The 70481-nt window shown below is 44.8% G+C and overlaps 5 protein-coding genes across 6 annotated transcripts in view; 2 read left to right on the plus strand and 3 right to left on the minus strand.

Annotated features, from left to right (window-relative positions):
* The first annotated feature begins 17347 nt into the window (after positions 1-17347).
* Positions 17348-23316, plus strand: LOC123190239 (26S proteasome non-ATPase regulatory subunit 1 homolog A). 2 transcript variants are annotated; one of them, XM_044602851.1, is made up of 13 exons: positions 17348-17640; positions 18704-18767; positions 18852-18957; positions 19052-19163; positions 19245-19413; positions 19547-19681; positions 19768-20114; positions 20204-20339; positions 20424-20672; positions 20755-20975; positions 21056-21314; positions 21536-22378; positions 22782-23316. In XM_044602851.1, the coding sequence occupies exons 1-13, from the start codon at positions 17492-17494 to the stop codon at positions 23112-23114; spliced, it is 3123 nt and encodes a 1040-aa protein (XP_044458786.1). In that variant the 5' UTR covers positions 17348-17491; the 3' UTR covers positions 23115-23316. The 2 variants fall into 2 exon arrangements, with proteins under 2 accessions (XP_044458786.1, XP_044458785.1); XM_044602850.1 differs by having other exon boundaries at positions 19052-19413.
* A 1511-nt stretch (positions 23317-24827) lies between these two features.
* Positions 24828-27640, minus strand: LOC123190241 (serine/threonine-protein kinase STY13-like). Its single transcript, XM_044602853.1, has 6 exons — positions 27340-27640; positions 26276-26397; positions 25868-26076; positions 25613-25781; positions 25376-25513; positions 24828-25246 (listed from the first exon to the last, which is right to left on the minus strand). The coding sequence occupies exons 1-6, from the start codon at positions 27485-27487 to the stop codon at positions 25034-25036; spliced, it is 999 nt and encodes a 332-aa protein (XP_044458788.1). The 5' UTR covers positions 27488-27640; the 3' UTR covers positions 24828-25033.
* Positions 27641-27851: 211 nt separating this feature from the next.
* Positions 27852-35271, minus strand: LOC123190240 (nuclear pore complex protein NUP88). Its single transcript, XM_044602852.1, has 9 exons — positions 34774-35271; positions 33079-33230; positions 32565-32687; positions 32142-32286; positions 31517-31578; positions 31139-31352; positions 29041-29955; positions 28608-28857; positions 27852-28519 (listed from the first exon to the last, which is right to left on the minus strand). Exons 1-9 carry the CDS (start codon positions 35191-35193, stop codon positions 28245-28247), a joined length of 2556 nt encoding a protein of 851 aa, XP_044458787.1. The 5' UTR covers positions 35194-35271; the 3' UTR covers positions 27852-28244.
* Positions 35272-47518: 12247 nt separating this feature from the next.
* LOC123185943 (auxin-responsive protein SAUR72) lies at positions 47519-48526 on the minus strand. Its single transcript, XM_044597748.1, has one exon. It carries the CDS (start codon positions 48420-48422, stop codon positions 47874-47876), a length of 549 nt encoding a protein of 182 aa, XP_044453683.1. The 5' UTR covers positions 48423-48526; the 3' UTR covers positions 47519-47873.
* A 17441-nt stretch (positions 48527-65967) lies between these two features.
* The window catches only part of LOC123190242 (galacturonokinase), a 5779-nt gene continuing 1265 nt past the window's right edge, over positions 65968-70481 (plus strand). Inside the window, exons 1-11 of the mRNA XM_044602854.1 lie at positions 65968-66202; positions 66932-67045; positions 68010-68081; positions 68378-68421; positions 68732-68840; positions 68918-68983; positions 69252-69331; positions 69470-69569; positions 69942-70117; positions 70280-70317; positions 70401-70429. Of these exons, the coding sequence (XP_044458789.1) occupies positions 66149-66202; positions 66932-67045; positions 68010-68081; positions 68378-68421; positions 68732-68840; positions 68918-68983; positions 69252-69331; positions 69470-69569; positions 69942-70117; positions 70280-70317; positions 70401-70429 (882 nt within the window). The 5' untranslated portion in view covers positions 65968-66148. The remainder of the gene's footprint in view (positions 66203-66931; positions 67046-68009; positions 68082-68377; positions 68422-68731; positions 68841-68917; positions 68984-69251; positions 69332-69469; positions 69570-69941; positions 70118-70279; positions 70318-70400; positions 70430-70481) is intronic.

Genomic DNA, 70481 nt, shown 5'->3' on the forward strand with positions numbered 1-70481 from the left:
TTCTGGTGTTTGTAGGTTATGTGTTGGCGGCCGTGCGTAGCGCTGACCCTAGGGGTGGGCTATGTTGCGGCAGATACACAGTGGCACGGTGTACCGAGTCACCCGTTTGGTGTCTCGGGAACCCTGTTCACATCGTTCGGGGCCGTATGTGGAAACCTCGGCCGGACTCCCTGCGGATGGAACCTGGATAGGCGATAAACCTGGACTAGAGACTTGGGTGTTTAGGTAGGCCGTGGTCGACACCCTCGTTGGGCTTCCGCTTGAAGGTTGCCGAGTACATGTCATGTAAACGACGGTAAGTGGTGAGAGCTTGTATGAAGGAGTACACCCCTGCAGGGTTAACATCATCTATTCGAATAGCCGCGTCCGCGGTAAAGGACTACTTGGTTGCCTATACAGTTCATAGACAAGTTAATGGATACTACTAAAAGACTCAAGATAAGTGTGAGTACCGAGGATGGCCCTCTCGTAGGATGACGAGGGAGGTTCCCCGGTGGAGTATTGTGTTAGTGATTAGTGGACTCGTGTGCGAAAACTATTTTACTAGTGCAGTCTCGTAGGATAGCTTAGCCAAGAGTCAAAGCTGGCTTGCTGCAATAACTCCACCACCTTCTTGAGAATGAGCATGTATAGTAGGTTCTGATGTAAGACTTGCTGAGTACCTTTGTACTCATGTTTGCTTAATTACTGTTTTCAGACGACAACACTGCCCCCTCCGATGGGTTTTATGTACATCTCGACGTCGATGAGTGACTTGCCACCCAGGTAGTGATCCTGGCCATGGAGCGCCCTATGTAGATAGACAGGCTTCGAGAAGCCTTCTTGATTTTTAGTGTCTGTACTCAGACTATTTGCTTCCGCATGTGCTTGTATGCTTGTATGACTTGAGTGTCGGGTCATGTGACCCCTACCTGTATGAACATGTTATGTATGGCTCTCTGGAGCCTTTAAATAAAGTACTTGAGTTGTAGAGTTTTGTTGTGATGCCATGTTGTATTTACACATATCGAGCATATTGTGTGTATGATTGAAATGCTTGGTATGTGTGGGATCCGACAATCTAGTTGTTTATCCTTGGCAGCCTCTCTTATGGGGAAATGTAGTCTAGTGCTCTTTGAGCCATAGTAGTCCGCTATAGCCCAGTTCACCGGAGTCCTGCTAGCCCAGCACTACTGCTCAGGACACTTGACTGGCCGGCATGTGTTTCACTTCGTTCCTATGTCTGTCCCTTCGGGGAAATGTCACGCGGTGACTTCCGGAGTCCTGCCTAGCCTGCTACAGCCCGGGTTCCCCGGAGTCCTGTTAGCCCAGTGCTACAGCCCGGATTCACTCGCTGATGACCGACATGATCGATGTGATTCATGTATGTCTGTCTCCATAGGTCTGTGCCGCTTTGGGTTCACGACTAGCCATGTCGGCCCAGGTTCTCTGTCATATGGATGCTAGCAACACTATCATATACGTGAGCCAAAAGGCGCAAACGGTCCCGGGCCATGGTAAGGCGACACCCGTGGGGATACCGTGCGTGAGGCCGCAATGTGATATGAGGTGTTACCGGCTAGATCTATGTGACTTGGAATCAGGGTCCTGACACCCACCCCATCTCACGTAACCTGGAGAGGTGGGGGCGCCTCCCCTAGGGCAGCCACCCCTCCCGGCTTGGGGGGCAAGTTTCCTAGGGGTGGGGGCGCCCAAATCCATCTAGGGTTTCCCCTGTGGCCGCCGCCCTCCCGTAGGGAACCCTAGGGCGCCTCCTCCCCCCCTTCCCCCTATATATAGTGAGGGAGAGAGAGGGCAGCCGCACCCTTCCCCTGGCGCAGCCCCTCCCCTCTCCTACACCTCCTCCTCCTACGTAGCGCTTGGCGAAGCCCTACCGGAGAACCACGAGCTCCATCACCACCACGCCTTTGTGCTGTCGGAGTTCTCCCTCAACTTCTCCTCTCCCCTTGCTGGATAATAAGGAAGAGACATCCCCGGGCTGTACGTGTGTTGAATGCGGAGGCACCATAGTTCGGCGCTTAGATCGGAATCGACCGTGATCTGAATCGCTGCGTGTACGACTCCACCAACCGCGTTCTTGTAACGCTTCCACTTAGTGATCTTCAAGGGTATGAAGATGCACTCCCTCTCTCTCATTGCTAGTATCTCCTAGATTAATCTTGGTGACACATAGGAATTTTTTTGAATTATTGCTACGTTCCCCAACAATAACTACCAGAGGGGGCCCACCAGGTGGGCACAACCCACCTGGGCGCGCCAGGGAGCCCAGGCGCGCCCTGGTGGGTTCTGCTCACCCAGGCCCACCTCCGGTGCCCATCTTCTGGTATATAGGTCATTTTGACCTAGAAAAAAAATAAGGAGAGGACTTTCGGGATGGAGCACCGCCGTCTCGAGGCGGAACTTGGGCAGGAGTACTTTTGCCCTCTGGTGAAGCGATTCTGTCGGGGGAACTTCCCTCCCGGAGGGGGAAATCATCGTCATCATCGTCACCGACAACTCTCCCATCTTGGGGAGGGAAATCTCCATCAACATCTTCAACAACACCATCTCATCTCAAACCCTAGTTCATCTCTTGTGTTCAATCTTGTTACCGGAACTATAGATTGGTGCTCGTGGGTGACTAGTAGTGTTGATTACATCTTGTAGTTGATTACTATATGGTCTATTTGGGGGAAGATTATATGTTCGGATCCAATATGCTATTTAATACCCCTCTGATCTTGAGCATGGTTATTATTTGTTAGTAGTTACTTTTGTTCTTGAGGTCACGGGAGAAATCATGTTGCAAGTAATCATGTGAATTTGATATGTGTTCGATATTTTGATAGTATGTATGTTGTGATTCCCTTAGTGGTGTCATGTGAACATCGACTACATGGCACTTCACCATATTTGGGCCTAAGGGAATGCATTGTGGAGTAGCAATTAGATGATGGGTTGCGAGAGTGACAGAAGCTTAAACCCCAGTTTATGCGCTAACCGTAAGGGGCCGATTGGATCCAAAAGTTTAATGCTATGGTTAGAATTTACTCTTAATACTTTTCTTGTCGTTGCGGATGATTGAGGGAGGGTTAATCATAACTAGGAGGTTTGTTCAAGTAAGAACAACACCTAAGCACCGGTCCACCCACATATCAAATTATCAAAGTACCGAACACGAATCGAACCAACATGGTGAGAGTGAATGATGAAATTCCCGTGTACCCTCAAGAACGTTTTGCTTATTATAAGAGACTATTTTGGCCTGTCCTTTGCCTCAAAAGGATTGGGCTACCTTGCTTCACTTTTGTTACTACTATCCTTACTTGCTCGTTACAAATTATCTTGCTATCAAACTACTCTACTACTTACGATTTCAGCACTGGCAGACATTACCTTGCTGAAAACCACTTGTCATTTATTTCTGCTCCTCGTTGGGTTCGGCACTCTTACTTATCGAAAAGAGCTACAATTGATCCCCTATACTTGTGGGTCATCAATGATGTACAAGTGAAGATGAATGCAAAGCAAAGCTTCCCACATTGTGTATGGGGGAGCTACTTGAAGACTTCTCCAATGTCTTGCCTTCAACTCGAGCCATGAAGAAACATCAATATAAAGCTCAAGTCAAAGGTATTAGTTCCTTTGGCTTTAGATGTGAGGATCGATGATCATCGAAAAGGATATATGCTCAAGAATGAGTTTCCAGAAGCTATCTAGTATAGTTCTTTTATGCTTCTTGAGTTATAGGGATCCCGCACTATTAAGAGGGGATCAAAGGGGTTAGTGATGGATTTTCTCAAGTCAACATCATTTATTTCTATTCTTCTCACATCATATTCCAACATAGGCATATTTCACTCCTATCCAATGCAATTACAAAATTCCTACACATCTACCAAAGAAAATCTATAGCCAACTAGGTTCCCCAAAGTATATGATCTTACCTTTCCATACTTTGCACCCTCCATTTTGGTTTATCTTGGGTGGTTCTCTATGTGAGGACCTGGAGCTTTTCCATAGCTTCAAAACGAGCCCAAGATTATCAAAATCGGAGTCCGGATGTGAAAGTTATGCATGCTTTACTTTTGGGGCGGCTGCAATTTTTGTGTTGGCCGGATGTCCGGGCTTTTCACCGGATGTCCGCCACTGCTATCCAGAGGGCGTCTGGTTTGTGCGAAATCGCCGGATGTCCGGCCGTAGATGTCCAGAAACCTTACCAAAATGTTGTTTTTGTACGCTGGATGTCTGGCACTTGGCAGGATGTCTGGGGCCCCAAGTTTAGCTAGATGTCCAGGCCCTGTAACCTGTTTTTTTGCGTACGTGTGTGCACACTTCATAGCGTCCAGATGTCCGGCCCGCCTCAAGGTCTACCACTAGTGGTTGAGAATCGCCTTCATGGTGATATCTCAAGGAGAATAGGGTGAGCCTTCGTGGCGTTGGTGTGCCTTCGTGGTAACATCCACCTCTCTAACAGTAACTAGCTTCCCTCCAAGGAAGTGAACATCGGGATACATCCTCGTCTTCGTGACTTTGGTTATCCCTAACCCTAGGTCCTTGTGGTTTACTTTGGTCACTTGACCATGCATTCACTATATCTTGTTGTCCTCACTATATTGTGTTGGTCATTCCCTTAAAGAGATTATTTAGGCCTACACTTTATATTCGCAATTCATACTTTCTACTATTGTTCTATCTTATGCTTAGTGTGAATTGCTAGCTTGTAACATTCATTTCCATATCTTGTGGCATAACTTGTGTAAGCTTGTAGTGCTTACTTGAGTTTGCTTGTATCATTCAATTCCATATATTGTGATACAATTTGTGTAAGCTTGTATTGCTTACTTGTGGTTGTGTGTATTATTCCATATCTCGTGATATACATTGAGTAAGTTTGTGTGACTTACTTGTGCTTACTCATATCCTCGTTGTTCTCATCTTGTTTATCCTAAGTTATTGGTGCACTTAGTGAGCCTAGTATATTTAGGATTTGTGCTTGAAAAGTATCCGCTTGGTTTATTTCCGCATTAGGATATAGCCAAATCTGTAAAATATTTTGAAACACCTATTCACCCCCTCTAGGCGACATCGTGGTCCTTTCAATTATGCAGTTTGTTGCTTTCATTCTTTGCCATCACAAGTTTGTACAACGCTCAATTTTCTCTTACACTAAATGATCTCACACTTTTAGAAGAAATTTTTATTGCCTTATTGCACCGATGACAACTTACTTGAAGGATCTTACTCAATCCATAGGTAGGTATGGTGGACTCTCAAAATAAGATTTGGGTTTAAGGGTTTTGGATGCACAAGTAGTATCTCTACTTAGTGCGGAATGTTTGGCTAGCAAAGATGGGGGGCAAGCACCACATGTTAAAGGATCTATGACAATATAACTTCTATGTGAATATGAACAAACATAAATCATTACGTTGTCTTCCTCGTCCAAGGTCAACAATTTTGGCATATAATATTTTGATGGGGGCTCAAAATCACAAAAGATGTCCAAGATAGTATATTTGCATGTGAATCTTCTCTTCCCATATTAAATTTTTCATGAATTGCATCATTGACCAACGCTATGTTTGTCAATCTCCATAAAATTTTCTACTTATACTCTTCCTTATGTGATGTCATTACTTACCATAAGATTAGCATATGATATTTTTCATTTATTTCCTTCCTTTTTATTGAACATGGAAGTAAAGAAAACAAAACTCAAACTAAACTTTATTATATATCCCGCACACAATTACAAAGATAGATCATTAAGCAAACTCTCGAAAAGAAAGGATCGAACTAAAATTTTATTCATCTAAAGCAAAAGATAACTATGGATTGAACTAAGATAAGTAAAGGCAAAAGATAGTGGAGGTGATACGATACCGGGGCACCTCCCCCAAGCTTGGCACAAGCCAAGGGGAGTGCCCATACCCGATACTCAAGTTTCCTTTGGTGATGAAGAAGGAGGTGGTAGTGATGAAATAACTCCCAATATATCCATGAGTGCATCCTTCAAGCCTTGGATCTCGTGGAGGGATTTACGAAGCAACTCAGTGTTTTTCCACTTCAGCCATAATATGTTTATTCTTCGCCCCCCAAGAACTTGTTCCTGCATCACTTTCTCTCGGGTGAGATATGTCCCAATTGGACGGTATGTGCACATGGGGAGTATTTTCGAACCCATAATTGTGAATTAAATTGTGAAAATTGTTATGATGTAACCTATGTAAAGGCCTCCTTGGAGAGAGTTCTTCTTGCACTTCAGAGCTCTCTTGATTGTTTGATGATCTCATGGCTTGATGAGGATTAGGATGAGTAGAGATACCAGCTAGTGTGCCTCTCTCGGAAGCTGGAGGGTGAACTCCGTGGGGATCCCCTCCATCTTCCAACATGGCAACCTCCTAAAATCCCTCCGCCTCTAGCTCCTCCTGCAGCAACCCTGCATCGTCTTCTCCATTGTTGGAAGAGGGGGAAGACGTGATGCCTGACTTTAATAGATATGAGCGAAAACAGCAAGAAAAGAAAACAGAAGATTTCTCTACGATACGGGGGTCAATAGGTTCGGGGGTATATAAAGATTTTTTATCTTGGGAAACAAGCAAACGAAAGAAAAACGGAGTCCGGAAGGTACCCGAGGTGGGTACAACCCACTTGGGCGCGCCAGGCAAGCCAGGCGCGCCCTGGTGTCTTGTGCCCACCAGGGTTACCTTCCTGGTAGTTTCTTATTTTTCCTAATTTTTAAATATTTCAAAACTAACAAAAAATATTTTTGTGGAATTTTCAGAGTCCATTAACTTACCGTATCATGTACCTCCTCTTTTTAATGATTCTGTAGTGTTCTAGAAGGTTTCCTTTATGTGTTCTTCCGGTGTCATAGTTTGGATAATATTGCTTTCAACATTAATGGGCGTACCTGAGATATAATATTTCATTCTTTGCCCATTGACAACCTTTGGGTTAGTACCTTTGGCATTATTTATTTTGATGGCTCCCGATCGATAAACCTACTCGATAACATAGGGTCCTTCCCATTTGGAGGGGAATTTTCCTACAAATAACCTGAAATGAGAGTTGTACAAAAGAACATATTCTCCAACCTTAAACTCGCGCTTTTCAATTCTTTTATCATGCCATCTTTTACCTTTTTCTTTAAACAACTTGGCATTTTTATAAGCTTGGGTTCTCCATTCATCTAATGAGCTAATATCAAATAACCTCTTTTCACCGGCAAGTTTAAAATCGTAGTTGAGTTCTTTAATTGCCCAATATGCTTTATGTTCTAACTCAAGAGGCAAATGACAAGCTTTTCCATAAACCATTTTATAAGGAGACATACCCATAGGATTTTTGTATGCTGTTCTATAAACCCAAAGTGCATCATATAATTTCTTAGACCAATTCTTTTGGGACCTATTGACAGTCTTTTGTAAAATTAATTTTATTTCTCTGTTGCTAAGTTCAACTTGACCACCAGACTGAGGATGATAAGGTGATGTAATTCTATGATTAATATCATACTTAGCAAGCATTTTACGGAAAGCCCCATGAATAAAGTGTGAACCACCATCAGTCATTAAATATCTAGGGACTCCAAACCTTGGGAAAATAACTTCCTTAAGCATTTTAATAGAGGTGTTGTGATCAACACTACTAGTTGGAATAGCTTCTACCCACTTAGTAACATAATCAACAGCAACCAAAATATATGTATACCCATTAGAGTAAGGAAAAGGTCCCATGTAATCAAATCCCCAAGCATCAAATGGTTCAACAACAAGAGAATAATTCATAGGCATTTCTTGACGCATACCAATATTACCAATCATTTGACATTCATCACAAGATAAAAAAACTTACGGGCATCCTTGAAGAGTGTAGGCCAATAAAAACCAGATTTCAATACCTTGTGAGCAGTTCTATCTCGCGCATGATGTCCTCCATAAGCTTCAGAGTGACATTTTTGTAGGATTTGTCCCTGTTCATGCTTAGGTACACAACGTCTAATAATACCATCTACTCTTTCTTTATAAAGATGTGGGAGTAATGTCTTAAATCATAGAAGAACTTTTTCTTTTGTTGGTATGTGAAGCTAGGTGGTATATATTTAGCAACAACGTAATTTGCATAGTCAGCATACCAAGGAGTGTTATGAGAGACATTTATTGTGGCTAATTGTTCATCAGAAAAACTATCATTAATAGGTAGTGGGTCATCAAGATTATTTTCTAGCCTAGACAAGCTATCATCTACGGGGTTCTTAGCTCCTTTTCTATCAGTGATATGTAAGTCAAATTCTTGTAGCAAAAGAACCCACCTAATCAGTCTAGGCTTAGTATCTTTCTTTTCCATAAGATATTTTATAGCAGCATGATCGGTGTGAACAGTCACTTTAGAATCAACAATGTAAGATCTTATCACAAGCAAACACCACTTCTAATAATTCTTTTTAGTAGTAGCATAATTTCGTTGAGCACTGTCTAGAGTTTTGCTAGCATAATGAATAACATTTAATTTCTTATCAACTCTTTGTCCTAGAACAGCACCAACATCATAATCACTAGCATCACACATGATTTCAAAAGGCAAGTTCCAATCAGGTGGTTGAACAATAGGTGCAGAAATCAAGGCTTTCTTAAGTGTTTCAAAGGCTTCTACGCAGTCATCATAAAAAACAAATCGAACATCCTTTTGTAAAAGATTTGTAAGAGGCCTAATTTTTTTAGAGAAGTCTTTAATAAGCCTCCTATAGAAACCAGCATGACCAAGGAAACTACGAATACCTTTGATATCTTTAGGACATGACATTTTCTCAATTGCATCAACTTTAGCTTTATCCACCTCAATACCCCGTTCAGAAATTTTATGTACCAAGACAATACCTTCATTAACCATAAAGTGGCACTTCTCCCAATTCAAGACGAGATTAGTTTGCTCACATCTCTATAAAACACGATCAAGGTTGCTTAAGCAATCATCAAAAGAAGTTCCGTAAATGGAAAAACCATCCATGAAAACCTCAACAATCTTTTCACAAAAATCAGAGAATATAGCAGTCATACATCTTTGAAAGGTAGCACGTGCATTACATAAACCAAAAGGCATACGTATATAAGCATAAGTTCCAAAAGGAGAAGTAAAGGTGGTTTTCTCTTGATCAGGTTGTGAGACAAGTATTTGAGAAAACCAGAATATCCATCAAAGAAGCAAAAATGTGTGTGCTTTGACAATCTTTATAGCAATTGATCAATGAAAGGCGGAGGGTAATGATCTTTTCTAGTAGCTTTATTTAATTTTCTAAAATCAATTACCATTGGGTTAATCAAATTAATGAGCATTTCAACATGGCCCTCTCTCTTCTTGGTTTGAAATGCACTCAGCTTGCTGCAACTGCTAACAATGATCATGCTGTCTCTAAAGAAGGCCTACAGTTGTGGAAAAAACACTTTCAAGAGCAAGCTTTGGCAAACAAGAGCTCTTTCTCTACCAACATTCCTGTAAGTTGGTTTAACTTTATTGTCCACCTTCTACTGTCACCTGATAAGTTTGATTGGACTGTCAATATGTTAAAGTCTGGAATGTGGGAACTTTTCTCTACTGTGGAAAACATGGAACAAGCTATTTTGTTTCACATTCCTGATAAGTGTCCTGCCTCACATGCACCTATTTGTCAGGCCATTGTCATTGAGGAACAACTTGACAAAGATAAGGGCAAGGAGAATATTGGAGTGGCTTCCAATATGCAAGATGTGGAGTCCCAGGATTTACTGCGGCCTTTTGGCTCTGACAATTTGAGGAAGAGAAGGAGTGGAAAAACTCCCCTAGTTGAAACAGAGATAAGGAGAAGTGATAGAATTAAGAAGGATAATGTTGGTTACAAAAGAAACTTCTGCTCAAATAATAGCTGACTACCTTGCAATGTTGTCCCTCCCATCATACAAAAATCAGTTGTTAAAAAATCTCACTGCCTCTTTCTGTAAGGTTGCTGAGAGGGAGCTGGAGGACAAGCTGGCTAAGAAGCCCAGGGGAAGGCAAGATGATGATTTGGTCAAGGTGCCCTTGACCAAAGGAGAGGAAAATACTTCCAACTCTACATGATGCTAGCTGCCCTCAGTTGGAGTAGTGATTTGAGGGGTAGTGTGTTTGGACCCTCCTCTTCTATTTTGGATTTCTCACTGAATGGTGTAAGGTTTGGATGCTGGTACTTTATGGAACTTGTTTACCTGGTGATGTACTATCTTAATAGAACCTCTGTGATGTATGGGTTTTGGATGTTATGCTGGTCATGTGATGTGGTGTGGCTCAGGGTCTTGTGCCATCTTTTCTTATTTTTGGTTGATCAAGTGCTGGTGCTTGATTACTGGTGTAGAAACTCCATTGGTTTCAATGAATAACACAAACAGAAACTGGAATATTCTCAACTGGAATATTAGAGGGATGAATTCTGAGGAGAAATGGTTGGCTTTAAGGCAGAAAATAGATGAGAGTGACTGTAACATCTTGTGTCTTCAAGAAACTAAAAGAGAGAACTTTGACCCAGCTTACATTAAAAACTTCTGTCCTAACAAAATTAATAAATTTGCTTTCCTCCCCTCTATTGGAGCTTCTGGGGGTCTTCTAGTTGCTTGGAATGGTTCTCATTGCTGGAGAAGTTATTGCCCAAAACAGATTCTCACTTTCAATTCAATTTACCAGCTTGATCTCAAATCAGTCTTGGATTCTCTCCAACATATATGGGCCATGTGACCCACAGGACAAAATTGAGTTCATTAATTTGTTTTTGAATATTCACATGCCTGCTGATGTGGACTGGATACTTATGGGAGATTTCAATCTTATGAGGCCTCCTTCAGACAGAAACAGACCTGGTGGAGATGTTAATGACATGCTTCTGTTTAATGAGGCAATCAGCAACCAAGGTTTAGTTGAATTGCCTTTGCATGGAAGAAAGTTCAACTGGAGTAACATGCAGCATGATCCTCTTTTGGTCAAGCTTGATTGGTTTTTTACATCTACTTCCTGGATGACCACATTCCCAAACACCACTGTGCTCCCCCTTGCAAAGCCTATATCTGATCATTTGTCTTGTGTTATAAAAATTGGTACTTCTATTCCAAAAGCAAGAGTTTTAAGATTTGAAAACTTTTGGTTGCAACACTCAGATTTTAAACAGGTGGTGGTTGCTGCTTGGAATATCCCTATGGGTAATCTTGATGTTGTTAAAAGCTTGAATGCTAAATTTAAGAACTTAAGGAGAGCTTTGAAGCTGTGGGCCAGATCTTTATCTTGTCTTAAATCTCAAATTGCAAAACTAAATGAGCTCATCTTTCTTTGGGATTTCTTTGAGGAATTTAGAGAGTTGGACATTCATGAATGGAACTGCAGGACTATTCTTAAAGAACATATGCTCATTCTTTTGAGGAACCAAAAGATCTACTGGAAACAAACGGGTCAAATCAAGGGGGTCAAATTTGGAGATGAAAACACAAAATTCTTTCATACTAAAGCTTCTATCAGCTACAGGCATAATCACATTGTTGTACTCCAAAATGATGACCAAGTGGAAATATCTGATCATGCTGGGAAGGCTGCAATACTCTGGGAAACTTATAAGAAAAGAATAGGAACATCTCACAAAACATCTATGCACTTTGATTTGGATTCCTTGTTTGGCCAGAGACAAGATTCAGCACTTTTTGATAACCTGGAATTGTCTTTCACTAAGGAAGAAATCAATGATGTAGTCAAAGATCTCCCACTTGACAAATCACCAGGCCCTGATGGTTTCAACAATGATTTTTTTTAATCTTGTTGGGACATTATTAAAGGATATGTGCTCAAATTCATATATTATTTTCATGCTGGGCAAATTTCACTTGAGAGCTTAAACACATCATACATCACCCTTATTCCTAAAGGGAGTACTCCTTTGACAGCAAATGATTTCAAGACAATCTCACTCCTCAACTGTTATCTCAAACTAGTCACTAAGTTGTTGGCAAACAGGATGCAGAAAGTGATTCTCAAGTTGGTGCACATCAACCAATATGGATTCCTTAAAGAAATATCCATCCACGACTGCTTGGGTTGGGCATATGAATATCTGCATCAATGTCATAAGTCCAGAGAAGAAATTATTGTGCTTAAACTAGACTTTGAAAAGGCTTCTGACACCATTGAGCACCAGGCAATTTTGGATATCTTAAAGGCCAAAGGTTTTGGAGACAGATGGATCAACTGGATCAAAATGTTGTTCACTTCTGCATCATCTGCTATCTTGCTCAATGGTGTTCCTGGCAAGAAGTTTTATTGTCTTAGAGGGAGTCAGACAGGGTGACCCTCTGTCACCCCTTTTATTTGTGCTTGCTGAAGACATGCTCCAGTCAATCCTCAATAAGGCCATGCACTTGGGTTTACTTACTTCACCTCTGCAAGTGGAATCATGTCCTGATTTTCCAATTGTCCAGTATGCAGATGACACTCTGGTTCTCCTTCAAGCAGACGCAAAGCAACTTCACTACCTCAAAGCCCTCCTCAATACATTTGTAGATGCAACTGACCTTAAAGTGAACTATAATAAATCAAGTCTCATCCCAATCAATGTGACAGAAGAGAAGGTGGAGATTTTGACAAATACTTTCCATTGTAAAAGGGAAACTTTCCCCATACAATACTTGGGAGCACCCTTAGGTCTTCATAAGCCTACAGTGGAGCAATGCTTCCCTCTAGTCACAAGACTGCAGAAGAAACTTGTGGGTTTGTCTTCTTTCATGACAATGGCTGGGAGATTGTTGCTAGTGAAATCTGTTTTAAACTCTCTGTTGATCTATCTCATGGGATGCCTTGATGTGCCTGTCACTATTAAAACTCAAGCTATCAAGTATTTGAGGACTTGCCTCTGGAGAGGCCCTGGCCTGGAGGATCACAGACATGCCATGGTGGCCTGGAGCACTGTTTGTCGACCAAAAGATCAAGGAGGTTTGGGGGTGATGGTTATCTTTGTCCAAAACAAAGCTCTGTTACTTAATAATCTGCACAAGTTCTATAACAGACACAACACTCCATGGGTCAACTTGATTTGGGAAACCTATTACAGCAATGATTTGTTGCCTGGCAGTAGTTGGATTGGATCATTTTGGTGGAAGGCAAATCTTAAGCTCATTGATAACTTCAAATCTTTGGCCAGATCTAACATAGGAGATGGTAAAAGTGCTTTATTTTGGTCTGATTTATGGCACTCAGCTTGTTTGCAGGACATGTTCCCTCATCTCTTCTCTTTTGTGAGAAACAAGAATACTACTGTACACACCATTATACACACTGAATTTCTGGAGGATCTGTTCCACCTACCACTGACTGTGCAAGCTTTCCAGGAATTTGAAGCCATGGAAGACATTTGTATAACCTTAAGGGCTTCTGACTCCCTGGATTGCATTGACACCTGCAGTTACATTTGGGGAAATGAACAATTCTCAGTTGCTAAGGCCTATAAAGTGATGATGGGAGTTAAAATAGTGCCCCAACAGTTCAACTAGATTTGGAATAGCTCCTGTCAGCCAAAACATAAGGTGTTCTTTTGGAGACTCCTTCATGACAGGCTCAATACTAGGGATCTACTACGGAGGAAAACTTTTCATCTGGACAACTATAACTGTGCTGTCAATAATTGTCAATAGGAGGAAACCCTACATCATCTCTTTTGGACCTGCCCTTTTGTAGCCCAGTGTTGGGATCTGATATGCTCCTCAAGACAGGCCAAATGTTTCAGTGCTTGAAGACTTTGCTGATCTCAGACAGAAACTTCTTGGGCTATTTGGATCTCAATAAATAATTTGATCTTTCAAGCAATTCAACCTAGTATTCAGAGGTGGAAAGTCATTTTCTTGGAGGAGCTCAACTTGCTCAGATTTAGAATTAAGAAGAGCTATGCTAGGGCCTTTTGTTCTTGGCTTGACAACCTTGTTATGTAATTCTTGTAATTAGTTTTTTAGTTTTTCTTTTCTTTTTGGCTTATCTCAAGCCTTTGTACTATTGGACCTTTGTTTCTTTTTATAATATAAAAATTGCAATGGGGTTTTGCCCTACTGTGTACAGTCAAAAAACAACTCTTTGTGGTACAATTTCATTTTTATCATTAGGAACAACGGTAATACCTCCCTTTTTAGGAACACAATGAACATGACTTACCCATCTACTATCAGCTATAGGATATATTATACCTGCTTCCAGAAGTTTTAGTATTTCAATTCTTACCACTTCTTTCATTTTAGGATTTAAACGTCGTTGGTGATCAACAACGGGTTTAGCATCAGATTCCATATTAATTTGTTCTAACAGAGAGTGGGACTAATGCCCTTTAAATCATCAAGAGTATATCCAATGGCAGCTTGGTGCTTGTTCAGAACCTCATACGCTGAGGTGGCTTGTGCAGCATAGGAGTTAAAAATTTATAAAGAGCAGGTTGATCCTGAGGACATGACCTTGCTAAAGAAGCCTTCTATAGAGTATGAATCCTTGCTCAAGCTCAAATCCGCCAAATACACCAAGCAAGTTGATTTCACCCCTGGTGATTCGTCCAAGCAGTTCATCATCGGTGCGAACATGGATCCCAAATAGGAAAGCGCGGTCATCAAGTTCATCCATGAGAACCGGGACATCTTCGCATGGAAACCCTCTGACATGCCTAGTGTACCGAGGGAACTCGCTGAGCACGGCCTAAATGTTGATCCTAAGATGAAACTCGTCTGACAGTACCTCCATCGTTTCAGTGAGGAGAGACGCAACGCTATTGGAGAAGAGGTGGCCTGGCTCCTAGCAGCCGAGTTCATCGTTGAAGTATTCCACCCAGAGTGGTTGGCTAACCCAGTCCTCGTACTGAAGAAGAATGGAACTTCGTGAATGTGTGTTGATTACACTAACCTAAACAAAGCCTGCCCCAAGGACCCGTTTGCTCTTCCTCGCATTAATCCGATCATCGATTCCACAATGCCTCCCCCTAAGCCCAAACATGGTGAAGTGTCACATAGTCCACATTCACACGACACCACTAGAGGAAGAACAACATAGTATATCATCAAAACATTGAACCAAAACCAACTTTACATGATTATTTATAACAAGATTTATCCCATGTCCTCAAGAATAAAAAGAACTACTCACAAAGCATAATTGTGTTCTTGATCAGATATAAATATGTGCTTAACGATCTGAACATCATATAATGTTCCACCAAGTAAACCAACTAGTATCAACTACAAGGGGTAATCAACACTACTAGCACCCCAAGGTACCAATCTGAGGTTGGAGACAATGATTGAATATAAGAAATGAACTAGGGTTTGGATATGAGATGATGCTGGTCAAGATGTTGATGGAGATGAGTCCCCCCATGATGAGAGGGGCGTTTTGTGATGACGATGACTTCGATTTCCCTCTCCCAGATGGAAGTTTCCCGACAGAATCGCTCCGCAGAGAGGAGAAGTGCTCCTGCCGCAAGTTTCGCTTAGAGACGGCGGCAGCTCCCGAAAGTCTTCCTCATATTTTTTTTCTAGGTGGAGCCCACAAACTCAGGTGGCTTGCCCAGGGGGTAGGACGCACCCCTGGCTTGTGGCCCCACCGAGGGTCTTCCTCGGTACTTCTTTCTTTCAGTATTTTTTATACATTTTAAAATAATTCTTCATACATTTTCATGTCCTTTGGAGCTCTGGAGAATAGCTATCTCTGTTGTTGCTTTTTCATGTCAGAATTTCAGTTGTCGGCAATCTCCCTCTTTTGGTGTATCTTGCATTTTGAAAGAGAAAAGGCATTAGAATTGCATAAAAAAATAAAAATAACAGTAGAAAAACATGATGCAATATGGATGTATCACATATCACAGACGTAATGGCTATATAAGATTGTGCCACTAATGATCATAGTAATAAATATAAATATTGCAATTTAATCGATGTCCAACTGTAATTTGTTCATCACAACACATTTATCTTACTTGGAGAGATGCCTCTAGTGAAACTATGCCCCCTTGTCTATCTTCTTTAATTGCATACATCGTTATAATTACTTTTCTCGTTGTTCAGTATTTGTTATATTTTACCTAATCATCAATTCTTACCATATGCTTTCTCTCTCGTAAGAGTGGTTGGGTATCCCCCTGGTGTAAGTGTGATATAACCTAGCAATAAGTATTTCCTTCGATTAGAAAACTAAGTTTTATCGAACCAGAAGGAGTTCTCCCAAAAACAAAGTCACCGGTACCTGCACACACAACACAAAATAAACTTGTCCCCAACATGTATAAAAGATAGTCAAACTTTTTGTCCTGCTAGTTACAAGATTAAATTGCACAGAATAGTAATAGTTGATAAATAAATAAAATGGTACAACAAAGAATAATAATTGTGACGAAGATTTCAGCAATGAAGAATAGACCCATGGAGCCATATGTTCACTAGTGACATCATTCTCAAGCATACAAAGTGTGGTGTGGTGAACAAAGTACAGTTGAACAACGGTTAAATTGCCATATTTATTTTTATGATTATGATCATTCATGGTATAATTGCAACTCCAACATTGTATCTCAAAACAAACACATCAAAATGTGTGAACACGTCCGGATGTGTTCACAAAAAATGGTAAGTGAGCCAATCATTCAACCGATGCATCAAAATGACATCAAATCGTAACAACATGATGTGTTAGGTGGACCTAGAGGAAAAGTCACACGAGCTATGAGGACACGCGGTCCAACTGACAGTGGGCCAATCGAAATGTTCGGACTCCTCTAAATCTCCCCTAGGTTTTCTTTAGATTTGTAGGAATTCAGACATCTAGATTGGTCCACAAATGTTTGATACACGGCTTGGAAGACAAAAAGTATCCAGACCATGCGGTTTGGATATTTAGGGCATTTTTTCATGGTATAATTAGTCGCAAACACTCACCCACAGACGCACGCGCACAACCCTACCTTTTGAGCACCTTTGAAGTACTGCATCAACACAACGGTTTGAGATTTACGAAGGCATCACAGACGCCTTATTGTGGACATGATTTATTTTTCTGCATTGAATAAACATCGCCGGAATTCTAAAACGAATACAAACAATATGAGTAGCAGTGTCAAGTAAGTAAGGCATGAACGCGGTGGTTGGTTCTGTAAGAAACCTATAACCATTGCACATTTAGGGCATTTTGATGATTGACCACACTGGAGATGCCCTAATCGCACTAACCAATCAGAAAATCATTTTTTATTTTTTGAGGATCAAAACTATTTTTTATTTTAAAAAAAGGATTTTTTTTTCCGTCCGAGTCCAAGGAAAAATCGACACCCTACGCTAATCGGACCCATCGCCCCCGTCCGTCCGTCCCTATATTCGGCCGCGCACCTTCCGGGTATCCCCGTCTCGCGTCGTCCCCGTCTCCAAGTAAACTCGCAGACGCCCCGCACCGAGCCCAACAAACCCTCGCGCAGCGCACCCCACCCCACCTCTCCTTCGCCGACGCGGCCATGGCGGCGGTGGCGACTGTGAGCTCGGCCGGCGGGATCCTCGCCATGCTCCACGAGCCGGCGGAGGAGCTCAAGCTGCACGCGCTCGCCAGCCTCAACTCCGTCGTCCACCTCTTCTACCCCGAGATCTCCACCAGCATCCCCACCATGTGAGACCCCTCCCCTCCCCACCCCCCTGTCGTATCCTTCCCGCGTTACCTAGTCGCCGCCGCCTCTCGGCCGGCGCCCGCTGCCGCGGCCGCAGCTGCTCCGCCCTGCCCGCGCGATTCGTTCCAGCGCGTTGGCTTGGCCGGGGGGTTTCAGTTTTTCGATCTGGTTCGCTGATTGACGAGGATTCGGGACGAGAAGTTGCCCTAGATGCTGTTGCTGTCGCGCGATTCGTTTGCTTGGCCTCGTCTGGTTCGATCTGCTGCTTGCGTGGGGGAACCGTAGGTCGTGGCTTGGCTCTGATCTGGTAGCCTCGGGATTCCTGGGATTCAGCGCTCGGCTGTGCTCTCCATGACGAATCCGCAGAGTTTGAAGTGAATTCGCCAAGAAAATCTAGTAAATTGTGTGATTGTATTCGGTAGCCGTGGTAAAAACTTAATATTTTTGCACTTTCATGTCTGCGCTTGGATATAACGACAGTTGTAGGAGTGAGATGTGAACTAAGGAGGTGTGAGAATTTAGAAAGGTTTCAACTTCCAGTTTTTTAGAAGATGTTTTAGGATTTTGATTCGCTCGGTTTGTTATAATCAGTTATAATGCCTGCCCTGTGCTAAGAAATATCCTGACAGAGTGACCATTGAACTGTTACTTGCAATAGTTTAGGGTGACATGTTTTGGGAAGTTAATCTAATGTTTGGTTACTTAAGTTTAGATTATACAAATTTCTTGTCTTATATGGTGTGTTTGGTTGGTGCCTAGCCTAGCCCTACCAAATATTTTTGGCCCAAAAAACTGGCAAGCCAATTCTTGCCAGATAATTTCCATATGGTTGTTTCTGTTTAAGTCATTTTAATTTTAACATTGCTTTTCATATGCAATTGTTGTGCGCCTAGTTGTTATTTTTGTGGAACAATGAGGCTCTAATTGTATTTGGTTTTGATTTGGGAGCTTTATACATTGGATCATAATGTCGAGCAAGAATTCTCTAGAATCCAGGTTGTTAAAGTTTGTATTTCCAATGAAGCAAGCTAATAATTTGTTCCCATCGTATCCTTTTGGCTGCAGTGAGAGCTTGTATGAAGATGAGGAGTTTGACCAGAGACAGCTAGCTGCACTAGTTGTTTCTAAGGTAGGACCTCATGTTATTTTACACCTTGTCTGTAAATGTCATATTTTGTATTGCTTATATTGACGATTGCTGCATATTATGTAGGTATTTTATTACTTGGGCGAGTTAAATGATGCACTATTGTATGCACTTGGTGCTGGGCCTCTGTTTGACGTTTCTGAGGATTCAGATTATGCTCATGCTCTTCTAGGTGAGGAGCTGTCTTGAGTTCTCTATCATTCTGGATGTTATTCACATGAATTTCTTTTGCTCATTGTGTTGAATCGGTGGTTCTTTTCTTTCAGCCAAAGCATTAGATGAATATGCGAGTTTCAAGACAAGAGCTTCTAAAGCTACCGAGGAAGAAGAAAATGTGGATCCTAGATTAGAGGCCATAGTGGAGAGGATGTTGGAGAAGTATGATAAGATCCTACCGTTTGCGCATATTCTCTTATTTATCAGATGGAGTATTCAGCTAACGGTTACTCTTTGCTGTAGGTGTGTTCTTGATGGGAAATACCAACAGGCCATGGGTATGGCTGTTGAATGCAGGAGACTGGATAAACTGGAGGAAGCAATTGTTCGGTGTGATAATATTCACGGGGCTCTTTCATATTGCATCAACCTTTCTCATCAATATGTTAGTCACCGTGAATATCGCTGTGAGGTAGGGTTATGTTAAAAATTATTTGGCAGTATGGTTGGTTTATATTAATTAAAAAGCAAGTATTAGTTTAGACTAGAGTAAGCAAAAATTAACATTCTTTATGTGTTGACCAAATAATCCATTTTATTGCCAGGTTCTTCGCTGTCTTGTTAAAATATACCAGACTTTGCCGCATCCAGATTTTCTGAGCATCTGCCAGTGCCTTATGTTTCTGGGTGAGCCTGAAACTGTTGCGAATATATTGGACACACTAATTTCTGGAAGCAAGGTATATGTTTGTTCTTTACTCTGCCCACCACATTACTTATGTTTTAGTCTCTGTTGCTTACTTGAGATATTGTGTTCATTATACAGGATGATGCTCTCCTTGCATACCAAATTGCTTTTGATCTGGTGGAAAATGAAAATCAGGCCTTCCTACTGAATGTGAGGAATCGCCTGGACTCTCAGACTCCTGGTCAGTCCAACCCTGATAGCGGTTCAGCTTTACCAGTCGATCAGACTGTTAACGCGGGTACAACTAGCACAGAACCAGCGGGTGATGTTCAGATGGGAGATGACACTACTACGGCAAATGGAAACGCTCACCCGGTTGATCCAAATGAGGCAGTGCATGCTGATAAGCTTGCAAAACTTAAAGGGATACTGTCAGGGGAGAAGTCTATTCAGCTTACGCTGCAATTTTTGTATAGCCACAACAGGTATACTTGTTATTATGTCTTAAACATTGAACCCTGGTCTCTTGCAACTTTTATATCTGACATCACCTTTGATGGGTTTGTTGATATAGGTCCGATCTTCTAATTCTGAAGACAATAAAGCAGGCTGTGGAAATGAGGAACAGTGTTTGCCATAGCGCAACTATTTGCTCCAATGCGATCATGCATGCAGGAACAACTGTAGATACTTTTCTAAGAGAGAATCTGGTAAGAAAAAATATCTGGTTGTTTTGTTGTCATGCGGTATACTTTTTCCCCTCTGTAATGTCTCATATTGGTAATGTCTTGCAGGAGTGGTTGAGCAGGGCTACTAATTGGGCTAAATTCAGTGCAACAGCTGGGCTAGGTGTGATTCATAGAGGCCACCTTCAGCAAGGTCGGGCTTTGATGGCCCCATACCTACCTCAAAGTGGTGCAGTTGGTGGTGGCAGTCCATACTCGGAAGGTGGTGCCCTCTATGCTTTAGGTTTGATTCATGCCAACCATGGCGAAGGAATCAAACAATTCCTCCGTGAAAGCCTTCGCAACACCAGTGCAGAGGTGACATTCTGTTCCTTGTCCTTGTGTAATGCTATTTATATTGTGTATGTATATTTTTCTTACCTAAAACCGTATTATGCAGGTCATCCAGCATGGTGCCTGTTTGGGACTTGGGCTTGCATCTCTGGGGACAGCAGATGAAGAAGTGTTTGAAGACATAAAGAATGTCCTTTACACAGACAGTGCTGTGGCTGGTGAAGCAGCTGGTATTGGCATGGGTTTGCTCATGGTTGGGACAGCCAGTGAGAAGGCCGCTGAGATGCTCGCTTATGCACATGATACACAGCATGAAAAGATTATCAGGTCAGTGCTGTTTAATTATTGTTGCGGTATTTCTGAAGATGCATCCAGCTCTTGTTTCTGACATCTCTCTCTCTCTGCAGGGGTTTGGCACTTGGCATCGCATTGACAGTGTATGGCAGGGAGGAGGAAGCTGACACCTTGATCGAACAAATGACTAGAGATCAAGATCCCATACTACGTTATGGTGGTATGTATGCATTGGCTCTAGCCTACAGAGGAACTGCAAACAACAAAGCTATCCATCAGCTGCTGCATTTTGCTGTATCGGACGTCAGTGATGATGTTCGTAGGACTGCTGTTATGGGTCTTGGATTTGTTCTATACAACGAACCTGAGCAGGTATGTAGCATTGAAATGCCTTAGTGTTTAAATAGATGCCCTGTGTTCAAATTTATTCCAAGGAACAACATAGATCTTTTCATTATGCATTTATATGCTCTTTGCCATCTAATAAGATTTTTTTTTGCTAAAATACACAATCACCAATAGCTTTGATCCACACCTTACATCTTCTCAATAGCTTTGATCCACAACTTACATCTTCCGTTCTGATCATGCAGACTCCAAGAATTGTGTCCCTGCTCTCTGAATCGTACAACCCACATGTTCGTTATGGTGCAGCTTTAGCTGTTGGGATATCCTGTGCAGGAACAGGGTTAAGTGATGCCATTTCCTTGTTGGAGCCTCTCACATCGGACGTTGTTGACTTTGTGCGCCAGGGGGCTCTAATTGCTATGGCAATGGTCATGATCCAGACGAACGAGTCCTTTGATTCTCGTGTTGGAACATTCAGGCGTCAGTTGGAGAAGATCATTCTTGACAAGCATGAGGACACCATGAGCAAAATGGGCGCCATTCTTGCTTCTGGTATTCTGGATGCTGGTGGTAGGAATGTCACAATTAAACTTCTCTCGAGGAACAAGCATGACAAGCTCACTGCTGTGATTGGCCTTGCTGTATTCACCCAGTTCTGGTACTGGTATCCTCTCCTATACTTCATTAGCCTGGCCTTCTCGCCAACAGCCATCATTGGTCTCAACTCAAACCTGGAAGTGCCGAAGTTTGAGTTTCTGTCACATGCTAAACCGTCCCTCTTTGAGTATCCGAAACCGACCACTCAGCAGACTACGACTTCAGCAGTCAAGTTGCCCACAGCCATTTTGTCAACCTATGCCAAGGCAAAATCTAGGGCGAAGAAGGATGCAGAAAGCAAAGCTGCTAACCAGGAGAAGACAGCAGAAGCAGAAAGCAAAGCTAACCAGGAGAAGTCAACAGCAGAAAGCAAACCTAGCCAGGAGAAATCAACGGATGCAGAAAGCAAAGCTAAGACAACGGAAGATGCTTCTGGTTCTACTTCAGGCGATGCAGCCAAGACACAGGAGAAGGACGGTGATGCAATGCAGGTAAGAGAGACTCCACTTCATTTTTTTTTACCATGTTTCACATCCAAGAATTTTACCAACTTTGGTAGGTTCAGCTCATAATTAAACCATGTTAGTTAGTTAATTCTCTTGCTTTACACAACCATGCTAGGTATTCCTGCAATAGCTCTCCCTAATAATAAATTACTAAGATGCCACAGCGCAGCTCAGCATAGCACTGTTTCTAGATGTAAGCCTGTTAATAGAGTTTTCAGTATGGAATCTTGTGTTTGGTAGGTAGCGAACTTGTGATTCATATCATATCTAGCCGAAGTTTCTTTTTTGGCATCAGCTCCAATGAACATGGTCGGTTCATTTGAGTGAACCAACCCCCATTCACTCTGGCCTCTTATGAATTTACCCGCCTCTCAATCTTTGTTCCCAGGTTGACGGCGCGGCAGAGAAGAAGGCCCCGGAGCCAGAACCTGCCTTCCAGATCCTGGCAAACCCAGCCCGCGTTGTCCCTGCGCAGGAGAAGTTCATCAAGTTCATCGAGGGCAGCCGTTACGTCCCCGTGAGGCCCGCTCCCTGCGGGTTCATCCTCCTCCGAGACACGCAGCCCAGCGAGGCTGAGGAGCTTGTGCTCACCGACGCCCCCGCGACCGTGGCCACGGGCGCCGGCAACAGCGCAGCAGCCGCTGCCGCGGGGCAAGGCTCGGCTGCCATGGCCGTCGACGACGAGCCCCAGCCGCCCCAACCTTTCGAGTACTCGGCGTAAGCTGCTGTGGTAGGATGGAGCGTTGTCTGTACTCACCCACTAGCTATACGTTGTTGCTTATTCCTTATTCAAGATGCGAGGGAATTTGTTGTTTGTTGGAAACTGTGTAGAATCGTCATGAGTAGAGAACTCAACTCTGAACGGGAGTTACAGGATATGTGCTCAACCAATGTTTGCATCAAGGAAGACGATTTGATTTATATTTTCAGTCGCATACAAGGATAATTTGTTGCAATTTTAATTCAAAACTGCGGGGCGTGCTAGAAAGAGATGGACCAAACAACGACCTTGGATATTTGCCAGAACTACAGCCCCATCTCTTTTTCTTTTTTGGAAAGAGCCCTATCTTGGTGGTTGTCCTTGCCTAATTTGTACGTTTACCCACTCTCACCCTTTTGCTTTTAATTTGGTATGTTGTTTGTGCATTCACCCCGGCTTGTATGAAGTCGAAGCCCAAAGTCCATGCTTTCTTTGATCCGGTTGAGTTTGTTGCATCAACCGATTGATATATTTACTCAAACGGAATGAACAACAGGAACCATACAATCTGCATAAAATTACACATGTTTGTTCATCTGAAGAATAGAAAAAACTACACATCTGCAATGTTGCGGACCAAAAGTTTGTGCCGCAGCAAAGCTTGCTATTCCTTCGTAGTCCAAATTGAGGTATCTCAACTCTGCGGCTCGTAAGATTTCTTTCTCGTATAGCAGCAAAATGCCATCCACATCTCTCGCCTACTCTGCTTATTATCATGTAACAGCAGCATGCAGATGACACATGCAGAAAAAATACATTCAAATTTAAACATGTCATTTTTTTCTGAAAAAATATCACGAGTGTTCAAAAGACACATGTCTGCAACTTGTAAAAAATTCAAACCGAAATTTGAGATACACATGGAGAAACAAAAAAGAAATATCCAGATGTGAATACTACCATCTTCACTTTTGTCTTCTTTTGATACTCTTCATGACGGATTTGTCCTTTTTATTTCAGTGTGTATTTGAGTTTGGATCTGATTTTTTTTAGGAGTTGTAAACACTTGTATTGTGAACATCCATGAATTTTTTTGAAACATTTATATTTGAATTTTTTTAAGCTGGGAGCATGGGAGGATTTAATGAACTATAAAATATTTGATCTTGTCATTCAAAAAAAAAAAATCTTTGATCTTGTCCAATAAAAAAGTGAGTTTATAATAATCCTGATACATGTTGTTCTAAAAAAAATCAATTCAGAATATGTGATTTCTAGAAGAAAAAAGAACATCAGAATAACTGCAGTGCGTTTACAATAATCCTGATGGTGAACCACACAATTTCTATCCATGTTTAATTAGAAAAGGCACAAACCATAAACTGACCCTCGTTCTCTCTCAAAATAAAAAACAGGCCAAATCATTGCACAATTACCGTTGGGAGCCATGAAGAAAATAACAGACATTTTACTAAAACATTCAGATCAATTTTTCTTTAGAACATGGAGTACTACTCAGATCAATTTAGGTAGGTGCAGAACGCAGAGGACATGCAAAATCAAGAGTTTCTCCAATGCTGCTCTGTTGTGTTCGTGTCTTTGTTGCAGATAAGGGCAAGGAAAAACCACAGGTCAAGCCAATGCAATGGTAATACATTCTTGTGATCCACACACTACCCAGGAGCAAAAATTATAAGAGAACGGGTATATGCGACCATGAATCAAGTGCCAAATTATCCATCTGTATTCCTCAACTTTCGAGGGTTGTAAATTCGTACTCCCTAAACTAAAACCACAACAGGTTCTCAAAAAAAAAAAAAACTAAAACCACAACAAGCATTTCGGAACGGATGGAGTAGTAAACAACACCACCACACATTTCAAAACTAGTGGCAACATTTGCAGAAGCCCCATCACAATGCCGCTTGCTGGAGACAAATCTATGGACCTACACGCCGGGGTCTGAAAAAGCAGAAGCACCCGGGGTTCGTCCCTTCCGGGATCATGCCCCCACCCTTGGTCGTGTCAAGATCCTCCAGTAGATGCACCACCTCCTTCATCTCGGGCCGCTTATCAGGGTCAGCATCCCAGCATCTCTTCATGATGTTCGCCAACCGGGTCAGGCAGCAGCGTGGGATCTTGGGTCGCAGATTCTATGCACACGACATAAAAAGCAAACCTATAAGCAAAAAATATTGTTGCGTAGGCTTGTTTTAACACATATTTGCATGCATAATTCTTCTGGGTGTAATATTTAGCGAGGGATCTGACGGAAAACATACATTGTGAACAACAGCAAACGAGACCTCTACCGAGCTCATGTCTGGATAGTACGGCATGTCACAGCAGTAGATCCCCCACAAGCATATCCCAAAGCTGTAAACATCGGACTTCCTGTCGTATGGCTTGCCCTCAATAACCTGCACAGAAAAACAACAACAACAGATTGCTTTTGTTGTGAAGAAACACAAGAATTGAGCACAGAAATCGTTGAAAGCGATTGGTTGGCAGCAAGATACCTCTGGGGCCATGTAACCGAGTGCGCCTGTCATGTCCTCCGGATTCTTAGCCTGCACACAGGCGAAGCCAAAGTCGGCAATCTTAACGACCGCCTCCTCTGTGCCAAGAAGCATGCTCTCAGGTTTGACATTCCGATGCACGATATTTTTCGAGTGAAGATAGCTCAGTCTGCAAAAGAAAATATATGAGAGTGCTGGTTATCCTCGGATTCGGATTGGAAGATATGTGGGAGCAAATCTAGCCAGCTTGCTTACCCATTGGCCAAATCCAACGCAAACTCAACCACAATTTTGTATCCGATCTTTCTCGCCCTGTGAGCATATAGATATCGTCTCAGTGATCCTAAATAGAGATATTCAAAGACAACACAACAGGCTCTCTCTGGCAGATCTCTGGGTGCACTGCTCTCGCCGCTATCGGCCGGAATGCTACGGTCAGTGGTATCCATTGATGCACCGATGAACTGCAAGGAAGAGAATACGACACATTCAATGTACCACACAAAGAAAAACTCAGTAGACAGCGTTGTAGTGCCTATTATCGGTCTTGAGGTAACATTGTTATAACGCACCGAAAATGAACTGACGCTACCCCAAAAAATAATGAACATTAAACATTGGTAATACAGTATGCGGGTGCGCAACGAGCAAAAAAATATTCACCCTTGCAACACTTCGGTGTTTGAGCTCCTTCCAGACAGCAACCTCCTTCCTGAATGCTTCGCTCTGAGTAGAAATTTCAGCCTCTGTCATAAAGCCATCTTCTCCCCACTCCAATACTTTAGCTTCATACACGATGAAGAAAAAATAAATGCATTATAACACTATAATCTTTGGGAGCTAGCTCGGGGCATTGTAGTGCGCATTTTGGCAGTTCGGTAAAATTATATTTCAACAGAACTCAAAAGTATACAACTGAACTTGAGGATGTTCATCAGAGATATTTTGTCCATTTGATAAAATGCTATTTAGGGCATGTATTTATGGACCTGTGCACAAGATTGCAATGACGGCATGCCGCGAATATCTACAAGAGTTAAACATAAATGGCCTAACACGACACTTGGATCAGCTTAAGGTTCGCTGACTATTAAGAAACAAAAGCTTAAAAATAAAATTCCAATTTTAATCTTATGAATGCACATTACTTGCTCAGGACATCTAAAGACACATGTGGAGCTTTAGCAGGAACAAACCAAAGAAGATCAACGTGTCCAAGGTCCGCAATGATGATTTATCAATGACGACGAATTGAGAGGGTCTGAATTATAAATTGTTCATGCAGAAGAAATATGCACATGCAGCAGATGATAACAATACAGCCATACTATGTGCATGATGATAATAAAGCATATAACACAGAAGATGATCCAGCCGATTCGCACTATTCAATTCCAAGATTAAAGCTCCACATCTACTCAAACAGGTGAGCCTTATGATTCTATCACTCATAACATCAATGGACCACCCAAGGCAGGGAAATTAGCATGGTCCACTGACGAAGAAAACAAAAGCAGAAACATAAATTTCCAGCTTTAGGAAATTTTAATCTTTTTTACTGGAGGCCTGACGCGTACGGACTAGACATGTCTACTCGCAAGAATTTAGATGAACGTGTCCAAAGCCCAGCAACGATGATCCATATATAGATTCGAAGTGCCAAACCAGCACCAAATTAAAGAGCATCGCATCGAGAAATAAACAAGATCGCAGAGATACAGTGCTACCTAGGACCTGTCTGCCATTGTAGGTGGCGCTGCAGAAGCTGCCGAAGGATCCGGGCGATTCCCGGTGGTGGATGTCGAGCTTGGCGAGGTCGATCTCCCGGGACGCCATGGGCGGGTCGCCGCCGCCCTTGCGCAGCCGCTTCACCATGGCAAGGGTCCACGCCGCTCCGGGAGGGCAGCGCTCTCAGATTGTGTTGGCACGGCTAGCCGGGATCCTACTTCCCTGCAAATCTCTGTTTAAACAGATGCTGCAGATATCTCTGGCGGGCATGCATATCTCGTCTCATATATAGTCCTATATGCCAGCCAAAAAAGTCTCTCATAACAGCCAAGCTAGATCGTCCATGTACATGTTTATGGATAATCCCCGCAAAAAGGACATTTATTTGTATATCAGCAAAGCCGAGGAAGCAACACAAGCTGAGACCGTCAAGCGAGCAGCGAGGACGCGCCATCGCGCCCGCGTCCCTCAGCCGGAAACAGTCGCATGGGTACGTAAATAATGAACCAAATAAGGCAGCAGGAAGGACCAAACATATACTACCACGTTAATTAACAAAAACAAAAAAAAACCCGTACTGTCAGGCTCCACATCTTCTATCTAACCTAAAAATACACGACCATACTGTGTTGTGTGGCCGAGAGAAAGGCTACAGAACCAGGGGCTGATAACAAACCTCTTAAGCAGTTGTACCAAAAATAACAGATTCAAACGTAGCGTCGGCTACTTTCTCAACAATCTTCGCTACATGGGGCATAATTCACACTCCCAGCAACCTACAGGCACGACACGATCTGGAAGGAGCGAGCCCTCCATAGTTTTTGAGCCAACATCTGCCACCAATTCCCTTTCTCGTGCCGAGAACATGGGTGCGACTCAAAACCAAGTATCACCGACTACAGTACTACTGCTGTTCCTTGTTCTTGAGCTCAGTCTCGATGGCCCGTAGTTTCTGATTGTTCTCCTCGTTGAGGAGCGACAGCCTCTCTAGCGAAGATTTCATCAGCGACATCTGGGACTCCGAAACGTGGCCTCTTCCGGCCTTCGGCGCCTGCCATGGCGCCATTCCTGTGCCGGTTGCACCACCCCCCAAAGACGGTTGGGTGAACCGTTTCATCCTCGTGCTCAGGGCAGCAATGGAAGTACGCAGAGCGTCCAGCTCCACGTCCGCAAACCTATCTGCAAGTTTTAGCAGACACAAAGTATGTTAGGGCATGATGAGGATGTAAAGCGAGAATATGCAAAGTCAGGTTTCTAGATTACGGACCAAGCTGTGACTTGAACTCCAGCTCTGCCTGTGACAATGGTTTCTTGTTTGCGGCAGGCAGCATCTTGAAGCTTTCTATGCGCTTCTCCAACAGATCATACACCTTGGAGGCCCGTTCGACCCGCCTGTTTATCTCCTCATCTTTGGCTTCTATGGATAGAAGTGATTGCTTCACTGCTTGTAGGCGTTTCTGCTTGTCTTCAATCTCTGTCTTCACATAATCTTCGTGTTCCTTGAGCTCAATGAAAACCTGAACATCATTCAAATGAACCCACAATCGTTAGTGATATGCTTATATTGTGGGGATTAAAAGATGTAACAGGTTCAGTTATCTCCAGAAGGGAATGACTTTTACTTGTGCACCAACAATGGCATATGACATATTCTAAGTTGATAAGGGATATGCACAAAATACCATAATGATAGCTCTTACCTTGTGACCATACTCCACATAGTGCTCATGGAAAACCTTAATATAGTGATGAAGTGTGGACTTCCCTTCGATGGAGTCAGGAGTCAACGACCTCAGGCTTGTTGAAGATGGAAGTATGGGTGGATCTGGACCAGCAAGAAGTTCTTTGCTGATCATTCCAGTTGTGGAAGATTCTACATCCTTGATGTCCTTGCTACATATGTCAAGCTGAAGAGGTGTTGGTTCCTTCCAACCCTTCATTTCTACCACAAAGCACTCGCCAGTGTATGTGATGCCAACTAACTGCACATGGCCATACGCATCAGCTATGGCGACAAATCCAGAAAGGAAGGGAGAACTTGTATCACTGTTGCCTGTGGTGAGTACAGGATGCACCGAGGGTGGTGTGGAAGCCATTTCAGGGTATGAAAACGGCAGGAAGTGCAACGTGACCATGTCAAGTCCCCCTCCATGCGCACAATAAAATCTCTCTGGGACAAGGGGATCCAGAAACAGTGATAAAGAGCTACCATTAGAAGTTTTTGGTAGTGCCAAATCCACAATTGAGAGCCTTAGCAAAGGAGGAGAGTGTCCCATCCAGACAGCTTCTGTATTGCTCTTCGCATTTGATCCCATACTCGATGAACGATGTGATCTCAAGGCCGACGAATCTTGTGGATTAGAGTCACATATCATAGCAACGCTCTTTATGCGTCCATGTGAATCGACATTAAGGCGAGTAGGAACCCCAATGCTCCATTGTGGTTGGATTTCATCGGCTAGAGCATCAATCTGGAGCTGTCCACTACCCCAGGCAGTTACAAGAACTGAATCTTTGCCAACAGAGCTGTACACAAAACCCACAGCTTTACCTTCACAAGAGCTGCTCTTGCCTTCGAGTTCATTGTTTTCCTCGCAAACTCTACAAAGAGGCCCCTGCATGGGTGCTCAATCTTAATACACATTGATTCATGATAAAAACATAGAATGAAGGTCATAGAAAATAGCACTCAGAATTTGGAGAACCAAATTCTCAATTTCTCATGACAAGAAATGATGATATTTCTTGGTTATCAAAGCAGTTCAGGAATAGTTGGTATTTTGTTGATTTTCTGTATAACATGTTTCGTAAGCTTTAACATTTAATTTATACTACAGATTGGTCTTGTTTCCAAGGAACTTCAGAATTCAAAATGAGTGGTAGATTTACAAACAGAAAATTTTATGCCTATAGTAAGTCAGCCAAATATAACCACAACAGTGATTTTCAAAGAGAATTAAAACAGTAAAATCAATGTTCAACATAGTATTTACTATTTTCTTCCTCCAAAAGCGTACTGGCTATCAGAACATTTAACCAATTGTCCGGCCATGACCAAAACTGTGGGTACAATATTTGTTGACATATTTCTCAAAAAATATATTTGCTGACACAATTACAGTAGTAAAACTGCGCCTGCAGAGGAAGTGTCACGTGTACACATGAGTGTGGCAGACATGATTGTGCAATTTGTGGCAAATGTTTGGTCACGAGCCAAATGGCTCCTACCCTTACAAATCAACAATCTTATGTACTAGAAAAGCATCGGATTGACTATGAGCACTTAAATGAACAAATTACTAGTTTAAGAGGCATGCCTTTTTTCCTTCCTCTTCATCATGGTTGCGTTACATCATCCTAACTTTATATACAGCAGGAATAGAGGCGATGTGCTACTTGTATCCACGGTTAAATCTCACCTCAAAATATTTCTGACCAAAAGTAATTTACTTTGTTCCTTCTAAAGGTGCTTACTTTTTTCCTTCTAAAGGTGTTTACTTGATATTCACATGTTAAAACCGAATGCAATAATGCATGAGAAAATTTCATACGTCTAGCCATCCCAAGATAATAAAAGCATCAGCCCCGTTCGAACACCACAAGCTGAATTCTCCAGTTAAACACATAGAGCTACACTTGCTCGGTCATTCTCAGGTACTCCCTCCATTCCAAAATAGATGACCCAACCTTATACTAACTTTATACTAGACCCATTCTCAGGTACTAAAGTTAGTATAAGGTTGGGTCATCTATTTTGGAACGGAGGGAGTATATTTCAGAAAGTCGATAGAAGCGTACCTGTAGACTTAGAGAATCGTCTACTGGGGCATATGCACGAGCTCTTGACATCAGCGTGCTGCTATCTGCTGATTGACGTAACAGCTCCGGAAATGTTGCCTCCAACCATGCAATTGCCAAATGTGAGTTCGTGACAACATTTGGATTTGAAGATTTCAACCCAAATGTATTAACATCTTCATATATCTCTTCGATATGTTTCTTACTATAGTCACTGCATCATAGAAAATAATTGCCAAATCAATGTAGATAAAGTACAACCTACAGCATGAAATTAAGTAGTTCTCACAATGTTAGGCAACATATCGAAATAAAATGTTAGGCAACATAAAAATGATAAGCGCTGAAAGAAGGGAGCAGATAGAAGTGCAATATTACCATCCAAATGGAACAACGGGGCAGAGCACAAAAATTGAACCATCACTGAACAAGATGAAAACCTGCATAAACAGGCTTACATGTGAAACAAAGCACAGGAATTGACTACTCAACATACAAAACATTAATCCTAATCAAGGTAACTTTGAAGAGACTACACATGTATGTCCAAACAACATATCAAATGACAACTTGAAAGAAAAATTGAAATGCATGAGGCATCAAGTAACTTCCTGTAATTCTGTTATGAACAGCACGGTGTAGACTTCACACAAAAAAAAATAGTATTGATACAGTCATACAAAAACAGTAAATAAGCATGGCATTCCCAAATTCATTGGACAAAGAAGCTGTATAGATACTGTAGTAATATCCATTGATACCATAAATATTTGTACCATGTAATAAGCTTAAAGCCTTAAACTAGCAAAACGATAAATTCCCATATGCAAAATTCACCGCCAAATTGCTCTAGAGCTGTTTGAAGTTACTCTAAGTGTGATACTATCTTGCTTGCTATATTAAAATAATAATCCTGATAAATTTGTAAACTATTCTGGGCAAGTTTATTTTTGAGAGGGCTTCTATTATCTACTATCTAGGCAACTGCAACCAAGAGACATACCGAAAATCTATCCCACAGATGATCACTGCCATAAGAGAATGCCACTGGACAAATTGACGAAGCATTCTGACATCTTCCAGGTAGAATTGGCTGCAAATAAAATTCCTGCTCTGGTTGCTCTAAATCAAATGAGAGATCAAATAACCTGCATAGATGGTTATTGATTATTTTATCTTACAGAAAATTTAATATAGTGGTTCCATTATGTTGATCTAAGAATATTGTACCAGTTTTTTAAGAAGAGATGAAGAATGGGCGTAGAAATAAATAAATATACATGATGACACACAGAAAAAAAGGGTACTTGATATGGGAATGGACAGAGGAAAATACATTTCCCATTTACATAAACTCCAACAAATTGCATGCTAAATAAGCTTAAATTAGCCCCTCCATGTAGCACCAAAATCCATTTTAGCATACCTGAAAACAGCATCTGATGTCAAAACACCAAAATGGCTGCTGCTAAAAGGGTGCCAAGATGTCTGCAGAACTTTTATGCCATTGTTATTGGTAGGTAAAATCTGAGAAGCAACTGGTGCGGTCCTGTAATCAAATGCAGGGGAAGGTAACATTATAGTATAATAAAGTTATGCACAATGGGTCAATGGCATCAAAAGAAGAAGAAAAGATAGCTATACATCCCATTAATCTAAACTGCAGAGTGAATGAAAACTCTGTAGACGCCTTCTTTAATACCCCAATGAGAAGAGTAGAAGATTGCTCTTGATGTGCATGACTAATGAGAAGAGTAGAAGATTGCTCTTGATGTGCATGACTAATGACATGCAAGAGATATAAAAGAATATTCTTCCACTGGTTTCAATTTTTTATTGCAAAAAAAATATTCATAACTAGAATATCTCAAAATATTCTGGAAATAAAGGAGCAAGAGTGCATTATCAACATGAGATATGGTTGTGGTGAAGATATATACCTGCATATGATTGTATCACCATCTTCTGATACCCTCTCATGTACATACAAAACATTTATGTTATGTGATCCAGCTAGGAGTAATGATGACCCATCCGTATTTAGTGATATATGAGTGACCTCGTAACCAAGATCCGTCTCCGGCATCAACATCTGGACAACACAGGAGCGACATCGATTATGTCAATGCAAGATAGTACAGAACAATCATCATGGCAAAGAAAGAATACCTACTGTGGAAACTTATAAAAGATTACACCACAAGCAATGAGTACAAACATAAAAGTTTTCTCAATTTAACTATGACAGCATTTCATGACAAAAAGTGAGATCAAATGAAGCAAATAATGCCGCAAACAAAACCAGTTAGGTAGAAATGTAAAATAGGCCTTATTTTTGGCATAGGAATACACACATTCCAAAAGGCTATCATATCTCTATGTCAGGAATGGAAATTTCCCAATGTATTAAATAGTGGGCTATGCCATTTAGCGGCGGCTCGGCCAGAAGCTATTAAAAGCCATAGCGAAGCTAAGCCCCATTTAGCGTTTTTCTTAAATTGTGATTTTTTTGAAAAAAATTGGGTATCAGGCTTCATATGTGATATATCGCATATACTTGACATAAACACATGTTCGCACAACAAAACCGGAGCTCCAATCGGTACCTTAATTCAATAACCAAGCTTCACACTATGCACCACATATATCACTATATCAGAAACAAGAACAATAGAATAATGCAGCGGAATGGTTTCATATAGCGCCTTAGCAGGCTAAATGACTCCAAATTTAGCGCTAGCGGGAAATAACGGGCTATTGGCGTCATTTCCAATTTAGTATTAAAATTGCATAGCTTTAGCGGGAGAGCTCTCAAAGGCTATAGCGGGGCTATAGCCGGATATTTAAAACTTTGAAATTTCCCCAATATGAGGAAGGAATCAGTAACTTTCTTTTGAAGTCTTAGTCCACATCCAAATAAAAAGTGTACAACTATGCCTCAGCCTCCCCCATGTATGTTCTCGTCTAACCTCCAAAACGTGAAAATGCACAACTTAGGTGGTGCGTTTTCATGCCTAGAAACATGGTAGCTGATATAGTATACCATGTGATGCCTAAAACTTATTTTACATAGTTATATTACTATATGCTAGTTTAGCCTACAAAACCGTCTTATATTTTGAGACGGAGGTACTACTACATAAGAAATGAGCTCGGAAAACCTTTAATATTGTGGAACCGTTTAAAACTCAAATCTCCGTACAAATATAGGGGAAGGTAGACCCATCTTCTATCCCACCCTGTGCCCATCGCACATCATAATATCGACTTCCCATTTGTAAAAATTAGATAATATGCCGCACTATATTTCCTACATCACAGTACAAACCTCTTGGAAATATTGTGCTTAGGGTAGCAAAGAGTACTACCTAAATTAACATACGATCCGACACTAAGAAATCCAAATGCTCCACACTATGTCCAGTTGCACAACATCACACAGAGAAGCTTCTCCCCATTTTTGTTCACACGCAGAAGTACTAGTGAATTGCAAATTGCCCCAGTCACCAATGTAGATTCTCAAACGTATGGCTCTGACCTAGTGACTAGGGAACGGGGAGAACCGATGCCTATCCCTACCATTTCACAGTGCCTTTATACTACGAAAAAGCAACCACGGGGAGAAATCACTTCACCTCGGAAGGCACGGCGGCCTCCACGGCGACCTCCTCCCCGTCCCTCTCCGCCTCGGCGTCGCGGATCCGCACGGACACCCGGTGGGCGCCGCGCGCCGAAGGGTCCCAGACGTAGAGCCTCGACCCGGCGGCATCCCACGCAGCACCGCCGCCGCCCAGGGCGCCGCGGAGCGCGAAGGCGGGGTGGGAGGAGACGGGGACCCACTGCGCCGGCGAGTAGGTCCTCTTGGGCGAGGGCCGGGGCCGGGGCCTCGAGGAGGTGGTGGAGGTGGAGGCGGAGGAGGGGGTGAGCGCGAGGGACGGGGACGGGGAGGGGCGGCGGCGGCGGGAGGGCGGGGTCGCCGGGGCCGGGGAGCGGCGGGCGGGAGGCGGGGAGTCCGGGGGCGAGGGCGACAGCTCCGGCGCGGTGATGCGGGTCATCGCCGACGAGGTTGCGCTTCGCTGCTGTCGGAGAGGCCGGAGCGGTCGTGGGGTTTGAGGTTTGCGGGAGGGAGGGGAGTGGGCGTCTTGTTGGGCTTTTAGGGGGACCTTTCTGTATAGATTTCGAGAGCACACCGGCTCTTTTCGAAGGGAGCGGCTATGTGGCGGCGCGCCGGTGGTGGGCCGGCCCAGTACAACGTGGCTCGTCATGCTGACATCATATCAATTTTCACCCCTTTTTACTTTATTTATATTTCAAATTCAATACATATATTTACCTGCAAAATACAAAACTAATTTTAAAAAATGGTTAACATGTTATAATGTTTTTGTTAGAGCAGTTAGAAAATGTTGGGAACTTTTAAAAGAATGATCGTGGCAATGGAAAATGTTCCCGCTTTTCAAAACCATATTTGATTTTTAATAAATACTTATAAAATGTAAAAAACTTTGTGAGATATAAAAAATGTTTCATACCATTAAAAAATGCATGAGATTTTATGGATTTCAAAGTCAAAAACATGTTCGTGGCATTACAGGAAATATTATATAAAATTAAAAAAATGTTAAAATATACGTGATATTTTAAAGAAATATTCACGTATTTCCAGAAAAATGACCGTGACGTTTAAAAAATGACTATTCAATGTAAATAAATATCCGTACAACATGTATCGTGTTTCATGTGTTCTTTAAAAATGTACACTGGAAAAGAAGTAGATATGTGTTGAAAAAAGAAAGCCGACAAAAAATGGCAAAGAGCAAAAATGAAAGCAAAAAATAAAATAAAACCAAAGGTCAACAAAGGGAAAAAAGGCCAAAGTAAAATGAAGAAAAAAACAAAGAGAAACTGATGAGAAAAATAAAAGAAAACATAAAAAACCTGAATAAAACCGAAGCAGAGTGAACCTACATCGTGTAGCGAGCAAACTACGCTAATGGGCCGACCCGCTAGTCGTCGCCCGTTGGAGATTCCTATTAGGAGTCGGTATGGTAACACATGGCCATGGCGTTTTTTGAAAGCACAACCGTTTTTATGGACTTTGAACGTGACCAACAACGTCTTCTTCCTTTTTTTTTCCGGTTTTGGTAATCCTACTAGTCTGAATATACTTTTTTAGCCTAACAAAGGTTATCTGATTTTTGTTTGCGTCCGTTGATTTTCAAGATCGAAGATGACGATGAGGCCTTGTACAGAAGAAATCGAAAACGGCGACACCACGATAGCGGCGACGTAGATGGACGAGAGTCTGAAGGTTGACTGGTTTGTATAAGGGGTGAAAATCTGCTGCACGAGGAGGTCCGAGGTGATGCCTGTGTGCTAGCGACGCCGATCGTGGGTGGCAGACACAAGCGCTTAGGCCAACAACACAGATGATGGGGCTGCGGTTGAAGGAAGAAGATGACTATATCATGTGTGAAATGGTTGGAAGTTAAAGGCATTGTGTGAGGTGTTGAATTTTGATTGAACAGTTAAGATAGAAAGAGGGAAATCAACCGTTTTGCTTAGACGGTCCCTTCCTTCCGTTTGTAAAAAGCGACAAGGTCCTGCATCCGACTTTGAAGATGCTCGGAGGATTCCTTCGGTCGGTGTTCCTTACCGGACTAGATCCAGCTTTCGTGGGCTGGCGGCTATCATGACTCGTTAAATGCCTTCTGGTTATGGGTTTCTTTAGTGTCAAAATGTGGACCGTGCTCCTTTTCTTCGGCGACGAGGAAGATCCTTACAACCGCTTGTTTCTCTTTTATTTTCTGTTGCTTGTATGTGAATACAAGTAATGCATGCCTACGGATGTACATCTTGAAAAAGAAAAAAAAAGTGATATTCGTTCCTAGTGGATTGATGGGTGGGGCCCACCTTTCAGTGCAAGGACGCTCCGTCGCGTCGCGACAGATGACAAAGGAATGGGCTGCTGCACCTGCAGGCACCGCCACCGCCATCGGCCATCCGCCGGCTTCAGCTTCAACGCGTCGATCGGAGGCGCATCGACCACCACACCGTCGCCTGCGCTAGCCCCATGCCCCGAGCAATGCGTATGCTGCTCGTTTAGCTCGTGCGCCATGGACTGCAGCCGCGAACCTACCTACAATGCCCGTCTGTGCTATCGACAGCTTCGTCAGCGCACTGATTTCTCCCTGTCGATCGACTGGCCCCGGCCGGCCGGGCCTCCGCCGCGCTCACGTTGGCCTGCCGCGACACTCCATCTCCGGGCGGTTTGCCTGCCTGCTCGTTTCTGGGCACTTGCATGCGTGCATGCCCGCCCCGCCCGGCCGTGAGATCGACCGATCCCTATCCATGGTGGCCAGTCTTCCATGGCAGGCAGCAGATCTTCCAAAGACAGCAAGACGTGGAACGTGAGCGACATTGATGTACAGTACTACATACAGATACAGGTCTCTGTCCATCACATGGACGGCATGGCCGCCGTGTCTGAATCCATGCGTGTTGATTCCGATTCCTGGCTAACATATGCTGAGCCCGACGATCATCAATCTGTTCCCTCTATTTTCGTCACCGAGGCCCCGGCTGCTCGGCACCCTAACGGCAGCGGGTCGACAGCAAGCCGGCGTGGTCCTTCCATTCTGAATCCTGAAACCATGGACGCAGGCGGTCATGATGCATCAATCATCCACTTAGGCAGCATCCATCAAGATTGCCGCGCAAAATGTGAGCTAGGATCCTGCCACATGCACGGTATCCGTCAGGAAGCGCATATGCTGTCTCATCATCTTGCCAATTAAACCTAAAGAGACCATATATGTACAAGCATTCGGCGTCCACCATGGCATGATCCATCAGCAAGCACTGACAGCGAGATCGATCGGTCGATCGATCGCGCAAAACGTGAGCCAGTAGGATCTTGTCACGTTCACGGTATCGGTGTTGGTCTGCTGTGCTAGGTGATCTATGCGTGCACTTAAATTCAACCATGATCTGATTCTGATCTATACATACATTGCAGACCATCACTATCAGCGTGCTTCTCTGCTATTGTCAGAAACGTGGGGCATTGCGAAAACATAAACTTTAAAAGCCACTATTTCGTTGTACAGGCACATGGAACATCAGCGCACAATCTCTCTGGGTGGTGGATTGGATCACCACATGCTCATATCTTCCTTTGGTAAAACCACATGCTCCAACATCTCTCTGGAAGTCTCTTCTGCCTGAATGCGCACACCTCCTACTCCTAGTCAAGCTAGAACCAAAACATGGGCAATCACAATCTTCCCATATCTCACCACATGCTACTGGATCCGACTGAATGGCTCCCCCACTGGCACAACCTTCTCGATCTCATGCTTCTACGCTCTTGACAGTTGCAAACAACCCCACATGTCCAGCATTTCCTGTGGTAACTGCATCCACACCCATGCTTGGAAACATAACAATGGGTGCAAGTTATGTGCCGCCTTAAAATCAAGGTGCATCCTCACATGCTCCGAACGCATGGCAAGACCATTTTGTTCATGCCTCGATGTCCATGAATCTCGACATCTTATCGCTTCCGCGATATTACTATCGACATTCTATGAGCGAGCCAGGATGGTGTACACTCGGTTTACCCGGTGCAGGTTCAGAGTTCAGACTAGCTAGTTTAAGTGTTTAACGTAGTCACCTTTGAAGAAACGCAAAAGCATTCCCTGCTTACAAGGGAACAGAAGACGTTTGCACAAGCAGATAAGCTCCTCTGTACTTGATTATGCCATTGTATTGGACTTTGAGTCGCCTTATGAGACTTTCGTGTGATAACATCGTGCCCAGATTAGCTTAAGGGTGAAGTAAATTCAGCTACAAGGCAGTACGATAAAACAACTAGAGAGCCCGTACTGTCAATCATACATTTTGATAACCGAAGATCAACATGAAGATAGAGTGCAGATTGAGCAATGTATATACTGTGAGGCTGTTTAACTTCGGTTCTGGCAAGAATTTAGCAATTCACCGTATATACTGATACAGTTATGCTAGTGAACAGACACCCCTGGGCCCTGGTCAAATGAAGACTTTGTATCATCATCAGGTCAAGTCTGATTGCTCTTCATGATATTTAACTTGTCACAAGGAATGTCATGTGGGGCACGTCTTACAGACGTGGGCCGCGCGGCCAGGAGCAGCCGACGGCCGCATCAGGCAAGGCGCAGGCTGGACAGGAGTCCTGATCCGGGCACATTAGTTCCTAGACTAGTTTGTTTCGTATAGGTTTCTAGTTTGTTATTAGCCCATGGGGCCTTTATATATCAGATAGTTAGCACCCTTTAGGGACAAGCAATAAAGTTATTTCCTTCTATCTTCTCCTCCCGCATCATAGAGCAGCCAGGCAAAAACCCTAGCGCTCCTATCCACCGCGACTACGAACTACGTAGTCGAGGTCCTGCTGTCTTGGGCACCGAGGCCCTTGACAACTTGGTATCAGGTTCCAGGCGATCCTCCTCCTCGTCCACGCTCCATCCGCCGGCCGCTTTCCCCCCTGTGTCCGCGCCCAGCTCCCCGACATCGCCACAATCCGCTGCCGCCTCGGTCACTTCCGGCATGGCAGAACCGACCACCGCGGATCTGGCTAAGATGATCGAGGCCTTGACGGCCACGGTGACGTCCCTGCAGTCGTCCGTCACCGCACTCCAGAAGGACAAGTCCTCCTCCTCGTCCAGCGCTGACGCCGCCCATGATGGGCAGCACCACAATGATCGGCCGCCCAGGTTCCAGAAGATGGACTTCCCCAAGTTCGACGGCAAGTCTGATCCGCTCGCCTTCATCAACAGATGCGAGTCCTTCTTCCATCAACAACGGATCGCCGAGGAGGAGAAGGTGTGGATGGCGTCCTACAATCTCGAGGGTCCTGCCCAACTATGGTATATGCAGGTCCAGCGCGACGAGGGCACACCTCCGTGGCGCCGCTTCTCCGAGCTGCTCAATCTCCGCTTCGGGCCACCGCTGCGCGCTAACCCGCTGGGCGAACTAATGGCGTGCAAACGCACGACGTCCGTCGTCGACTTCCAGGAGCGGTTTGAGGCACTCCTTCCCCGGGCAGGCACCTTATCCGAGACACAGAAAGTGCAGATCTTCACCGCGGGACTCCAGCCACCCCTCAGCCTCGACGTGGAGATCCATAACCCACAGTCCCTCGCCGTCGCCATGAGCCTCGCCCGCAAATTGGAGCTGCGCGACCAGTGCGCGCTTTCCGCCGCGCCACCGGTGCGTTTTCCACAGAAGGGCATCCTGCCGACACCAGGACCACGCCTCGCGCCCCCCGCTCCGGCCCCACCAGCCGCACCTCAGCAGGGCCACAATCTGCCGGACGGACGCCCAATCAAGCGTCTCTCCCAGACAGAGATGGAGGAACGCCGTCGCCTGGGCCTTTGCTTCAACTGTAACGAGAAGTTTGGCAGGGGCCACAACCGCGTGTGCCAGCGCATCTTTCTCCTCGACTTAGCGCCGGACGACGACGACGACGACGCGGCCTCCGCCACTGAGGATGCATCGCGGGCCGACCCTCAAATCTCGCTCCACGCGATCGCCGGCGTGCGCACGAGTGAAACCATGCAGATGCAGATTACTCTCGGAGGTGTCTCCCTCCTCGCCCTGATCGATTCAGGCTCCACCCACAACTTCATCGCCGAAGAGGCGGCCGCTCGTGCTACGTTACCGCCCCCCACCACAGAGAAGATGCGCGTCACGGTGGCCAACGGCGAGCGCGTTCCGTGCCAGGGCGCGTACCGCGTCGTGCCCTTCCGCATCGGCCACGAGGAGTTCGCGGAGGATTTCCTCGCCTTGCCGCTCGCGAGCTACGACATCGTCCTGGGACGCAGTGGCTGGCGTCGCTCGGACCGATCCTGTGGGATTTCCGAGCCCTCTCCATGACATTCTGGCGGCGGGGCCATCGGGTGTGCTGGCACGGCATTGCAGGACCGGACGGGCCAGCCCTAAAATCATGCAGCGGCCGCGACTTCCTGGACGCCATCATCACCGAGTTCGACGGCATCTTCGCCGACCCCTCCGGCGTGCCACCGCCCCGCAGCCGCGATCACGGCATCACCCTGCTACCTGGTTCCGCCCCGGTGGCCGTCCGTCCGTATCGATACCCGGCCGCGCACAAGGACGAGCTGGAGCGTCAGTGCGCCGCCATGCTCGCCCAAGGTATCATCCGTGCGAGTTGTTCCGCATTCTCGTCCCCGGTACTGCTGGTCCGCAAGGCCGACGGGTCCTGGCGCTTCTGCATCGATTATCGCGCCCTGAGCGCCATTACTGTCAAGAATGCGTTCCCGATTCCGGTGGTGGACGAACTCCTCGACGAGCTACGGCACGCTCGTTTCTTCACCAAGCTCGATTTACGTTCCGGCTACCACCAGGTGCGGATGCGTGCGGAGGACATCCCGAAGACAGCTTTCCGTACTCATGACGGCCTCTACGAGTTTCTGGTGATGCCGTTCGGACTCTGCAACGCGCCGGCCACGTTCCAGGCCCTCATGAATGATCTGCTGCGGCCATACCTGCGCCGTTTTGTTCTCGTCTTCTTTGACGACATCCTCATTTTCAGCGAGACATGGGCTGACCATCTCCGACATGTGCGCACCGTCTTCACGGTCCTGCACCAGCACCGGCTCTTCGTCAAGCGCTCCAAATGCGCGTTCGCCGTTGAATCAATCGCATACCTGGGTCACACCATCTCCGCTGCAGGCGTGGCCATGGATCCGGAAAAGGTGCAGGCAGTGGCGGACTGGCCGCAACCACGCTCGGCGCGCGCGGTTCGGGGCTTTCTCGGCCTTGCGGGGTACTACCGCAAGTTTGTCAAGGACTTTGGCGTGGTTGCCGCGCCCCTGACGGCCCTCCTTCGCAAGGATGGTTTCTCTTGGTCGCCGGAGGCGGCAGCAGCTTTTAACACCCTCAAGACGGCAATCACCACGGCTCCCGTCCTCGCGTTACCGGATTTTACACGGCCGTTCATCGTCGAGTGTGACGCATCGACGTACGGTTTCGGGGCCGTCCTTCTTCAGGACCACCACTCGGTGGCTTTCTTTAGCCGGCCAGCCGCGCCACGTCACCGTTCCCTGGCAGCGTATGAACGGGAACTCATCGGCCTGGTGCTCGCGATTCGCCACTGGAGGCCGTACCTATGGGGGCACCAGTTTGTGGTAAAAACGGATCATTACAGCCTCAAATTTCTGCTTGACCAGCGTTTGGCCACCATCCCTCAGCATCATTGGGTTGGCAAACTCCTGGGATTCGACTTTACGGTGGAGTACAAGGCAGGTAGTACCAACACGGTGGCGGATGCACTTTCCCGCCGCGACACGGAGGAGACGACGATCATGGCGGTCTCGGGGCCTCGTTTCGACTTCATCAATCGCCTCCGGCAAGCGACGTCCACTGATCCGGCGCTCGTCACACTGCGGGAGGATATCACGGCAGGTGCGCGGCAACAGCCTTGGGCGCTCTCCGACGGCCTCGTTACTTTCAACGGCCGCCTCTACATTCCGCCGTCATCCCCGCTACTCCAGGAGATTCTCAGTGCCGTGCACGATGATGGGCATGAAGGCGTCCTGCGCACATTGCATCGTCTCCGCCGCGATTTCCACGCACCTAACCTTCGCAAGACGGTGCAGGAGTACGTCCGCAATTGCGGTACTTGCCAGCGGTACAAGTCCGAGCACTTGCACCCCGCTGGGCTGCTACTGCCGCTGCCGGTGCCCACGGGCGTGTGGACTGACATCGGCATCGACTTCGTGGAAGCGCTTCCTCGAGTAGGCGGGAAGTCTGTCATCCTCACCGTGGTGGATCGCTTCAGCAAGTATTGCCATTTTGTGGCGTTAGCCCACCCATACACGGCAGAGTCAGTGGCACAGGTGTTCTTCGCTGAGGTTGTTCGTCTCCATGGCGTGCCGCAGTCCATGGTCTCTGACCGCGACCCCGTCTTCACCTCCGCGTTTTGGCGAGAGCTCATGCGCCTCACGGGGACAAAGCTGCACATGACGTCAGCATTTCACCCACAGTCGGATGGTCAAACGGAGGCTGCTAACAAGATCATTGTGATGTATTTACGGTGTCTTACCGGGGATCGTCCCAAGCAGTGGCTCCGGTGGCTTCCCTGGGCTGAGTACATATACAACACCGCCTACCAGACAGCAACCCAAGAGACTCCGTTCAAGCTTGTGTATGGCCGTGACCCTCCCACTATTCGCTCTTACGAGCCCGGCGACACACGGGTAGCTGCAGTGGCCAGGAGCATGGCTGAGCGCGACGAACTTATCGAGGACGTCCGCTATCGTCTACAACAGGCACAGGCGGTCTATAAGTCCTACTACGACAGACGTCATCGGGACATTCGGCATGAGGTGGGCGATTGGGTTTGGCTTCGCCTTCGACAGCGCGCCGCGTCCTCTCTCAACTTGCCAACCAGGGGCAAGCTCAAGCCACGATTCTATGGGCCGTACCGCATTTCAGAAGTGATCAACGACGTGGCATACCGTCTTGAGCTTCCGGCACGCTCGCGCCTCCATGACGTGTTCCACGTGGGCCTCCTCAAGAAGTTCTTCGGCATTCCTCCAACTACACCGCCGGGATTGCCTTCGATCCACAACGGGGCGGCTGTTCCAGAACCAGAGCGCGTGACTCGTGCGCGCCTAGCACGCGGCGTTCGCCAGCTACTCGTCCACTGGAAGGGTGAAGCAGCTTCGTCAGCTACATGGGAGGATCTTGACAGTTTCGTCGAGCGCTACCCCGCTTTTCAGCTCGAGGACGAGCTGCTCGTCGAGGGGGGGAGAGATGTCATGTGGGGCACGTCTTACAGACGTGGGCCGCGCGGCCAGGAGCAGCCGACGGCCGCATCAGGCAAGGCGCAGGCTGGACAGGAGTCCTGATCCGGGCACATTAGTTCCTAGACTAGTTTGTTTCGTATAGGTTTCTAGTTTGTTATTAGCCCATGGGGCCTTTATATATCAGATAGTTAGCACCCTTTAGGGACAAGCAATAAAGTTATTTCCTTCTATCTTCTCCTCCCGCATCATAGAGCAGCCAGGCAAAAACCCTAGCGCTCCTATCCACCGCGACTACGAACTACGTAGTCGAGGTCCTGCTGTCTTGGGCACCGAGGCCCTTGACAAGGAATGGCATTATATTTGTATAATTGCATCCACCAGTTGCAGTTCACACATATTATATTTTGAGCTAAAAGAAATTGTTTGTTTCTCAACTAATTTGCCCCCTGGAACTGGAACCTCCCATCATTTAGGTGCATTATCATCCCATAAACAAGAAGAGTCCTCGTTTCGTTGACAAAATAAATATTTTTCTGCTGAGAAAAAACTCCTGCCACTTCCCTTGCATTACCAACAATGATGAGCTGCTGATCATCAGCATAAACCAAACACGCGGTCTGACCTCAAAATTTGAATGATTCGTCATTCAAGCATATAGACTAATGGGGCAGAGATGATGCAGCATTGATCAAAACGTCCTTTGCGTTCCACAGACGGTCCCTCAGTTGAGTCAGCTCCATTTCATCAGACGCCAAATAATTAAAACCCTATGAAATACTACTGTAATTGTTTCCTTCTCGCCCAGTTGCTGCAACTCTGGAGAAAAACTCACACGACTTGCCTGGAAAGGACAGCGATGTTTTGCACGTCCTTCCCTTGTTTTCCATGGACCAGGCTTGTTTTTCGCAGCTCAGACTTTTCACATTTTTGACTGGACCACTAAGGAATGCCGATTTCTAGATGTTCTATCCAGGTTTTTGGCTGCGATCTGATCTCGACGTGCACCAACAAAACCCCGTCTCTAGCTTGAAAAGGGAATTGTTTTATCTACTTAATGAATACGCATGCCGGGTTTTCGCAAAAGCTTTTTTGTTGTGCGCATCAATCGAGCGGAGAAAAAAGAACGAAAGATGAATTATGCTCCACAAAATTCAGAAACTGGCTTCAAATGCACTTGATTCAAAAGTGGACGGCCACGTGAGGCGCACATGCGGCGACTCGGTAGCGGCAACCGCCAGCAGTTTCTGATGCAAACAATGTTAGCGCTAATTAACTAGACTGAAAAATGGGGGTGCAAATGGATCTGTGTGTGGAATTTGTGGATCCGATGCAAGTACTGGTACTATTTAGTACTAAAATTAGGCGGCATCTGAAGGTGGTACGTCCGTCCTTGCAGGTACCGCAAGGCCAATGGGCAATGGCCGGCGACCCCATCATCAATGGCGATTATGACCCTGTTTGGATCATATGGGGTTAGAGCTAGTTTGGGTTAGTTTAGGGCTTAAATAACCTAAAAATATCCAAACATGGAGGGTTAGAGTGGGTTAGTTTCATCTAACCCAACTATCCCGGTGAAGAGGTGCTTATTTGAGTTAGAGTGGGTTAAAAAATAACTCTAACTCTAACTGTGTTAGAGTATCCAAACAGGGCCTATATAGATTATAAACTATTCGGCCCGGCCTCCGCGGACGGACGCTCCATTACTGGCTCTTTGACACCTCGCGACGTGCAAGCCACATGCCGCTCGCCTCACACATGGCTGCCCGTAGAGGCTGGCTCGTACGTCACCATAGGCATAGCCTATGAACCCTAACAGTAACTGCTTCAGACGGTTAACTGTCGAAGCTAGTTCACACTCCAAAAAGCTGCTTGCTACCGTATTATTGCTAGTGATCGGCTAGACAATTGGACATTGCATGTTAGTGAAAATTCAGTTTGTCAAACAGTTCTGCAGTACATATTTTTCCTAACATGAAAATTGACTGGGAGTCTGGGACGAAGCCATTGCTTCTAGAGGTCAAGTAAGCCGTCCATCACGACGATCGGGATACATGCGTCAGGAAGTGAGGCCATGTTCTTGGCAAGTAAACAAACAGCGCATCTGTAGACTTTCAGGGAGGCCGATCGAGGGGGTCTGCATATCTCTATTCCAAAGCGTCTCGGGCTGAACAGTCTCGTGCTCCTAACCGAAGATTAGATTTCAGCCTGCAGTAGTGTAGCTGCTACTACGAAACTAGTATGAGGTGGACCTGATCTAACGGAACGGGACGCATCGGGATGCGAGGAGAAGCAAGCAACATCTTCTTCCCATCGAGATGCTCGCTGTTGGACCAGAGAAACCTTTGGAGACGAGAGGATCCGTCCATTCAAGGTCGGCGGGCGACGAGATGCGTGCAAGTGCTGCAGCAGCGCCCACTTTTCTCGCTCGGAGACTCGTGCAAGCTTGAGGGAATCTCATCATCACTACCCGGCTTGCAAAAGAGAGGCCGCTTTTCCTTTTGGTTCGGGCTCCCGAGAAAGGTCGATGAATGAAAGCGTGGCACACAACAACTAACGGAAAAGCAGAGGGATATGGGACTACAGATCTCCCGTGGATAAGCATGATTAGTTTTTTCCAAGGGAAAGTAAGATCGGTTTTTTTACGTAAGATAAGAAAGTACTTGGATTTGTTAGATCCTCGTCCGTTCAAAAAGCAAGATCCTCCGTTCGGTTGTGCGATGCAGCTCGTTTTTACAACGACGTACCCTCGAATGCCCCGTGGAAATCACAACAGAAACACACACAAGAACTAAAAGGGGCAAACTGAACTGAACCACAAACAGTCACCTTGCATATCTGAAGGTATTGTGCTGTGCCGGCCAGCCTGAACATGAGGGGCAAACGCAAGGAAATTAAGGAAGCACATGAATGCAGACCAGCCGACTGATGAGGGGCACGACCCTGACGACAGACAGCAGCCGGGTCCTGCATTGCGTTGCGCCGGTGCAGCCGTGCAGGTACGGTGCGGCGCGATCGACGGGAACAGTGGCCTTCATGAATCTGGGTGCCGTGTTTGTCCCTACTGGTACTGTATGTCACCTAGCTTCGTCGTACAGTTGGTCGCCAGTTTTGCTTTGCACCGTACAAGTGTTAGCCGATGCTCAGATAACGGCTCCAGAGTGCACGCTTTGCCTCATGTGACGAGCAGTGGACAGGCAGTAAAAGGCGCCAAAAACGTCACTGTGGACTTTTTTTTTCACAAAAAATAGTTGTGTGCATGTGGCGACTGTTTTTCTTCTTCTTTCCAGCATTGGATCGAATTGCAGTACGTTACTCCGATTGATCCAAAGGTGGCATTCATTTCACCAGAGGGTACAGCAGGTACGTGGTAGTACTACAACACATGCGCGCCAATAGTCAAGTGAAGATTATTTTACAACAACGGCCGGCTGCCATAGAAGATGTACGCACGCGAAATATGTAAAGGCAACCCATAACTGCAGCGTATCGAACGGAACATTCAAAATCTTTCCGGTGACATCGCAACAGACCCCTGATAAAATGGGCAACAACAAATCAATCAATCAAGAGAGAAAAAAGATCATCGCCCTTCATTTTTCACATCAATCTTTCCATATGATTCCATCAATGGCGCAGTCCGCATGCATGCATTACACCATTCACCCGGCTAATCCAGATCATCATCGGAGAAAGAATGCGGGCAGTGGTAATGATAATTCCTAGTAAGAAAAAAACCGTGGGGGGAGATACCGTACGTCGAATCATCCCTCACCATCACGACGCTGGAAAAACACGACCGACGAAGAAGAAGAAGAAAAATGGAGAACAGAACTTTTTTTTTTCGTGGGAGAGGATGGTAGTCAGGTACTTCTAACGGTGGCCGGCGAGCGACGACGGGGCTCCGGCGGCCGGCCGGGCCGGGCTTATCTGCAGAGGGAGTTGTTGGGGGTGCCGACGTCGGCGGCGGCGATGGCGAACTCGGCGCTGCAGTAGCAGAAGGCGGCGTTGTCCTTGTTCTTGCCGCCGGCGCGGCCCTTGTCGACGGCGCGGAGGATGGCCTCGAAGGCGGGCACGTCGCAGGGGATGCGGAGCAGGCCCTCCTGCTGGAACCCGAACTCCTCCTCGGCCTCCCGGAGCAGCGCCGCGAACGCCTGGTGCTTGAGGTACTCGGTCGGGATCACGAACCGCCGCATCGCCGGGCCCACCGACACCGCCAGGTGCCCCTTGGGCGGCGGCCCCGACGACGCCGCCGACGACGGCGGGCTCTCCGTGAAGGACAGCGTCCGCTTCAGGAACTTCTTGGCCTTGCTCTCGCCGTTGCCTCCGGCGGTGACCGTGGCGACGGCGGGCGTGCTGGCCGCCGCCGCGTCGGACTTGGAGGCGACGGAGAGCTTGCGCCACTTCTTGAGCATCTGCTGCAGCCGCACGATCTCCGTGATCTTGTTCGACTTCTTGCCCCCGAGCTGCTCCATCTCCGGCGCTCCGACGGAAGATCTCCGGGCGGTGGTCTCCTTTCCTCCTTCTTCTACGGGATTTCGGGCTCTGGTTTGGGTGTGGCGTTGATGTTGCTGTTGCTGTTGCGCTGCTTGGGGCCGTTCGTCGAGGGGGCATTTAAAGGGGGGAGGGGGCCGGTGGGGCCCACCGGCGGTGTAGGGTTTCCGTGAGGGGTAGCGGCAGTTTCTACTGTTTCTATTTTATTATGATTATTATGATGATGATTGTGGATTTTTTTTATTTCTCTGAATAATGGAGTTGTTAATTATGTTGAGATGAGGTTTTGTGAATGCCAGTTCGAAGCGTCTGAATGGACCTGCGTTTGTTATTGGCACCTTGGTTGGGGAAATGTGTGCTGGCCAGCAACTGACCGGCGAAAATTTAACCGAGATTATTTTTGCTCTTCACGCAGTGTCATGTGTTGCGCTTTGACTTGGATTTGTGGACGGTTAGGGTAGCCTTTTTATCCAAGGGTAGATCGGAAATGAAGTGTATAGTCGTAACCCTCTTGGATTTTACCCTATTGTTTTTTTATCAAAGGTAGATCGAGATGATGTTTTTTCCTTCGTCCTCGAAGGATAGTAGCCCCTTGTTATTAACCGAAAGTTTGTTAGGGTCGTACGGTGAAAGTGGATAAAAATGTTTTTTTTGTAACTATAGTTTGGGAAAAGGGATCTAAATCTACTATAAAGGTTCACTGAATGTACAAAGCAGCACCACAAACATGATAAGAATTACATTGAGATTCATGGGCCATCGGATGACCACGGCCGCTAGTAGATTGAGCTGCTCACGCGTCATTATTGCCACTCCCTTACAAGAGCCGGCTTGACCATGTCATTGATAGTCGGAAAGTCTTCATACACATGCCAATAAGGATCGAGGTCCCAAAGTTGCAATTGTTGCCATTAAACCCTTCAATGGATCATACCAAATCTAGTCGTCTCGCACGTACATAAAAGAGAAAAGTATACTTTTCATCCCTCAATTCTTGGAAGTCAAGATTTGGTCCCTTAACTTTAAAACCGGACAACTTGCGTCCTTAACTACTGAAACCGGCCAAGATTCATCCCTGGTCACGGTTTGACCGTTTTTTGTGATGTCCCAACCCGATTTTGACCGTGCCGACTCAAATTCGCGTACCTTTTCCAAGTCCGCTTAATGTTTTCAAATTCCGGTACTTTTTTCAAATACGTGAACTTTTTAAGAATTTGTGTACTTTTTCCAAATCTGCGTACTTTTTCCATGTTCACGTACTTTTTTAAATCCACGTACTTCTTTAAAGTTCATGTGGTTTTTTTCAAATTCATGTAATTTTTAAAAATTGACATACTTATTCATATTCATGTATATTTTTTTGGATTTGAAAATTTTATGCGAACTTAAAAACATACGCGGATTTGAATATCCTTTACGCGAATAAGAAAACAAATGTGTGGACTTGAAAAATTATGTCAACTTGGAACAAGTATGTGAATTTCAAACAAAGTTCATGGATTGGAAAAGGAACACGGATTTGAAAAAAATACACGAACTTTAAAAAGTATGCGGATTTGAAACAAGTACGTGAATTTCAAAAACAGTTCATGGATTTGAAAAAAAATACTTGGATTCAATAAAATTACACGAACTTGAAAAAAATACACTGATTTGAGAAAAGCATGCAAATTAAAAAAATTCATGGATTTGTAAAAAGTACACAAATTTCAAAATAGTTCACGGATTTGAAAAAAGGTATGTTTATTTTTGAAAAAATTACACGACCTTGAAAAAACTATGTGGATCTGAAAAGAGTATGTGAATGTCAAAAAGTTCATGGATATGAAAAAATTACGTGAATTTTAGTCAGCAACGGTCAAAACGGGGGTCAGTCGGCACCAAAACCGGTCAAAATCGAGAGCAGGGACAAACCTTGTCCGGTTTCGTTAGTTGGGGGTGCAAGTTGTCTGGTTTTAGAGTTGAGGGACCAAATCTAGACTTCATCAAAAGTTAAGAGACGAAAAGTATACTTTTCTCTACATAAAAAAACCCTAACATCACCTCTCCAAGGATACAACATGTTCTACACCGGAGATCCATCGACTCTGTCCTGGTGGATCAGCTCGAAGACCAGGGGTCGAAGAAGAATCACCACCATCCGCCATGGCGCCGCCCCCGCGAGGACTAAAAAACCTAACCTAAAATATTGGTTGCATCGAAGCACGAGAAATTCCCCCTCCCCTTGCTGGCCACCAGAGCGGCATACATATGAGATGGTAGTCCACGGGCTCATCGACGAAGCCTGGAGGGAACGAAGTTTTGCCCTAGCCGCCACAATAGAAGGGGAAGGGATAGATAGCCATGGACAATACTTTGGTCATCGAGCTTTTTTTTGACAGAATAAATAATTCCACTCCTCAAACACCGAAAATATAATGTTAAAACATATTTTTCTGGAGCGGATAAAAACTATCAGTAAAAATGTAATAGACCTTTTTTTTTTGGAGCTGAATAGTAATGGACTCTTAACCACTCGTATCCTCCCAGGCTTTGTGACGACTCTTGGCCGTGGTCTCCACCTATCGAATAGCCCTACAGAGATCCTCTGTACACGCACCAGCTTCCTTCATCCTTTCTGCCTTCTTAACAGTCGTCCGATAGGTCGACGGCGCATCGGTGGAGTGGAGAGCGGCCGATGCGGCGCCGTCGAGTGGCCAGGGCAGCCAACCGTCCGTTGCAGCATCCGCATCCTCTGGCTCGCTCGATTTGCCTGCTTTTCTCCGCTGTCGATGTGAATGAAAATAGGTGAGGCATCCATGGCCAAGGCGAATCCCTGGATGCCCATACATGAGGTCGGCTCTGTTACAATGCGTGCAGATCACGAAGAGAGAACAAGGAATAACGCAAGGAAATTCGAAGGCGAAGAAAAGGAATAACACATGAATGAAAATCTACTGTTGCCTAAACTACAGGATACTTTCTGGGAGCTCCTCCGGACACGTATCCCAGCAGCGACTTTCTCCTTCAACAGTTGCATCCTTCAACAATTGTGATAAAGGAACTCGCAAAAGGAAAAAGTGATATAGAGGAGCTTGCCCGATTTAAACCGGCTCATTTTTAGGTTGTGACTGGGTAACTTTATTTTTGATAGCAATGTATTGTGAGAGAAAAAAAGGCACCCTGGAATAGTTGGATAGCCAAGTGAAAAGAAAAGGTGAGGCTAGTCTAAAGTCTTTATTGTTTTTTTAGAATACATAGGAGCATGCATATCATGTACTCCCTCGGTTGACAAATATAAGTCGTTCTAGAGATTCTAATAGGTGACTACATACAAAGCAAAATGAGTAAACCTACACTCTTTTTTTTAGGGGAGGAAGGGATTTATATCAATTAATCTGGACCGCAGCAATCCAGTTCACACAACTTTACAACCCTTTCAGTGCCGGACCCTAACCATACGACCGTCTTCATCTCACATCTACCCAACTGAGCTAAGTGATGGCTAACAAGATTACATCCTCTCCTAATAGACTTAACTAGTATCTCTCTTCCTCCTCTCATAGTGGAGGCAAATTAACTGAACCTACACTCTAAAATATGTCTACATACATTCGTATGTTGTAGTTCATTTAAAACGGCTAAAAAGACTTATATTTAGGAATGGAGGGAGTATATTTAGAGCCCCCGCAAAAAAATATTTAGAGAAGAGAGGGTAAAGAAATTCACCCACAAGCATACTCTTAATCACTCACCGCATCAGATATGACATCCGAGGGCAAGGATTGCGCCCACATGTTATTGAACTATTCAGGGGCTGCAACAATATGGACAAGGATTGCGCCCACATGTTATTCAACTATTCAGGGATTGCAACAGTTTGGTGCACGTTTGGCACCGCATGGGTTTCTCTTTGTGATTTTTTGGAAGACTAGGGATGTAGGCGCGACAAAAGTTCTTCACAGCGGTGATCAATCAACTATCAATAATGTTAGCTAACATCATTCATCAATTTCTCTCTGTGGTCTCACCGCTTTAAGCCATCGAAGCAAAATATGACCACAACCCAATTGCCACTCACGCTTTTGTAATATTTGGTCCTCAGGGGAACCTCGCTTGTAATAACATTAGCTAATATCGATGATTTCACTCCATGGTTTCTCAGGATTAGGTCATTAGAGCAAAAGATAAATGGCTCCCAAAAAGAGAGAGCGGAAGACAACAAGAAACCAGTGGCATGATTATCTACCCCCATGAAATTCTTGATCTTTAATATGTAGTATATTCTCTCTCTTTTTTTCGGCTGAAATATGTAAGTATATTCAGGTGAGGACCCCCCTCCCCCCTTCCACCTCCGACATGGTGGCCAACCTTAAAAAGGCGAGTTGGTGTCATCGTTTGCTTCTCGTGTATCACATCATCACCATGCGAATAGACACATTTCTATTTAGAAAAAGAGGTTTATATGTGTGCTAATCGCCAGGTGCCATTCTGGAGTCACCTAACTTTTCTGCCTCGCGCGAGGCCAAACGTGGGGCGACGTGAGGAGCACGACGACAAGCGTTGACCCCAACGAGGCTGAGCCAGAACCTGTCGGGGACGACACTAAAAGCGACAACGAGTTGCGAAGCCCCAAGCGAAGGCGAGGAAGCGGGTCGTGGAGGTGCAGAGATGGTCACAGACGGCGGTGGGGGAAGGTTGACGGGAGGGCGGGGCCGTCAGGCGGAGGTGCACGACAACGTCCATCGGCCGTGGGGAGTGGATGTGGGGCAGATTGGGGCATGCGGAAGGGAGAAGAAGATAACCCGTTGGATCCAATGGCCCAGAAAATCGACCCAACATGGAATTTTTTTGAGGCGTTTTCCTTCTCAAAACATGTAGGTGCCCTTCAAGGTGGCCAAGTGCACCCCCACATTATCCTACACCTTCCAAATTTTAGGCATGTCTTCTCCAGTTGTACTCTTTCCGTTCTGAATTACTCGTCGCAGAAATGGATGTATCTAGATGTATTTTAGTTCTAGATACATCCATTCCTGAGACGAGTAATTTGGAACGGAGGGAGTAGCATCTTGGAAGGCTCAGATCCCACTAAAACAGCTCTAAAATTACCACGACCCCCACCGGCAATATTCAGTCAAACGAGGCCGCATCAACCGTTGCCTCGACCAATGGGCCGTTGACCATCCCATCCCATCGCCCTCGCCTGCAACAGATCTACGGCAGCTCAGGTGTCAGAGAGGAGCCTCTGCGTTTTTGGACGGCCGGGGAATCCAGCGCCCCAGCATGTCCATGGACTCGACCCCATCATCCTTCTCCAACTGGGCGTGGACGGAGAGAGGCGTTGTACGGACCGACCCATTCACACCGGAACATGCATTCATACGGCCGGTGAGCCTAGTGCATACATGTGATCAACTCCGCCTAATAATGCTTCCACCGGCTAAGCAATGATATTATATATGCTTTCAGCTCCGCCAGCTCGTGATTGCGCTAATCATTTCGGCGGTTGGCGATGGCCATTGACTTGCTCGAATAGCTCTGGCAGTACTGTACGGTCCTCTCAGATTTCGGGATCTACCGCCGGGCATCGTCGCCGGTCTAACCTAATTTGATAATAATTTCAGTCTCACCGACTGCGGTGGTTTGGGTTGATGCCCGACTAAACATACCCATCCGGTGGTTAAAGGTGGAAAATGTCTCTTGCCAAGGGGTTCGTTGCATTGCATCGTCGATGATTGTGGAGGGAAGTAGGTTGCCGGTGATAATCGTACTGCGTGTTTTGGTTCACTGCCTGCCGGGCTAATCATTTGGTTGGTAAGATCGATCGATTGCTTGCCCAGTTGCCCTCACGACGTGCGACAGGCAACCAAACGGCCGGAACAAAATCGACCGTCGATCATCTGCGCCGCAACGGCAGAATCTCTGATATTTTTCTTCTACTTCGTTCGTTGCAGCAAGGTTTTGTCTCTTCGATCAGTTGTCCTGTTGTTCATCGCTAATCATTACAGCTCGATCCATGGATCTATTCGCCAAAGCTCAAAGTTAAAATACTTACCAGAAGGCAGGGTACGTGAAAGCATCGCATTTCCTTAAACCCCAAGCAGCAGCTACTCCAGGAAGTAACATGACGCACGCTCACTTCATGACAAGTGGACTCTGTCTCTTAGTGACTTGGTCGCAGGCCTGCCGAGATCCCAAATGTACACAGTGTGTTCCGCATTTGCAAACTAGTCGCAAATTGCAGCGAGGCGGCACGTGAAATACTTGAAGCTCCAAGTAAGATATGCGCACCCTCTGTACGCGCAGTTGCACCCCTAATTAGACCGCAATTAACAAACCAAGCAGAACACAATTATAAATTTATAATGGCGCCAAGTACAAGTGGCTGTACTTTGATCCGTCGATTCGATCTACCTCCATCATGTTGCTACACCATCATCCAGAGACTTCTTAAATGTCTGATTCATTAGAGTTGCAACATGCAGCTCACAACACATACAGGCATACAACACAAATTAACGCATATACTTCTAAGAGTTATCACGTATGTGTATACAAAAGATGAATTAGATTACGCCTAGATTAGCATCGACGATGCAGCTATCTCTGTCACCCATCCGGTCCACTGCATGCTACTTGGACTTAAATTAGTATCATATGATAAAACAGTGCTAATTATAAGGTCACAAGTGGGGCTTTGAAGGGAGTTTGTCTTCCTGAAAGCCATTTGAAATCCCGTTTGGCATTACAGTGATCTCTGCTGGCGATGAGTAAAATTGATACTATAATGTGATGGGAGTCCCGGTTTTGTGATGGTAGGTTAGTACCGAACATGGTGCAATTTGCAAAGAACATGGCGTATATGTGCTCCACTAGATAGGACTAGGAGACACCTCGATCGATCTTAAATTTTGAGATCTACTAGTTGTTGTGGCCCTTTCAAACAAATCCTCTCGTGATGCGCATGCACCATGTAAATTACTAGTTCCCGCATCAACTTGGTTGATCATCTCTGTAATGCAGTAGTTTTGTGACTGAACATGATGAAATAATTTGCAAGGAACATGGTACTATATATGTAACTCCACTAGACATGTACTCTGTAAATTACTAGTTCCTGCATCAACTTGGTTAATCATCTCTGTAAAGTAGGGTTAGGACTAGCCTTATCGACCTACTATCTGCAAGCAACAAGTAATTAACTCCATCTTGTTCTGCAAGCAACAAGTAATTAACTCCATCTTAACAAGTTAAACCAGGTGTAAACAGCCCACTGCTTCCAGGGCCTTGGCCAAAGCTGAAGAGATTCGCTGGTGGCGCGGGAGCCCGAAGTTTTGACCAGCAGCGCCTGCACTGCACGCCGAGGCCGGTGCGATGCTGCGTGCAAAAACAGTAGCATCGGGAGGCGCAAACCTGCGCCGCTTCTCAGAGCACTACTGAGTACTGACGGTCAGTACTCCCTCCATTCCACAATGTAGTGCTTCCTCTATCCACGTGTTTTAACTTTGACCGTAAATTTAACTACCAAGACCGATTGCGGCGCGAGCAAAAATTATATCAGTGAATTCGTATTTGAAAGAAGTTTTCAATTATATAATTTTTTCTCCCACCGCAGTTGGTCTTGTTGGTTAAATTTATGGTCAAAGTTGGACATCGGGAAGCGCGGGCGTACTATATTTTGGAATGGAGGGAGTAGTAAAATTTAGTTAGGGCACACAGTCAAACCCTAGCTAGCTAGGCATAGCCGGCCGGCCACCTCGCGCCGGTCGAGTCTTCCCCGTGCCGTACGTGGCCGGGTCAGGGTGGTTCGTTTTGTCGTCGACGACCAACGGTCAATAGTATATCCAATGATACTTGACTTGGAAAAGTGGAGTCGTGACTTGGAAAAATTGAGCACGCCAGAGATGGATGGATGGTGCCGTGCGTCTGTCTTTGTCAAGAATCATGCATGCATGGCTTCTTGGCTCGATTGGACCGGACTGTATGCATGCGATGTCCGTTCCAGATGATGCATTTTCCGAGAGGGAGGAGAGGACGCACTGTTTCCGGGAGAAGTGTCAGTCGTTGCTCTTGCTGTCTTGCACGAACGAGAGGGACAACATCAGAAAGGGACACGCACGCGAGACAGTTGAAACTTGAAAGTCACGCCTAGCTAGCTTTTAGCTTTAGCTAGCCAGCCGGTGAAAGTTGAATATGCATGTTATCGACGACGACCCACGTAGCTAGCTAGGGTTCAGGTCTTGTTGCTTGTTGGAGAACTGTTGCTTGCCTGGATGAGTGGTCGTCGTCGTGGAAGGTAGCTAGCTACGGCGCGCCGGAACTTACATACGTAGGTGCGTCCTGCTGAATGTTCAGCACATCAATCTTGTACCGTAGCTAGAGATCGGTTCCTACTCACCTTTAGGAATTGGGTAGACCGGTTGAGGTCAAGCCGGCCGTCAAGGAGAGAAAGCTAGCTCCCCGCAAAGAAAAAAAAAGGAGATATAGCTAGCTAGCTAGCGACACAAAGTACGTATTGGAGTACTTTTCTGGACGAAGAATGAGGCTGCGACAGGGCCCTAGGCTGCGACGGTGTCACTTGGATCCAAGAGGAACGCTGTGCATGCACAAGGGAGAGAGAGCGTATTCCACTTTGACCAGCGCGCGTGTCTCTGACTGTCGCGCACGCTGCATGCATAGACGTCCGCGCGCGTGCTCGCTTGCTCTGCCAAAGTACCTCGGCGAAGGAATGGATCGCGTTCTCTTCTTCCGTGGGCTATAACGTCTCACCTTGAGATAATAACCAAAACCACAGTTAAGATACATCGCCGTCAGTCAGTATCGTCGGCTGGTTCTCGCTAGCAGCGGCGTGCTCTTACCGGTATTCGGTTGCCCTTGAACGTTGGAACGGGACCTCAGCCTCACTCAACCATGATTATGTATAGTACTCCCTCCGTTTTAAATTACTCGTCGTAGAAATGGATGTATCTGGAACTAAAATACATTAAGATACATCCATTTCTGCGATAAGTAATTCGAAACGGAGGGAGTACTAGTCTAGTCAATCAATCATCTTTGTTGTTCCTCGTGCTCTCGCAGAAGGCCTTTCTCCCCCAGGCCGCACGCCGTGGCCCACCCCCAGCCAGCCGCCGAGAAGGGGAACCCTTTCCCCTTTCGCCGTACAAAGCCCCACACACCACCGGGGAACATCACCTTAAAAAAACATCTGTAACTTTATTCATACTAATAACAATTACAGGTACACCACCTATGAGAAGATCAGGCTATCTCTCACCTGTACGAGAAATATGGCCCGACCCGTTATCCTTTTCCCTTTTTCTTCATTTACTCATCGGTTTCCTTCGATTTTCTCTTTGTCATACCTTTTTTTTCTTTGTTTTTCACCGGTTTTCTTTGGTATTTCTTTCTTTGTCATATGTTTTCTTCTTTCTTCGTTCTCTTCGTCGTTCGGGATTTTCTTTGCCTTTCTATTTGTTTCTTTGTCGGTTTTAATGGGTATTTTTCTTCCAACACATGTCTACTTTTCATGGGCACATAATATACATTTTTTGAGACACTATGGACGTTTTCAAATTTAGGATGTACATTATTTGAAGAAATACATGTTTTGAACACTTTTTTGAATACATCCTGGTAACATATTTTCCAAATGAACGTCACACATTTTTTAAAATGTCAGTAAACAGTTTTTACAACCATGTGAACATTTCTTTACATTGTATAAATATTTCTCAAAATTTCACAGGAATTTTTTGGTGACACATTAATATTTCTTTAAAATTACACAATATATTTTTGAGTGGAAATAATAAAACAAATTGACCCACAACAATTTTTTTTACATTTTTATATAACTATTTTTAAAATTTTAGGAATATAATTTGAAATACGGGAATATTTCCATCAAATGTGGCATACAATTTTTCACATTACTCGAACATTGTTTTTTGCCATGTGTACAATTTTTTATATAAAATGCATACACTTTTTTTTGAAATTCCAGAACAATTTTTCATTGTCACGAACATTTTTTTTGAAACTTGACAAAATTTTCAAAACTGAACTAACATTTTTTATACTATTTTAATATTTTACCAAATTTGTGTTTTAAAATTTCATAAGTAAATTAAAGCTTTTTTAAATCAGATGCATTTAATTTAAAACATAAATAAAAAATAGGAAAAAGTAGCATTTGGGTGACATCAGCATGACATTTGAAGGATGCATGACGTCATACAGGGCCAGCCCACCACATATGCACTGTAGGCGAGGTGCCCGTGCGCTTCAGAATAGGCGGCACATAGCCACTCGAAACGGCACCAACAATTTTGTATATAGGTAGAGCCACCTCATATCCTTACCTGTCCCGTGTGAGTTTACCCATCATCTATACCCATATCTATCAGCGGGTACAATTTTTTTTCATATATGTCACCCGATAGGGTAAACGGGTACCCGCGGGTAAAAATACTCATGTCCGCAAAACAACAATTCATGCATCATTTAGTACTAAACAACAACATGTAATCATATTATGTAAACTATAACACGTACTTTTAAACAACAAGACACCATAAAGAACAACATGTTCTATAAACAAGGTCACTTTCTTGTAAACAACATCACATAGTCATAAACAATAGTACATGGACATACTTTTGAAATTTATATAGTCATGATTAAGTGTAGAGATAATTTTTCTATATTCGTCACATTTTATACCGGTACATGAACATGAGTATGCATGTATGGGTTATACGAACCCATACCCATACCCGCTCTACCTGATGGGTTTTAGATGTTTCTATCCATATACCGATGGTAACTTTTTGTCTCATACTCTTACCGTAATAGGGTTTTTACCGGTGGGTACATGGGTAATGGGTACACATTGCCATCTCAGGCCCACACTCCGCGCAGATGGTCTGTGTCGTAGTGGTCTTGCCCTGGACTTACCGTTTAGTCTTGCTTGCTTCAAAAGCGAAATCATTTAAACCCAACACATTATAACTGCGTTTAGATAGCCCACTTCACCACTAGATTGTGCCCTTCTCCGCCTTGCCTAGCCGGGTTTTTTCCTACCATGTCAACGCACAAAAAACAAAAAACACTAGCTCGCGGCCGAGCGGGCGTGCATTTTTTTGGACAAAGTTGGTGTGCAGCTGGAGGGAGCGGGGGAGCGAAGTCGCGCTGCTGGGCGCGGGTGAGCGGTAGTTGGTTCTGCGGGTGAGCAGAAGGCGCCGTATAGGAGCGCCCCAACAGGAAGGCTCGTCGTATCGAGAGTCGTTGTGGTCTATCGCTCACGGCGAGCGCTAAGCACGTGTCCCTCTTGCTAGATGGGCCTGGGCGAGTGAGCGAGAGGACACCTTTTTTTTGTTTTTTCTCATATCTTTTTATTTTTGGTAGGTTTATTTATAATTTCAAGAATCGCAAATACAAACCTAAAAGTTATGAAATAAAAAAAATCATGCATATTCAACAAATGTTTGTGAGTTAAAAACAAACCAAATTCAAAAAAAAGTTCTCCAACAAAGAACATTTGCAAATTCAAAATTTACCAGGGATTTCAGAAATCATTGAGAATTAAAAAAACTAAAGTAATAAAAAAGTTTATGAATTTGAAAATTATTTGTGAATTCAAAAATTTCTCATGCACTTGTAAAAAATCTTCGTGAATTCGGAAAATTTTCGTCAATTAAAAAACTGTTGGTGGCTTTGGGATTTTTTCGAGGAACTTATAAATAAATCAGGAATTAGAAAATTATTCCAGGATATGTATTTTTTTTTACCATTTTAATAATGTTTATGAAACAAAAAATATTCGCAATTCCAACAAAGTTTGGGAAATTGAATAAATGTTTGTCAATTCAAAAAACTTTTGCGATTTGGACAAATGCTCATAAATTCAAAATATGTTTGTGGATTCAAAAGAAAAATCATGCATTCAAAAGAAATAACAAAGTCAAAATAAGTTCACAAATTTGAAAAATGTTAATGAATTTTAAATATTTCGCAAATTGAAAAATTCAGAATGTGAAAACTATTCGTGAATACAAAGATTGTTTGTAGTTTAGAACAATGTTTACAAATTCAAAAAAATGGTCAAGGATTCAATAAATTGTTCTCTGTCATATTTTGTGGACTGTGAATAAATTTTGAAATTTTTGACCGATTTCTAAAAATCTGAACATATTGGGAAAACAAGAACCTTTTTTCATGAAATGTAAACTATTTCTGGAACCCAAATCATTTTTTGGAAAGCGAACAATTTATGAAAAATTGAACAACTTTTGAAGGTTTTGAACATTCTTAGAAAAGACCTGAACAATTTTAGAAAATCCTGAACATTAAAATACAATTTATAACATTATGAACGTTTTTGAAATTTAAGAATTGGAAAACCAAAAAAACCGAAAAAGAGAAAAAGGAAGAAGAACAAAAGATAAAAAAATATAAACAAATACAAAAAACAGAAAATTAGGAATAATTAGGAAACTTCTATAACTGGCTAGGAACCATCCAAATTCCTAATAACGGATGCACACTCACTTCACTAGATCTCTGATGGGTCAGCCCATATTCTTATCATAGTGGGTGATGGGAGCCTTAACAATTGCTACGAGGGATCAATAGCGTTGTGCGTTGGGGGTCCTTTGTAATACCCAACGCACAAACATGGACAACTTTCTTAATGATTGATATTCATGAACACTTTCTGCTCAGACTTGTGTTAGTTAAAGACCCCTAGCTTGCCAATAAGCCTGGTTACTACTATCACTTTCTTATTTCTCTGTTTTCGTAGCATGAGAAGTACTTTGTTCAGCCTGAGACATTTTTTTTGAAATTCTGAACATTAAAAAAACGCAAATGGTTTTATATTTTTTTTGCATTTTTTGAATTCATGAATAAAATATGAAACAGAAACAAAATTTGAAAATGTTTTAAAAAACACTTTTTTTAAGTTTCCAAACATTTTTAGAAAACAAGACATTTTTTGAAAAAAAAATAAAATAAACTAAAAGGTAAAAATAAAACAACAAATTAAATAAATAAAAGAGAAACAAAAACGCAAAGAAATCAGAAAAACGAAAAAAGAAAATAAAAAAATCGGTTGAACCTTCTAAAAGGTTCCCAAAATTTACTGGCTCGCTGTGGCTAAATGGGCCGGCCTATTTGTCGCGCTGGGTGAGTCCGCTTGTGCGCTGGACATTTTACCGCAGAGAGCGTCAAATAGGGTTTTCCTGTGGGTCATGTCTGCTGTTTCGTTTCAGTGAATCCCGCGCTTCATTTTGATTGATGGCAACGACGATGTACTTTCGAGGTCGAGCTGCACGGAGCCCTTTATTCATTTTTTTGGATGAGAACTTTATTTCCACTTCATGAAAAATTGTGAAAAAGTGTGCTTCTACAAATACATGTATAGCTTGTATGTATGAAGTTACATGAAGATATATTTTCATGTGTGGTGTTTGCAAAGAAGGTAAATATGTGTATAAAATTGTGTTTTTATTATTGTTTTGGGTTTAGGATTTGACTTTTTTTGGAGTTAAATACATCACTGATACATGAACTTGTCATAAATGCTCACTTCAGTCCATAAACTCAAAAAACTGATTATTTGAACTCACGAACTTGTCCAATGTGTTCACTTTAGTTCAGATTGCAAACGTGACATGGTGAGGCGCAAGTTGAGGTCTTTTTTTGCTTGTTTCTATCGACCTCATGGGCCAATCAGTAAAAGTAAGCACCTACTAGTGAATATAAAATGGAGAACTAAACAAAAGAAAACTGTAGCACACTTACAAAAAAAAACGGTCCCTGTCCCACCTAGCAATGGGTGATTAGTTTAAACCGAATTGACAATACAATGAAATACCCCTCGGTGTTGCAATCGTTTTCCTTTATAAAGAAATGCATATAATAAAATTTTAAGAAGGAAACGCACATGTGATTTAACCTAACCGCCAGCCGTGATCCAATCTCTCTTATCCTCGCCAGGGTTAGCCATCGGGCAACTCCCGCGGGACACCGATGATGGTGGGGAGGCCGCTACTCATCGGGAGCCCGGTAGGAAGAAGTTGGTGGGCTGCTGTAGGACGGCGACGATGATGCATGGTCAGGCTGCGGCTGGGCGGCGTTGGTGATCCAGCACGGCGATTATTAAGCGGCATGACCTTGCTAGGTAACTGGAAGAAGAGAATGTCGGTGCATCGTCCTGGACGGCGGGGAGGTCGACATCTAATTCGAACTTCGCGTACAACGACATGGATGATTTTTTGCCCAGGCTTTCTTTATGGAGTCATCGAGTTTGGTTTGGGGCAGCGAGGTGGTGACATTGTCAATGTCTAGGAATAATGTTCTTCCCCCTTTTTCCTTGTTCAGTTGGTGTGTTTACCCCCAGCGGAGGGCATGTGGAGCCATGTCTCCGGTGGGTCTTTTGGGATCCAGCCGGTTGAGGTTTCTGATAGTTTCGTCTGGCATTCATGGTCTCCGGAGTTTTCTACATGCCTTTATCGACCTTTTCTTTTCTGGGGTGGCGATTTGTTTGCAGATCACGGCTGCCGACATCTCCGAGTCTACATAGACGACTTTCCCGATCTCTGGGCACGGGAGTGTTTCTGTATGGACCCTGGGTGGCGGACGCATACGTGGTAGTGGCCCGGCCGCTCGTACCCCCTGATTTGCCTTCGGTTCACGGAATTTGAATAACCGGACTGATCCGTAGGCTGTAAGGTACTGTGTTGATGACAAACTACGTCCAAACAGTTTTGTCCGACATATGCGTGCTTTTGAGGGTCTACCTGGGAGATGCACCTAGCTATGAGTTCACGAACAACATGTACCGATCGTAGATTCGAATTTTTGTCCAAAAGGACCACTTGTGGAACACAATTGACAAAAAAGACTACATTTGAATCACATTGGCAAAACAGACCAGTGAAGCTGTGGCGGCAGGTGCGCCAGCCGACACGTGGCACCTGCCGCCACCGGCTCAGGCGGCAGCACCTGCCGCACTGCCTCAGGCGGCAGCCGTCGTGCCACAGATTTTCGTCAGTGCGACGGAACGGAGCAGCTCCTTTGGGACCTGCCGTCACCATGCGAGGCGGCAGCTTCTGTTGCTGTTGCTCATGTTTTGGCTAGCGTGGTGGCAGTGCTACCGTGGCTATAGCTTGACTCCATACCGATGCATGCAAAGAATGCTGATAGCTAGCCAGCGAACACACTCAGTCACAGACATGCGCATGCTTTCATGTCATGCATAGATAATGCATGCGCAGTCCCATCACCCATTTGATAAAATAGAGCAAACCTGGTGCTGGCAAAGGGTGCCGCCGCAGCATGTGGCGGCAGGCCCCACGTCTTCCGTTTTCCGTTCCAAGGCAAAGCTTGTAGCTGTGCTGCTCAACATGCCGCCTGCGACGATGGCGGCAGGTGCTGCCGCCTGATGCCACGTGTCGGCTGGCGCTCCCGCCGCCACGGTGAGCTAGTCTTTTTTGCCATTTGAATTTTAAGGTGGTCTTTTCTGTTAATTCGATTTGGCAGGTGGTTTTTTTAGACAAAAATTCCGTAGATTCCATTTCCATTTTGTTCGGTAGCACGCACGCTAAAAACAGCACCGTGAGTCCGTGGCCCCTCGCGCACATGCATGCAGCGTGTTGAGCTACAGGAACGTGTGTGGTCACGTCACTCACACATTCCGCCGTTATTGTCCTCCCGTCCCGTGTACCAGTACTTGTCTTGTTCGCAACCGCACCGGATCGCAGCTCAGCACACGAACGAAACACGTAACTTAGGGCGTTTGTTTCCAAGGATTTTTTAGATAGGTATTAGAAAAAGCCTCTCTTAATTTTTTTAACTAAACAGAAAGACAACTAGAGACTAAAAATTGCTTTTTAGGACTAAATGAAGAAAACTCTTAGAGCAACTTCACTGGGGCGACCCATTTCGTTCGTGGTTGTTCGTTTGGGTCCGCTTTCGTCCGCTTGCCGACCCATTTCTTGCCCATTTTTGAGCCTGATTTGCGTCGGCGCGGACACAAGACGGACGCACGCGTGTTTGTCCTCTTTTCTCACCAAACCCGCTGGTCGGTAGCACATTGGATTCACACCCTCGCCCGCCTGCTACGTCGCCAATGCCGCCGGCCATTTTTCAGATAAAAATGGATACATAGATAATTCTAGCGTACACAGATAAAAAGAAAAGACCACTACTCGTCGATTTCTGATTCTGACTCGGTAATGTCCTCCTCCGACGTCTGAATGTAGGCGTCAGCATACGCCTCGTCTTCAAAATCCCAACCCGCCGTTTCTCGTAGCTTCAGTTTCAATTGAGCTGCCTGCTTCTGCGAACGCTTGTCCTCCCGATAGGCGGCTCGCTCCCTCCTCCTCGCGCCCCTCTCCAATCTCCTTTGCTTGTAGAACTGGCGCTCGTCGACGATGTCCTGCAGAAAGCCTCCACGCCACACCACCAAGGCTTCCACGTCCTTCTCCGCGATGGCGTGGCGACGCTGCCGCCTCTGGTGAACACGACGGTCCTCGTCGGTGAAAAGCCGCGGGAGAGGCGCCAGATTCTGCGCCCGCTGTCTCGACACGTTGGGAAAAATCATATCCCGACGAGGCCTCAGGAGGCGCCACGCCGCCGCGTCGTGCGCGCGGGCCGCCTCCTCTGCGGTGTCGAAGGTGCCGAGGATGAGACGTTTCTCGCGAAACCAGATCTTGGAGGAGAAGGCGCCGGGGCGGAGCTTGCGGACTCCGCGAAAATCTGAAGCGCCCAGGCGGTGGATCGACATGGTGGCGCAGAGGCGGCGAGAGTGGGCGGCGGACAGAGTGTGGAGGGAGCGCCTTCTTTATAACGAGCGCCGGCCGCGGCGCGCGCGCGAACCTTTCCCGCGCGCTGGAGCGCCAAAACCAGCGCGCTAGGCCTCTTTCCCCCGCGCGCTGGTGCGCCAAAACCAGGGCGACGACATGATCTAAAACGCGTGCGGTCACGCACTGCCGACCCAAAACTAAAAAAGGGCGGACTGCAGGCGGATGGCCGACCCAAACGGACAAAAAACGGACAAAAACGCCGTCCGTTTGGGTCGGCCCGAAGAAGTCTTTTTTGGGACTTTTTAGAACTTTTCAACAATGCTTCTCCATGCACCCATTGACCTGTCGCTCCATGGTGTTGTTTGGTTGTTATTTTTTTATACTAGAGATAACATGGTCATTTATTAATCTTTAGGGAGGAACTAGAGATTTTTTAGTCTCTGAAAACAAACAGGAAAAGATTTTTTAGGGACTAAAGACTTTTTAGTTGGGACTAAAAAAAGTAATAGGACTTATGAACCCTTAGTTCCGTACCGTCTTCCCGCAACGCAGATCACTGTCGTCCGTTCAGAGAATCGCAGCGGTTGGACGAACGTAGCTGTCACAGATGTGTACACAATCCATCCGTCCGTCCGTGCGGGCGTGGACGGCGGCGATCCCGTGATCGACCACCAACAAATCGCCATCACACTAGCAGACCCACCTTGGCCTGACTGACAGCGCGACGACGGGGCCAGCCAGCCAGCCAGCCAGCCAGAGATAAACAACTCACGCGCGCTCGATCGAAGGCGGAAAGAAACAAACGCGCACACGCCACCTCACGCCGCCCCGCGCACACTGCGGCCGCGCCACTCGTACACGGCCACCACCACCTGCTAGGCGGCGAGCGGCGAGCGGCGAGATCGGCGGCGGGCGGAGGAATGGTGGCGCCCGCGGGAGGAGGGTCGCCGTCGCGGTGGCCGTCGGAGGAGGAGGTAAGGAAAGGCCCCCACCCCCACCCCCACCCACCCGCATTGCCTGGATGATCGATCGAGGGAGAGGCTGCCGCCTGTCGGCGCTCTCGATCCCGCGGCCCCGTAAACTTGGGGATGTTTGGGGATTTATCTAGGGTTCAAGCCTCGAATCGCGGCCGCTCGTCCGCGTTTCCCCATTTGTTTAGCCACGACTTGACGTCTGAATTGCTTACTCGACAAACTGCCCAGTTTAATTCCCTTCCATTTCTCTAGCGTGGGCGTCGACAAGGAACTTTTACTGTTATAGCGGAATTCCCCCCCCCCCCCCCCCCCCCCCCCCCCCCAAACGGATTTATATGCGGTCGATAGTAGCGGGGCACTGATTGCTCGGAATTAATGTGGTACCGACGTAATTTGCAGTGTGGTGGTTATTTCTGAATCAATGCAGGGATCTGCACTTGTTTTTCTGCTACGTGATAAATTGCTGACGTGGATGGCTCAGTAGGACCACAATCTGCTCTACTTTCTGAACGCCTGGAGATTTTTGAGATCGCATCAGCTCAAGTTTTGCTATAGCTAATCAGACGAACGAAATTTAGTTGTTTCAGTGACATCCGCATGACCTGGGATGCATTTTAGTTATGTAATTATATTGGTTAAATTACATGTTAGGGTCGGTTGCTTACTTAAGTTCTTCCTTATTGATGTGTATGAGCCTCAGGTTTATTTGTACTGTTTCTGGCTATGCAGCTTGACATTGTGCGGAAGAATGTGGTCGAGATTAGTGGAAGAGATGCGAGAGAGGTTAGGGTGGTTGCTTGCCCCTACAGGATTTGTCCTTTGGGGGCCCACATTGATCATCAGGTAACTGCCATTACTTGATAACCGTTAAGTCATGGTTGTACTTACTGTCGATATGCAATATATCATACTGCAGCACTGGAACTGAAAGCTAGAATTCAGTTGTGCATCCAGCTGTCCAGCATGCCTTGCTATCCACACAGCTTCGATTGTATACGATGTGCTGCAAGTCATATTGTAGCTACAAGCCTAGAAAATTGTTGGATAAGATGTGTGGACCAAGTGGTACCAGCAATATTGATCGGCCTTGATGTTTTTTAGGATAATAATTAGCTAGCAGATGGTAGCGTATCTGGTTACTAGATTTCCCCCCTGCAAATGTTTGAAAGTTGCAGCAATCTTTGTAAAGCAGAGCTAGCAAGTTAGACATAATGGCGATAACTGGTTCTTGCCAATAACTAGAAATATCAGTTTGGCCTTATTTGGAAAGGTGTGATAAGTCCAGATATTTCTTATTAGGGCTGCAGCATGAATTATTTCAGAGTTATGAGTAGTAAGCTCCAGCAGCATTGGTTTCGATTTCATGTTTAGTTTTACGCCAAGAAGGACAGTGTTTCATAATAATATTTAGAGGAAGGACAAAATGAGTATAAACTGCTGTTTTACCGAGTTATGGTGGGAATGACCCTGTTGTCAGCAGGTAACATACCAAGTCAGTGCTGCCAACGATTAACGGTACAGGGTCCAACTGACTGTAAACTAGTGCAAGCCTGCTTGGAATAGCCATTGTAGTATCTTCCACTCCTGGACGAGTCAATGGTGTTGCATGAATCTAGCATTTCGCAAATGGCTTTATAGACAGCTAGTTCTTGTGATTCGGGGTGCATAATACTCGTGATTTTATTCTGATGAAAACTTGTCTATTTTGCTGTAAGTTAGTTTTATCTATTTTGTTGTCTCTAGCAATACGAGGATCTGCTAACTGACTTGGAGTACCACTATGACAATCTCGTCTGCAAACTGGCAGGGCGGAATAGTGACTGCTATGACAATCAATTATGGAGTACTTCTTGGCTTTGTGCCCTCTGATGATGCTGAGGTGGGTAAATATACTGAAGCGTTTTTTCTGTAGATTATCTGATATTCCATTTATTTTTTTGTGAGGACTCTGATATTGTAATCGAACTAATTGTTTTTGCCCAAATATCGATTGCACCACCTTCTGAATCCTGTTTCTTAATCTAGTTTATATGTTTGCTAAAACCACCACATGTGGAAATCTGGTCTTCTTTCAAATTAGTAGTTATGCATTCACACTCGTATAATCAATTGTATCACACTATGGCAATAGTGTTATGCATATTTGCCATTGGTAAACCTCCTTTCCTTTTTCAGGTTGTACTCCAGTCTGGTCAATTTAAAGGCGTTACTCGATTCAGGTAGGGCCATACACATCACATCTCTTGAAATACAGTTTGCACCCTAACAAATATCAAATACTCTAGCCACGTGGGTCCACCGAGGAAAACTTTGAGCGCCGTCTCATTGTTTTTTGTGATGACTAAGTATTAACCTGTAGTCACTTCATTCTGTTACCTCTAGCTAGTTCGTGATGAACACATTACGTTGCTAGGAAAGATCGCCCTATTTTATGATAGCTGTTGTTTCTATCCCTAAATTCAGGTTCTGTTAAATCTTCAATGTGAGAGAGCTAAAGTCAGAACTTGCATGCTCCATCACTTTTAACAGAGTTGATGACTTGCAAAAGCCTATTGAGAACCGAGGAAACATAACTTGGGAAAGCTATGCAAGAGGTGCAGTTTATGCCCTGCAAAATAGTGGATATGATCTCAGAAAGGTATCTCCATTTCAACCATGTAACAGTCCAGATTATCCTAGGTTTCAGAAAACTGTTGACGAATGGTTTCTTTACAGGGTATAATAGGTTATATTTCTGGAGTGAATGGACTTGACAGTTCAGGGCTTAGTTCGTCTGCAGCTGTAAGCTAACTGATATGTTATATCTTATATGCATTATCATGTGTTGAAATCTAACATTGAATTAATACAGGTCCTAGCTACAACTTTTTATTATGCTGTAATTATAGTTAAAACCTGATGTAACTTTGCTAGCATATAGATCATGCACAACAACATATGTTCTTAACTTTTTCTATGCCCCCATCTGTACATTATTTTACTTGGAGTAAATAACAGCTTTGTGCAAGAGCACATATTAATATACTTTTCTCTGTACAATCCTCATCAGGTTGGCATTGCCTATTTGCTGGCTTTAGAAAATGTAAATGATCTGGTCTTATCACCAGTTGATAACATTCAGTTGGACAAGTAAGTGTGTTTCCTTTCCATCTCCAATTCTCTATACTCTAGGAAGGACCAAAGTAGTTTCAACCCCCCAGTATGTTTGTTGAACTTGCTGTTGCTAAACATGGAATGACCTAGAACAATGTGCATCCTGTTTGTCAGGTCCATTGAAAATAAATATTTGGGTCTTGAAAATGGCATTCTAGATCCATCAGCCATTTTATTGTCTCGATACAGCTACCTCACCTTCATGGATTGCAAGGTAACACTTCGCTTTTATTTTTTCTCAAAGTTTATTACTCCCTCCGATCCAAATTAATTGACGCAGCCTCTATACATTAATTCGGATCGGAGGGAGTATGTTTATTTGTCCAGCCAGCATGATTGATTTTTTTTTTTAACATCCTAGGCTGTTGTTATGATATTAGAAAAAGTGCTTTTTCACCCGCAAAAAAAAGTGCCTTTAAGTTCAAATTTTTGATCGAACTGCTGTATTGGGGCTATTCAAACATGTCAACTCGCCCTAGCATCCCTTTCCTTATTTTGTGTCGTTCACGCCCAGATTTTGCTGGGAAATGTTAATTGCAGTGTTGTCTGTTAGTATTTTTGTAGTGACTGAGACTCGATTTTGTAGACTGCCTCACCTTCCTACGTCTACTTCTCGGAACTAAGTAAAAGCCAGCAACCTCAAGGTCGGCTGCCATTCAAGATTTTGTTGGCATTTTCAGGTTTGCAACATAACCTACCCAAGTCGCGTGGGTATAATATGCGAGTCTTCGAGTGCAAAGAGGCTGCACGTGCTCTTTTATGGTGAGTTCCATGATTGGGTTTTTCAGTTTAGTCATGCAAACAGATGGCATGTTCAATTTTAAAGAACTGAAGTTCATGATCCCTGTGCAGTCTCTGTTAGTAGCTTCCTTTCTCATATAACATAACAAAAGTTTAATCATCATTCGCTATTTGAATTCCCAGTGCGTCAGGCTCTGAAGATGCACCAATACTTCGTAAAGGTAAAATATCTAATTAACATTGGTTCGTTGTGACCCATTAGTCAAATCTAACAAGTCTGATATCACCTTTCCTGTTATTGCAGTTGATCCAGGTGTATATGAGGCCCAAAAGGTACCCTGCCAAATCCAGCTCCATTTCCTAGATATCTTATTACTGGTACCAG

The sequence above is a fragment of the Triticum aestivum genome, chromosome 2A (assembly GCF_018294505.1).
Source record: "Triticum aestivum cultivar Chinese Spring chromosome 2A, IWGSC CS RefSeq v2.1, whole genome shotgun sequence".
In the NCBI taxonomy this organism is placed as follows: Eukaryota; Viridiplantae; Streptophyta; class Magnoliopsida; order Poales; family Poaceae; genus Triticum; species Triticum aestivum.

What these genes read in the sequence shown, in the direction of transcription:
- LOC123190239 (XM_044602850.1), top strand. Translation starts at nt 17,492, where the DNA reads ATGGCGGCGGTGGCGACTGTGAGCTCGGCCGGCGGGATCCTCGCCATG. An exon ending in ACCGTGAATATCGCTGTGAG is followed by an intron (nt 19,414 to 19,546) that starts GTAGGGTTATGT and finishes TTTTATTGCCAG; the next exon opens with GTTCTTCGCTGTCTTGTTAA. An exon ending in CACTAATTTCTGGAAGCAAG is followed by an intron (nt 19,682 to 19,767) that starts GTATATGTTTGT and finishes TTCATTATACAG; the next exon opens with GATGATGCTCTCCTTGCATA.
- LOC123190240 (XM_044602852.1), bottom strand. Translation starts at nt 35,193, where the DNA reads ATGACCCGCATCACCGCGCCGGAGCTGTCGCCCTCGCCCCCGGACTCC. An exon ending in GGTGATACAATCATATGCAG is followed by an intron (nt 32,688 to 33,078) that starts GTATATATCTTC and finishes ATTTGATTACAG; the next exon opens with GACCGCACCAGTTGCTTCTC. An exon ending in ACATCAGATGCTGTTTTCAG is followed by an intron (nt 32,287 to 32,564) that starts GTATGCTAAAAT and finishes CCATCTATGCAG; the next exon opens with GTTATTTGATCTCTCATTTG.
- LOC123185943 (XM_044597748.1), bottom strand. Translation starts at nt 48,422, where the DNA reads ATGGAGCAGCTCGGGGGCAAGAAGTCGAACAAGATCACGGAGATCGTG.
- LOC123190241 (XM_044602853.1), bottom strand. Translation starts at nt 27,487, where the DNA reads ATGGTGAAGCGGCTGCGCAAGGGCGGCGGCGACCCGCCCATGGCGTCC. An exon ending in AACACCGAAGTGTTGCAAGG is followed by an intron (nt 26,077 to 26,275) that starts GTGAATATTTTT and finishes TCTTCCTTGCAG; the next exon opens with TTCATCGGTGCATCAATGGA. An exon ending in TCGGTTACATGGCCCCAGAG is followed by an intron (nt 25,514 to 25,612) that starts GTATCTTGCTGC and finishes TTTTCTGTGCAG; the next exon opens with GTTATTGAGGGCAAGCCATA.